The sequence below is a fragment of the Anguilla anguilla genome, chromosome 3 (assembly GCF_013347855.1).
Source record: "Anguilla anguilla isolate fAngAng1 chromosome 3, fAngAng1.pri, whole genome shotgun sequence".
NCBI lineage: Eukaryota > Metazoa > Chordata > Actinopteri > Anguilliformes > Anguillidae > Anguilla > Anguilla anguilla.
Window position 1 is genome coordinate 36,897,892 of NC_049203.1, and position 61,144 is coordinate 36,959,035.

Here is a 61,144-nt window from a genome sequence, read left to right on the forward strand (position 1 = left end):
TGGATGGCGGTTGTTGAGCAGGTGACGCTTGAGCGGTTTGTGCTAAGCCTGCTGACAGCCACTGCTGACTGGGTGTGCTGCCAGATACCAACCTCGGTGGATGCCGCCGTTGCCCTGGCAGAGGATCACCTCAGCTCCCTCCAACCTCACTCACCACCTGGCCCCGCCCCGAGGGAACCCCGGTCTTCTCGTCCGGTTCCGACACCCAGGAGAAGACCACTAGGGGGGCCTTCATTGGTAGTGGGGGAACAGTCCTCTGCTCCTCTCCCTATCTCCCCACAACCACTTCCGTGTTCCTCCACAGTCCCCTGTTTCAGTGGTTACAGTGCCAGCCACCCAGAGACCTCCTCATGCGCCTGGGAAGGAGTGCTGGCATTGTGGTCGGCCCGGCTACGTCCGCAGGGACTGTCCCCTGATAAAAGTGGGGCAAGTGGTGTGGGTCACTGGTTCGCCAGCCCCCTCCCCTGGTCTGGAGGGGATTTATCTGATACCGATGAGGATCCAAGGGGGTACACGCCAGGCTTTGTTGGATTCAGGGTGTAAACAAACCATGATTCATCAAAGCTTTGTTCGGCCCGAGGCATTGGTGGAAGCATCGTGGGTGTCAATAAGGTGTGTGCATGGGAATATTCACGATTACCCAGTGGTGCCAGTGGAAATTCGACACGGGGAAAAAGCATAGAGTTAGCTCCCGCCTGTCTCATCCCTTTTATTGGGTACTGATTAGCTGGGGTTTACTAATGTAATGAGAGATTACCTGGCGAAGCAATCACGGTTGATAGGGATCTGTGAGCTGTGATGTGCTCAGTGGTGACGCAAGGTTGTCTGACACTGCCGAGGGAGAGGCGGGGTCAGGAGAAGCTATCTTGAGAGCTCCTCTGACTTTCGGCATACAGTTCCAGGAGGACTTTCCGCTCAAGCAGTCTCGGGATGATACTTTACACTTTGCCTTTGACTAAGTGATAGTTATTGATAGTCACTGGGTGCGCCCTAACACCGTACTAGTTCACCCTTATTTTGCAATTATTAAAGATAGACTGTATCGAGTGAGCCGTGACACTCAAACTAGAAAGGAAATCACCCAATTGTTGGTCACCCAAAATGCTTATCCAGGCGGCTCACCATAACCTGATGGCTGGTCACCTGGGTGTTCATAAAACACTGAGTAGGCTAATGGCCCGATTATATTAGCCGGGCATTCGGGGCGAAGTGCAGAGGTAGTGTGCATCTTGCCCCGAGTGTCAGTTAATTAATCCCATGACCACTCCAAAAGCGCCGTTGCGCCCATTACCATTAATGGAGGTCCCGTTTGAACTGGTAGGGATGGACCTCATCGCGCCATTAGACCAAAGTACACGTAGGTATCATTTTGTGTTTTAGTAGACTACACAATGTGATTCCCAGAAGCAGTGCCGCTGTGTAGCATGTTGGCTAAGAATGTCGCACAGGCATTATTTCAAATAATCTCCCGGGTTGATATCCCGAAAGAGATCCTAACCGATCAAGGCACTTCGTTCATGTCACACACGTTACGCAAACTATAAAAAATTATTGGGTATTAAATCAAATAATGTTGTGACTATTCCAGGGGTACTTTAATGTTGTATGTTCTAATCAGCACACAGAGGAGCAACAACCAAAGTTTTTCTCTGTCAGGCTGGGTTAATTGTGGAGTGCCCAAAACAGGAGCAGAAGTGAGTAAAGATTTAACGGTACCAAAAGCCTTCTGGCAAGCCAAGAACTAAACAAACATTGCAGTAGCTTTTAAGTCCATCAAATGAACAACCACTGTTGAAAAATTAGTGCAAAAATTCCTATAATATCCCCCCAAACCCAAGAAGCGCATCAGTTCCTTCTTAGTGGTTAGTGGTGGGAACTGATCTATGGCCTGAACCTTTGCATGCACAGGGAACACTAGGCCCTGACCTACCACTTCTCCTAGATAAGTCACCATTGCCCCGAAAAGACACAGTTTAACACCATTTACATGATCGGGCAAATTCTGCAAATGGTTCAGCATCTGTCCATTTTTCCTGTCACACTGCTGACGGTCTACGTACCTTATGTCCGAGCACAAGGTTGTTTGGACCCTGTGCTTTCTTGTCACCTCTCTGGCCACCAACATCAGCCATGGCAACCCTTCCTTCCTATCCCAATCAAACTTGACACAATATGCCCACAACCAAGACTTTATGGTCTGGTGGAAGTGCTCTAAAGCCCCCAGATGGGACATGGTAAGCAGAGGCCTTATTGTGTGTAATATTAAGCTGGCACAAGACTTCCACAAGCATGAACCCAGATAAGACTGAATAATTCTCAGAATACCAAGCACAGAAATGAACTGAGACAATACCTTCACAAATAACTTTGAAGTAATAGAATGAAGATGATACATGGCAGGGTAATGAGTCGCTTGACACATTACCGTCAATAAGTACACATTCCCTATCTTGGACTGAGGCAACGGAATAACACAATTAATAATCAGGTTTTCAAAAGGCTTAAACACAGCTGGAATGGGATAGAGAGGAGCCGGTTTAAGAACTTGGTTGGGTTTACCTGTAAGCTGGCATGTACTGTATGACAGGTTTTGATATAGAATAAGATGTCCTTTTTCAGTTGGGGCCAGTGAAAGTATTGCAACACATGATCATAGGTTTTCTTTATGACCAAATGACCAGCAGTCTCATCATGGACAGTCTTCATTACCAACGAACGAAGCACAGAAGGATTTTTCCAAATCATCATGCACTTCAAATGTTCTTTGCAGGCTGCATACCTCACTAGCCCCTTGTTACTTTCTGTAGCATGGGGCCAATTTTTATATCCATTACATTACATTTATTTGGCAGACGCTTTTATCCAAAGCGACAAGTGATGGCCTTATCAGCATTAGCACCCGGACCTCCGCAAAACTTTTGGCAAGTATAGTATAAAGCTGCATCTGCCTTAGATGAATATTCAAGCCATTCTCTAAATTAAAGCCAGGGGCTACAAAACGACTGTAGAGATGTGCAGGGTATTTGGGGGTCTCGTGGCATAGCCTGTAGAGCACTGTCCACGTGTTCATTACGAAGTGTGACATCGGTGGTTCAAATCTGACCATGCAACCTTTTTGGCACGTCTCTTCCCCATTCTTCCTGTCGCTCTTCACTGTCCTGTCCAATGAAGCAAAAAAAAATCCCACAAAACTTTTTTCCTTTTATTTTTAAAAAAGATGGTGGCGGTGCTACCAGGTTTGCTTTTGGTGGCTACAGCTGTCATCCCGGTCATCATTCTCATCCTCGTCACCAGGCTGCAAGATTATGCACCCTGATATGCCAGCTATCATGGGAGGTGTATGTGACAAATATAAAATGTTGAATCCAGAAAACAAGTCTTTCTGCAACACTACAGTACATCTATGCTCTCATTCTGCCCATTTCAGTTATAATATACTTCTGCCACATTGAAAAATTCTGAATTGTTTGGACAAAAAATCCAATCATTTTACCTTTGAATGAAAAACAAATGAATTACCAGCAAAAAAAATGTGGGGGAATTATTATTACTTCTAAGATTGTAATTCATATCACAACAAGCTTGCAAAAACACATACATCAGATTGGCTTGGTGAATTCAGCCCCAGGCCACAAGGCACGCCAGTACTGTATTAGTTATAAATACGAATTGTTGTGGATATTAGGATCTCTGCAAGGCATTCAGACATGGTCAGGAGTGCCTGACACATCCAACCCTGACTGGGGAGTAAAAAAAAATCTTTACTCAATTAAAGAAAAAAGTAGTTATCTTGACTACAAACCATTATTGATCTACAAATCAAACTTCTTGTTCATGCTGATCAATTAAAAATAATAATTTTTCCTCTTAGCCTTTTCCCTATTACCGGCCAGTGCAAAATTAAGAGATGTAAATAAGTGCATGCAGGTCACTCAAGGTAAACTGAGCTCCCACTTTATAGCTGGTCAGGTGCAAGCAAACAGAAATACTTGTACCTAAAAGCAATGGTCCAGCACCGCTGGTAAAGACCAAGTCCCTCAGGTGAGCATTTGGACTGCATACCACAGAGAGCACAGCATGTGTCTAAGACCTTGCGCACATTCTTCCTTTTGCCCTGTTAATATTTCTCTCTCTCATGTGTAAGCCTTCCAGCTGGCATGTTGAAGTAGTTGCTTGGCAGGTTAGTGGAACATGAGAATTAAACCTGCATTAGTCTCCTAATATCAGCTGAGACCAGCAGTGCACGGGGGAATTCCGGGGAAGAAATAATATGGCATGCAGGAATGGTTGTTCAGTTGTAATGCATTGAAAATGGAAGTTGAAGACCTAAGAAACTGAGCTAAAAGAGTGCATTCAAGAGCCATCTTATAACATAAACCTTGTAAAATTAATAAACACAGAGCATATTATATGAGCTGGTTATATAAATCATGTCACTAGAACTTTCTCAGTGTCATATTGGTGGTGCTATGGTAGGAAAATAATTTAATGTTTGATGGCAGTTAGGAGAAAATATGAAATGTTAGACTACAAGAAATTGTGTAGTATGGTATGCACAGTATTGCCCCTGAAGAGTTTGAGAGAGAAGTTGCTTCACAACTTCACAACAGCCATGTTCCAATATCTAGTGAAAAGCCCTCCCAGAAGAGTGGAGGCTGTTATAGCATTTCAAGGTACCATAATGTTCGGGACATTAATGTTATGTAACTGAAAGTAGTCATGTTTAGTACTTTGTTGCATATTCTTTACATGCAATGACTGCTTGAAGTTTGTGACCCATAGACATCACCAGGTGCTGAGTATCTTCCATCTTGCCATCTCCAGCTCCTGCTTGTTTTGGGGAATAGTTGCCTTAAGTTTTCTCTTCAGCATATGAAACACATATTTAATTGGATTCAGATTGGGTGAATGACCTTTAGCTTCATTGATCAAACATGAGCCAAACAAATTTGATGTAAATCACTCAGAAATGCATTTATGCAAAAAAATGTGGGATGTATTAAAGTCTTTGTATGCCAGGTTGTTTGTAGGATGTGAACAGATTTCATGAGTGTTCTCAACTGTTCGTATTGTGTATGTAAATTTAAAAAATAAAATAAAAACAGTTGTAAAGCTTGCTTGTATGTTTGTGCTTTCTGTTGTGATATTGTTAAATTACAATGATTATAAGATTGGTAGCTTGCTTTACAAGCACAAAATGGCATCTTTTAAGTTTTTTCTTTGTGTCCTATTGGCTGAAATAGCATCACCTGTACTATTTCTATGTGTTCTGTTGGCTAAAATAGCACTACATGTACTAAGTCGTCAACACTCCCAATTCATTGCATTTTATTTTTCATTTCCCATTCATTCGCCATGGGAATTTATTCGCAAAAAACTAAATGTTTTGAAAACTATTCGGAATTTTAAGAAGCTGTGTACATGCACACTTCTCTGAGCCAATCTAAATATTACGAAGTTGGAATGGCATGTCTAGTTTAAAAGCTGTAGGAGTAGCAGAATGCAGAATTTTAGGCAGAAGTAGTATGTAATTAGGTAGGTTGCTGAAGCAATCACACTATCAAGTATGCAAGAAAACAGGCAGTGGGTGGCTGAAGCAATCACACTATTAAGTGCGCAAGAGAACTGGCAGTGGGTGGCTGAAGCTGTCAGGGTTTTTGTGGAAATGGATCCAAATGCAGAGTGGGAAAAACTCACAAAACTAAAAGGGTAAATATACACAAAAAATTTAATACAAAAAAACTCAGGAACAAACAAAAGGGGCCACGAGGGGCAAAACCACAAACTCAAAAACCAAAAAAAACACAGAACAGAACAAAAGCAAGGCGGAACACAGGCAGGTCAGAAATACAAACGAAATGCAAGCAGGAGACCAAAGCGGGCAAATACATATAGTTAGAAACAAACACAGAAACACATAACGCACAAGCAGGACCAAAGCGGGCAGAATACACACATTCAGAAACGAACACAAGGAACCAGCACCCGAGTCAGCGAGACAAAGGACTTAAATAGACTGAAAACCAACAAGACACAGGAGGGCACAATTAACAATAAAACCAGGGAAGGAGGGGATAACAAGACACAGGTGGGAACAATGATAGAATAATTAAAACCAATAGTACAATTAACACAGGGAGGGAGAACAAACTGAAACACAAAACTGAAGTGCCGCCATCTGGCGGCCAAAAGAGGAAAAACAGAAACAGAAAATACAGAACCATGACAGAAGCAACCACACTAATCACTGCCCCCAACATTGATCACTGACAACAAAGGTGTGTAATATGAATTTTTAGCATTGCAATAACACACATGAACAAGTGCATACATACAGCTTGATCTGCCTGAGATTTGTTTTCAGATTTTAGGATCCCATATTGAACTAAACAAACTTGCTGAAGTAGTGAACTTGAATTGTGAACTAACTAGCGTTTTGCATTTGCATTTGAGAAATGCAAAATTTCTTATTTGAACAGCAGTAAGCATAGTAGTAGATCTAGTATTTAACCAGCATGACACATTTCTTATTAGTGTTAGTCATTACTTAACTAGCCTGTGTTTAAATAATTTGAATTTAATTGGTGAAAGGATAAATGTTTTACTGATTACAGAGGGTTTAGCTGTAGAGTCTCAGCAAAGGGGGACTGGGGGAGACTGAGAGATGTAATAGACCTGTCAGGAGAATAAGATGAAATTAGTTCAAGGAAAATTTAGCATGCACACAGGATAGTATTTTTCACACACTAGGCTATTCATGCATTGAACAAATTAGTAAGATTGCAGGTTACATTCCTGGCATCGGTTTTGAAGGTATAAATGAAATGAAAGGCTTTCAACAACCCAGACCAAAGGTGTCTTGCTGAAAGACCTGAGTTCTACGAAAACTTCCTCTTGGAGTACTTTTACATTTTCACTGAATAAACACAAAGAGTGTCAGCTTGTCCTCCACCAAGAAAATACTTACTAGAATATCCATCAGCCCTTAGCCCTGATAGAGGCTAGCTACTAGCTCCTTTATTATTGAAAATTATATCAAACAGCAAAGAAATATTGGAGGTTACATTTTCCCAGGGTTTGTGCCACTATCACACTGGCTATTGATAAGATGTCTACATTTTCAACAGAATAATTCTGTGGGAAAGGAGATAAAAGGTTACTGAATAAAATATGAGGCAAAAGCTGTAAATTGTAGCAATACATATCATTTCATTCAAATGTAGGAGGCAATTACCATCTGCTACACTCATCAGTTTCCTCCTTTATGACTTAATTATATGTTTAATGCTATCAGATCAAGGAAAGGGCAAAACAGATGAATGAGGGAGAAACAGAAAAGATTCCGCAACAAGACAAAAGGCTGGGGAGAAGTAACATAAAGGCTGGAATTGATTTAATTTGCCAGGAATAGAAAATGTTAATTTAAATACAATATTCACCCATCTCCTTCACTGTGGTGAGATAAAACGGGTTTTCTGGTATGCCTCATGCAATTTCAACAAAAGGAGTCAAGTTTGTGAAAACTGGATGTCTTCTGTGCTTTAATTTATAAAGTACTGAAACCTGGCAGCATTTAGATGGCATTGTTTAATCAATGTCAGAAACTTAAACAGCTGAAAATGTAAATACATAAAATGGTTTTAAAAATAGCAAAGGCTAATCCTCATTTCTTCTACATATGATAGCCAGTATTAAGAAACAATTGATCTGAATTGCCAACGTAAATTCTAAAGGGATTCTAACACAAAGACGAATTGTTTGCTGATTTTTGCCTGGTCTCTATCTCAGAATATACTTGAGTCAGCTAAATGATGGTCATGACAGTCACCCAGCAACAGAGTACAATTCCACATAATTGTATATGCAATGCATATAGTGTTGGCTAGATGATCTCTTTAGTGTGGTATTAAATACAGCTATGGGGGTATTGTTTGGAATACTGTAAATCCACTTCGCCTGAGGTACAGCCTGCAATAATCTCATGTATTGCTGAATTTCTGCTTGACAAAAAGAAGGAATCTAAATAGGAAATATTTCAATCTGTTCCTAATTCAATTCATATATCTGGTATTCATAACTTCAGATGAGGCTAAGCAAGCAGAACTCCACAGCTAACACTGGTATGCACAGTTGGTAGTTTCTTTAATAGATGGTCCTGTCATTCTTGCTTATGGGAGCTTTTTTTATTTCTTTTTTTTAGTTGTTGTATTTTAATAAAATTTACTGTTAACCCTAAAAATGTGAACTGCTTTGTACATGGAGGTCTAATTACATGAATGCTGGCATAAACACTTAATCTACATCATTCTTACAAATATATGTTCATACAACACAAATTGGTCTGCTACTACTTTATGGCCATTGTCACAAAGGTATATATGCTTGTGCTTGTAAGGTAAGAAAAATACCTTGTGTAATTTGATTATTATAATGTAATTCAATCATGAATAATTCTACCAAGAGAGAAGTCAAGACATTGCATTCTAATAATAATTTTAGTAATCATTACATTAAGGTCTGGACTGGCCATTCCAAAACATGAACATCTTTTTAAACCACTCTGTTGTTGATTTACTCATCTGTTTTGAGTTTGTGGCATCACCCAACTTCTATTAAGCTTCAGGTGACGGACCACTCTGTCTGACATTCACCTGTAAAATTCTTTGATACAATTTTGAATTCTTTGTTCCCTTAATGATTGCAAGCTGTTCTGGCCCTGAGGCAGCAAGGCAACCCAAACTATGATGCTCCCTCCACCATGCTTCATAGTTGGGATGAGGTTTTCGTATTGACGAGCAGTGCTTTTCCCCTCCAAACATCTACAATTCTGCCAAAAAGTTCAACTTCTCTCTCATCCTTCCATAGAACATTGTTCCAGAAGCATTGTGGAATGTCCAGGTGGACTTTTGCAAACTAGAGACATGCAGAAACGTTTTTTGGAGAGTGGTTTCCTCCGTGGTGTCCTTCCATGAATACCATTCTTGTTTAGTGCTCTTCTTATAGTGCACACATGAAAAAAGATTTTAGCAAGTTCAAGAAATTTCTTCAAGTCCTTTATCCTGTTTCCTTAGGATTCTTTTTGAGCTGCTTCAGCATTGCACGTTGCACTCATGCCATGATCTTTGCAGGATGCCTGCTCCTAGGCAGAATAGCAACAGTACTGAATTTCCTTTATCTGTTGCTTTATTGTGGATTTTTTAACACCCAGGCCTTTAGAAATGCTTTTGTAGTCTTTTCCAGCTTTATGCATCTCCACATTTCTTCTTCTATAGGCCTCTAAAAATAGTTTTGTTCAGGGCATGATTCACATGAACATATGTTTCTTGAGAAGAGTAGACTATGTCAGTAACCAAAATTAGCATGCCGTTTTATAAGGCAGGCTTCAATTGAAATCAATTGAAATTCTAGAATCAAAACTAGCACTGAAAGCTCTCTTATACCTGCACTAAGGAAGCAACTGAATATACCCAACTAATCAGAAACACATATTACGCCATTTGTACCAAACATTGTGATGCCCTGAAATGGGGGACTACATTTAAAAGTTTTTTCTACATGATGAAAACAAAATGTACTTAATACTCTTATATACACTTTAACCATGTGTGAATTGTTTGATTACAAATCTGAAACTGAGGAGTACAGAGACAAATCATGAAAAAAAGTATTTGTCCCAAACATTATGTATATATGTACTGTAGATAAATAACTAATGCATTCTTTGAAATTAATTCAGATCTAACAGAGTGGTTGAAATGACCTAAGCTGAAAGAACAAAAGCTCCATCTTGTGGCTCCTCAAAGTATGCATTTTGGACACAGGAGGGGGTCAGTTTATTATTACATTTCAATTAACCAACTACTGCCAATGCCCAATTAGTCCCATAATCAGTTAAGATAATTTATGTTAAGGGACCTTTTAGGATGTTGTACATGGCTAAAAATTATTTAATACAATTTTACTATGCAAACAAATAACATGTTCAGTGTAGCACTGTAGCAAGATTTATAGTTTCTGAAATAAATTGTTTGCTTAAAACAAATACATAAACAAATATTTTAAAAGCATAATTTGGAGCACATAACTTTTACAGGGCCATTTAATCAGGAGTCTCTCCAGGTGCAAGAATGCAGTGATTAAGAAAACTGACACCCCTCTGGATTATGCTGAAGAATCATCTTCTCTTTATTATATATGAATTACGGTGAGATCAAGGTCGAGTTGGCCAACCATTCCATATTCTTGGTATTTCACTGGAATATCTGTAAACATTTTTTAGCCGCATAAATTAAATGTAAACACTAATTATCAGGGTTCCCGCTGACTGACCCCATAAACATTAATTTGTCTGTCACAGCGTGGCTTTATGTTAACCTAAGTCCTGCAATAATTAATAACTTTAAGTACTTTAAACTGAAATTCAACCATTGTGATATATGTGCTAGATTCAATACTCAGTCTCTCTGATTATTCTGTCATGGTCATTTTTGATGGTCAGGTATTGAGTACACGCTTGGTAATATCCGGCTGGTGTACATCGTGTGCCTGTTTTCCCTTACAACAGAAGTCCCTGATGGATATCATGTGTCATAACGCTCTATGTTCTTGACATTTAAAAATAAGTTTAATGATAATTAATTAACAACTTATTTGCAGTGAACTCCATAACGTTTGGGACACAGAAATGTTTTATTGATTTGGCTATACTGCACAATTTTAGATTTGAAATGAATTCACATGTGGTTAAAGAGCACATTCTCAGCAGGACTACAGGACATTGCACCCCCCCCCCCCCTTATGTCAGGGCATCATAATGTTTATGACAAAAGGAATCACAGGTGTTTCTGAATAATCTGCTGTGTTCAGTTGCTTCTTGAGTTCAATTGCAGGTATAAGAAAGCTTTCAGTATCAAGTTTTGATTCTAGCCTTTTGATAGCCTTTGGAGTCTGTTATTGTCCATTGTCAAGAAGAGGACCACATTTGTGCCAATCAAAGTCAAGGAAGCCCTTAGGAGGCTGTGAAATAAATAAATAAACAGTTAGAGCCAAACCTTAGGCTAACCAAAATCAACAGCTTGGAACACAATTAAGAAGAAAGAGAGCACTGGTCAGCTCAGGTGTCATGGTTCTGTGTTTTCCTGTCTGTGTTTCCCTTGTTGGGCCGCCAGATGGCGGCACTTCTGTTTTGTGTCCTGCTCCCCCCTGTTAATTGTATGATTGTTTCCAATTGTCTCGTTATTCTATCATTGTTCCCACCTGTGTCTTGTTATCCCCTCCTTTTCTGGTTTGATTGTTTTTTGAGTTCACCTGTGTCTTGTTACCCCCTGTCTATTTAAGTTCTTTGTTCCCTTGACTCGGGTGCTGGTTCCTTGTGTTTGTTTCCGACGTGTGTTTCAGACCGTATGTACCTGCCTGCGTTTTTGACCTGTTTGTGTTTGTTTGCCCTTGTACTCTGCCTGCCTGTGTTCTGCCCTGCCTGTGTTTTTGAGTTCCTGTTGTTTCTGTTTTATTAGATATTTTTTGAGTTTGTGTTTTTGCCCATCATGGCCTTTTCTGTTCCCTGCTTGTTTGCCTGTCCTGTAAGTAAAGTCTTTGTTAATTTTCCCTTTTTGAGTTTGTGTTTTTGTGTTTTTGTGACCCGGAGGACTCGCCACCCAGCGACTGGGAGTCCCTCGCCCTTGAGCTTCCCAGCGCCCGGGGCGGGCGGTCACGGAGGCGCCGTGGTCGGGCTGCCTCCCGGTCGGCCAGACCTCCAGCTGCCCAGCCAGCGGTTCCCGGCCCTGCGTCATTCGAAGGGTCTCGACTGGTGATCTTTCCAGGGTCTGGCCGGCGGGGGTCCCGCCGGTCCCGTCCGGCTGCCCAGCCGGGTTTCCTACGGCTGGGGTGTGTGTTCCTGTCCCCTGCCCAGCCCAGACGGCAGGGGCCTCGGCCTGCTCTGCCCCAGGTCCAGGAGGGGCCTTCACGGCCTGCTCCGCCCCAGGTCCAGGGGGGGCCTTCACGGCCTGCTCCGCCCCAAGTCCCGGAGGGTCTTCACGGCATGCTCCGCCCCAAGTCCCGGAGGGTCTTCACGGCATGCTCCGCCCCAAGTCCCGGAGGGTCTTCACGGCATGCTCCGCCCCAAGTCCCGGAGGGGCCTTCACGGCCTGCTCCGCCCCAAGTCCCGGAGGGGCCTCCGTCGCCGGCTCTGCCCGCCGCTCCCCATGAGAGGCCTCCTGCTTCACCCCGCGCCCAGGAGAGGCCTCCTGAGCCGCCTCCAGCCCCGGAGAGGCCTCCAGAGCCGCCCCGAGCCCCGGAGGGACCGCCTGCTCTGACCCTCGTTCCGCGGGGGCCGCCTGCTCTGACCCTCGTTCCGCAGGGGCCACTGCCGCCTGCTAAACCCAAATTTCGTGCTTCGCTTGCACCTCGAGCCCCGGGGGGGGGCCTCCGGATCCGCCTCGAGCCCCGGGGGGGCTTCCGCAGCCGCCTCGAGTCCCGGGGGGGCCTCCGGAGCCGTCCAGAGCCCCGGAGAGGCCACCTGCTCCGTCTGTTGTCCAGCAGGGGCCGCCGCGGCCTGCTCTGGCCGCTGTTCCGCTGGCGAAGCCACCTGCCTTGCCCCCTAGTGTTCGTGCTCCCCCTAGCATTTGTGCTCCCCCTAGCGTTCGTGCTCCCCCTAGCGTTTTCACGCCCCCTAGTGTGTCCAAGCCATCACTGCCCCTACCCAGTGCCCCGAGACCTCGCCCTATCCATGTTCCCCACCGTGTGTCTGCCTGTGCACCTGCCCCCTTGTCTAGTTGTCTGCCCGCCTGCCTGTCTGCCTGTTTGCCCGCATGTGTGTCAGCCAGTATGTTGGCCTGTTTGTCTGCCCCCCAGGCCGTCAGCCCGTCGGCCAATCTGTTCTCCTGCCTGTCTGTCGGTGTGTCAGTCTGCATGTTTTTTTCAGTTCTTCAATGATCATCCCATTGGCCACGCTTAAATATATCTTTAACAATAGTTATGCTAATGTTTTTTTTCTTCCTCAAAGGTTTCAATACCAACCAGGTCCATCACAGAAGTATTACACTTACTTTTAAAGTTTTTATTTTATTTACCAAACCAATAAATGCAGGACCAAAACAAAACTTGGACCATTTGTTATCAATTTCTGGTGCTCTTTTTCATTTCATAGCTGTCCAAATAACTGCTCCAGAAAATTCTGTTGGAAGTAGTCTACGAAGCTAGAGAGCACTTTCCTCACTCTCTAGTGTGCAAACAGTTCTGGAACATTGTCAGCACACCAGCATTTATAAGAAAGGCTCACTTTGCCAGGCTGGACAGTAAGTTATATCCTTTACATAGTAATATACTTATTTACCTTGTAAATCAATCTTTGTTGATTTAGTTAGTTGTTACTGCCATGTCATATGTTTACTGACATAGCTTACTTCCATTTACACTTAATTCAACATGATCCATCTGTTCAACGTGACAACCACAACGCTGGGTGATTTTAGAGGGATAGGATAGAAGGGGTTAATCATGGTCTGATGATGCCAAAACAATAAGATCTGTAAGGTGCACCTCTATCCATGAGCCAGCCCTTAACAGTGTCATTATATGATGGCTAGTGGGCTCAGACAACACATGTAATAAATGGTGTAGCTACACGAGTGTGCTGAGGTACTGTATGTAAATACAAATGAATAAGACCAGGTTTGTGGAATAGCGTGTGATACATACTGAAAATTATTTCGGTAAGTTATTAAACTAGTATATTCATACTGTAGATTTAGAATGAAATCACCTGGGTTATTAAACCTGTTGAAATTAATGAAGTCCTGATTTGAAAGGATTGAGTCATGAGAACCTGGGTTTTCATAATGATGAACCAATTTATTTTTATGCCCTGCCATGAATAGAGGGCCCATCCTATACATACCTTTTTCAGTTTTTTTAAAGATCTCCTAATAGGTTACGCATAGTAGACACAGGTGTAAGCAATAGGAGCATGGTACAATGCACACTTCATTTGGGGCAATAAATCACATTTGATAATACTTAAGTTTCAAACATCAATTTGATTTTATCAGTATCATCAAGCCAAAGAAAATAAATATTGATGTTTTAAACTTAAGTATTATCAAATGGGACCTTAACCCTGCCTTAATGTGAATGGGTTAAGAGACAAAAGAAATAATTAAAGCAAATCCCCATGTACAGTCACTCAACAAAAGATAATTAGGCTGATTGTTGTGCAATCATAATTGGAAGCCTTTCCCAGGCTTTACAACAACAGTAATTTGCCTAATTTGCAAATTGAGATCAATTGTTTCAGTGAATGGTTATTAGTGTTATTTTATATCTATATTAAAACATGAATAGGAGGGTTAATTTATGATACAACAATTATACATTTATTATAGAACGCCCCATACAGCACTCGCATCACAAGGTATAGAACCAGTGCTTGAAGTGGGCCCAAATGGACCTGTATGCCGTACTGGGACTGCTACCTTTCACTCACATGAGTAATCCACTTATTCCGTCCACTTTGATCACAACCTTCAATGAACTAAAATTATTGGTTTCTGAAGGTCTGTTTGTCTATGTGGTATTTGTTTGATATTAATCTAGCAGTTCTCTGCAACCGCACAGGTTCTGAGACATGTATTCGATATGCACAGAACAAATGCTTTTTTCAGACGCCTCCTTCTCTGGAGGGTGCTTTGGATTGGATAGCATATGTGCAACTGACTGAATTATCAACCAGTTGAAACATGCTTTAGATGTACCCCTTTTGCTTTCGTACTCCAGTCTGTAGATACTGATACTTGTGCTGTTGACAGGTGCTACTGTGGGAAACAGCAAAAGCAGTACTAAGTGGAAAAATAATTGAAAATGAAAATAACCTAGAACAAAAAGTTTAAGAATTAGGTAGCACGTGTCCAAGAAGCCCCACAAAAATCTATTTCAATGAAGTAGGAAAATATAAATTCCAACTGAATGACATAATGAATAAAAACACAATTTTTAATTCAAAAACATACACACTTTGAATACAGTAATAAATCAGGAAAATATCTTGCAAACCAACTACAACAGAAAAACAACCATTTCTGTCATGAGGAATTCAGCAGGGAAGACCAAACCTTCACCATAAGCGATGTAATCCACTTTTTACAATAGCCTACACTCATCAGACAATGAACCTGACTCAAAGGACATAAACTCTTTTCTGGATAGCTTAGACCTCCCAAAACTAACACACAATCAAGTTGACTCGATAAACAGACCATTAACACCACATAGATTTCATATAGTACTTAAATAAAGCCCCAGGCCCAGATGGTTTTCCTGCTGAATTCTTCAAACATTTTTGGCCAATCATTTCACCTCTTTTTATCAGGATGACACAAGAAATTAAACATAACTCCAAAATGCAATGCCACATGAAGACCCCAATCATCCCAGTATTATCAAAACCCAACAAAGACCCCACATGCCCTTCGACCTCCCAATATCTTTAATCAACACAGACTTAAAAGTTATCAGTAAAGCTCTATGTAACAGAACTGAACGACTCCTAATTCACCCTGACAATCAGATTAATCAAAGGACGGCACTCATATAATAATACACACAGGCTGTTCAGGCATCTCATGAAAAAATGAAGAAATCATAGTCTCACTTAACACAGAAAAATCATTGGTTAAAGTTATGGGTACTATACAACTCACATATGGCCACAGTCACAACTAACAAGTTAATATGACCACGCTTCACACTACAGAGGGGGACCAGGCAAGGTTGCCCCCTCTCCATCACTATTTGCCATTTTTGTTGAGCTGCAACTGCAAATTTTCAACACACACTTATATGCAGATGACCTACTTCTTTATTTAGAGAATCCACAAATATCCCTTCAAGAAATCATGAAACACATTTCAAATAAAATAAACACATTTTACAAAATAGCCAATTATTCCATCAATTTGTCTAAATCCAATATTTTAGAGTTGTAATTTGGCAGCCCAAATACCCCCTTTCCCCTTATCCACCAGCACTTGGTATTAATATTTCCACAAAACTGAACCTGGCCTGCACAGATGGATGAATCTACCATTATTGCTTATAGGCAGAATAGCAAATATCAAAATGACAATCTTACTGTAACTGAAATGATCTTAACTCAGCCACCCCCACCTAGTGCAACTCCATAAACTCATGACTGACCACCCTGCAGAAGCATAAATCTGAAGGAGGCCTATTTTAAAGTGAACCAGCTAACATTCACCATTCATACCATTTGGATCCAACCCACTAAACAGTGTACCTCATGGATACAAAATTGAGCTATCACAATGCAAAGAAATCAAACTCTCAGGCCTCCCATTTATTAACCCTGCCAGGAAGCACAATAACTGTTTCAAAAGCGTCACCACAGCAATGGCTCTTACAGCTTAGGGAAAAGCCCACAAAATGTCACCAACTCAATAATTGCACCATGTAAACATACCCCATACCCCTCACTTTGTATATAACAGAAAGCCACTAAACTTCACAGCTTGTAAACAAAATGGCATTACACAACTTATCCAAAACAATGGAGTTATGACATTTGTTGGACCTGGTCTGAAAGTACAATATTGGAAACAAATCATTTCTTCAATATCACCAACTTTAATCCATTATCACATCAAAAGTCATTACAATACAATACAGGTTACACCCCCTGCTCTAGAAGAAATTCTAAAAAAAAATCTCAGCTTCCACAAAAACTCTTTAAAAATTATATTAACTACTCAACTACTCAGACTTGACAATATATTTTCCATTGAACAAATGTGAAAAAGATGTATCCCTTTCACCCAATGACAACCCTGTACTGTACCCAACTCTGCAAAAACACATTTTCAATGACTACCAAAACAAACTTACAACTTGTCAACTATTTTATGCCACTATAAAATACATCACAGACCACACGATACAAAAAAATGCACCAGGCAATTGCACAATTCTTCAGTATTTATTACATTTATATATATAATTTTACAACTACCCAGTCTTCATGTAACGAAATTGAACAAAAATAAAACCTGGTGGAATTAATTCATATTTAGTCCTTAGACATAAATGTTTTTATTTTTTATATTATCTTTGCGCTGGTTCATTGAATTTTACATAGCTTGCTGAACTCAATGGCTACGCAATCCAAGAGGGAGAGAGATGAATTAAATCTGCGCACCATAGTTCTATACACTGATTTAAAAAAAAAATTTTTAAATAAAATTCCTGTGTGCCATGAAATCACTGCGCCCATTCATATAGTCGACGTGTAACTTAAGACGTATGCTTGCAGAGACAGCCTTGCTATTCGTGGGAATCAGTTCAAAGCAAATGCCTAGCGAATCCACTAGACTGTAATAACACATGAATGCGGTAAGTATGCGCATAGTCACCACTTCGGCGCACATATGACCACTTTATCGTATCCCCATAATATACGGCTCAGTTTATCTGCGCAGGTCTTGTTCTTACTTGATGTTCGTGAACAAACAGGACACACAGTCACTACCTCCGTAAGGAAGTGAATCTACTCAAAGTGCACAGGTTTACTGTTTACTGCAAACTCACTCAACAAGAAATGTAGCTCTTTGACTCAAAAACAGTGGAAACCGGGGGAGTTAACATGGCAACATTCGGGAGCAAGTATAATATAACCTTTCCAACTAACTTTTAAGTGAAACTGTGTTGGCAACAAATGGCATGCAGTGTAAATATTTCGGGGAGTGAACAACGTGGGCTTTCACAAGAGGTAAACATTCAAATAAGAAACCCTTTTACGATTTCCGAAAGTAAAATTAGAACGTTTTCATTTGTATATTTTGCATAAATTTCACTGTGAAATATGTTCCGATTTCTGACGGATTTATGATAAGTTGCCAACAGAAGTTGCCTCTTATGAGATGCCACGCAGGCATAACTATTACACAGTTGAATATTATAACGATAGAGGTCAAACTGCTTACATGCCCAGCTCGTTAATTTTTATTTAAACAGGTACATTTTTATTTAAAACAAAGCCTGCTAAAACAAAGAGGATGAAGGTTAGGAAATATTTTCGAGGTAGTGGTAGAGTACTTGGTTTCGTGTTCATTGCGTCTGTCATATGGCTGCTTTTTGATATGGCAGCACTAAAGATTTCAATTAATGACGCTAACAGCCAGCTCTTGAAAGAAATTATTGTTAAGCAAAGGGAGGCGGAAAAACAACAGGTCACAAAACGAACAAATGTAATCAATAGGATAGGATTTAAACATTCAATTCAGAAAGTTGATCGGGACTTGGAAACGGAGCTGAACTTTTCAAATAAAGGTGGCAAGAAGGTGAATGCTCTCAACAGAAAACGAAACCTGGGCCCAGCTATTAAAGACAATAAATTGTATTCACAAATAAAAAATGAAGAAAGTGAACTTAATGAAATTGGCGACGGAAAATCTGTATTTGCGATGAATGATGGAAAAGAGTTTAACAAAATTGACGTTAAACCAGCGAATTTGCCGGCAGCTATTAACACCAAAGCACCCATCGGTGGAACTCCAGCAGTTCTCAAGAACGTGTATGACGGTACAGATCACCCTAAGCAGAACTTGCCTGCACAAACTTCATCCTTAAACAGAAGTGGTTTATTACAAAATGCCCCAAGGAAAGTTCCAGCCGAGCTACCAAATTTGACCAAAGCGCCACCTGGCGTGCAGGAAGAAAAAATGCAGAACCATGATGAAAACCTGAAGGATTTTAAGCAAAACAATGAGAGCATTTCTAATAAGGCTGCCATGACTCGGAACAAAGTCGGTGATAACGTGCTGCATGAAAAACAACACCGCCCTCCCAAAGACAAAACACAGGTGGCAACGTCAATTAAGCCTGAGAAAGAGCACTTAAAGGAAAAGGATAAGATAGTGAACCTTGTCAACAAACAGAACAATGCGCACAACAAGAGTGACCCTGACAAAATGAAAGACCAAGTGCTACTAACACTACCAACAGTGGTCCCACAGAGAGTGGAGATCAAAACAAACCTCTCAAGGGTGCGGAAATCGGGCACACACAGAGTGATGCCACTGGATATGACTGAAAAGCCTAGGGACGTCGGCGCCATTGGGCAGTTTGGACTGCCGGCTGTCGTGCCCATTGGCAAGCAAGAGGAGATGCGTGGTCGGTGGAATGAGGGCCACTTCAATGTCTACCTGAGTGAGCAGATTCCAGTGGACCGGGCCATACCAGATACAAGGCCTCAAACGTGAGTTTGAAACCATGGGGTTAAAGTACACAGTAAGGCTGAGTGGAGAGGGGTGGACAGCGCTGAGTAACCACCCTGCGTTATGAACCATTTTCAGGTGCTCAGAGAATCTGGTTCATGACAACTTGCCCACGACCAGTGTGATTTTCTGCTTTGTGGACGAGGTGTGGTCCACCCTGCTGAGATCTGTCCACAGTGTTCTCAACCGCTCCCCACCACACCTTCTCAAAGAAATCATTCTGGTGGACGACTTCAGCTCCAAAGGTAATAATAATAATAATAATAATAATAATAATAATAATAAACTATTTATTTAAATACCACCTTATGTAACTTAAAGTGCTTTACAGCAGTGGTTTACAAACTCAGTCCTGGGTACCCCTGTGTATGCTGATTTTTAATTCAATTACGATAGCAATCCCATCATTTTAACAAGCTGTTAATTTGTCTTAATTATGCTTTTCATGTTTTGAAAGATTACTTACCCTCTCAAGCCGTATTATATTGGAAATAGCTATGCATGTCATAAAGAATAAAAGTCCCACATTCATAGTGTGCTCTACTGCAAATGATTACATGAAAATCTTTTTTTTTACATTGAAAACCACTGCTTCACATTACTGCATTTAAAATCAGAGTAAGACTGCTAGAAGACAAATGGGGCATATGTACCAAGCCACTGTAACAAAGCAACAATAATGATCAGTAACAAGAAAGTAATAAAGACTTAAAATTCCACAAGATAAATACGATATAGCATTGAAAGAAATAAAAATTCTAGAGCAACAATACAATTGCCACTTGGCATTAAGCTACATTGTGCTTATTGTGCTACATTGGAAACAATTTCATAACTTTTTTCGATCAAATGAAAGACAGGGGTAAATTAATATGCTTCTAATTAGGTTGTTGAACTCGTTTAATTTCTTTTATAATTTTCCCCTTAAACTTATTAACAATGCAGGTTTGACTCATTATCATTTGCTTTGTTTTTCTTCATTGTCTTCCAGATGGTTAGTTTTAGTGGCCAAGTGTCCACACTTTCACCAATTAAGAGCCTATTGATCCACCTCAGTCTTTAATTTGAAATTTTACCTGTTTTTAAGCAATTGTTTCCAATATAACACAATAAGCCCAATATGAACATGGGAACTTTATTTTTTACGGTATGCATAGCTATTTATGATGTGGCTTAAGTGGGTAAATAATCCCTCTAAATGTGAAAAGTACCTAACTAAGAAAAAATAACAGCTTGTTAAAATTCTGGGATTGCAACTGGCTAGAATGAAAACCAGCATACACAGGGGGCCCCAGGACCGAGTTTGGGACCCCCTGTTATAGAGATTTTATGGTAGTTTTAAAAAGTACAGTTGGGAGGTAATGTGTACACATCATATGACACCCCACACTTGTTTCTTGTTTAAGTAGGATAATTCCTTCCCTTCCCTCTCCCCTCCTTGTTCAAAGACTCCCTCAAGGATAATCTAGACGTGTACATGTCACAGTTTCCCAAAGTACGGATCATCCGGCTGAAGGAGAGACAAGGTCTTATCCGAGCCAGATTGGCGGGAGCTGCTGTAGCTACCGGTAGGGCACCGCCTGTATTCCCCCCCCCCCCCCCCCCCCCACCACCACACACACACACACACAAACACACACACACTTTGACTCTGACTCTGACCACATTTTCTAGAATAAAAAATACTGAAATGTAAGAAGCCACATTAAGAAAATGTCTTGCAGTATAATGGTATAATGTGGAAATAATAATAATAATAATTTTTTTATTATTTACGTATTTAATTTAATTTTGTGTTAGTGTTAACATTATTATATAAGGAAATGCTCAAGAAGTAACCTTAAGGCCAACAACACTAGCACCACAAGAGAAACTAAGAATTATATAAATGTACTTCACACTCACATGCACACATCCCAGCCAATGCCTTTCCAATGTTAACATCATGTTCACAGTCAAAGATTGCTCCTAATGTGATCATGCCCTTGACCGTGACCATGCCCCTTTTCCCCTCCATCTGGCCCAATGAGGAGCAAGGGGATTGGAAGGACCAAAAGCATGGGTTTGAGAGATTAACAGGATCCGACCAAAACACTGCAGTGAAAAAACAAGCACTGCTGTGGAACGACTGCTAATGTGTGCTCATGCTCTATGTTACTGTGGTGTGTTTATTTAGTGGCCTATGTTTGTGAACAAATTCAGTTTGCTGTGCTTACTGTGCACTTGCTATTTAAAATATAAAATATTTGTATTTTCAGATGGCCATCTGCTGTTTTATGATTGGCTATAAAAATAAGTGAGGTGGAAGATGAGGAGGTGGGGTAATAAAAGGAAATTCTACAGGTTGTTATTTCTAAAGATGTTTGCTCTCTCCCCAGGTGAAGTTTTAACTTTCCTTGACTCGCACATTGAGTGCAACGTGGGCTGGCTGGAGCCTCTGTTGGAGAGAGTGTATATGGACAGGAGAAAAGTAGCCTGTCCTGTTATTGAAGTCATTAATGACAAAGACATGAGGTAATTACCCTGTGGAATGGTAATTATGCTATTGATGTTAGGAATTGCAGAGAATGGTGTTGTCTTCTTAGAGTGTATATGTATGTGTGTGTGTATTTTTAACTAATGAGGAAAATTTGATTCATGAAAATTTTCAGTACAGTTGCCAATCTTTCATAGTGTTGGGCCAATGGACAAGGACATCGATGTTACACACACTGACAGTGTAGCACAAAGAAGATTTAACTAGTTACCAGCTCCCTGTTTGCTTACAAAGTTGGCTTAACATTTACATTGTGCAATTATTATTTTTATGTATTAAGATGGAAAAAAGAAATTGTGAATCCCCTGAGATTAGAGAATGTTCTCAGAGACCAAGTTAGACTGGCATTTTCTGGAGCTCCCAGTATTTCTGCCAGCTGAGATTGAATCTCCCGATTATGGATCGACGACACAGAATGTCTGGCAGCACCGGCTCTCCCCTGCTGCAGTTTGTCACTGCTAAATTTAAAATTCTTCTAAAGCAAAAAGGATAATCTCTGATTTGTGCAATTCTCATTCACAGTTGTGAAAGGTATTGCTAGTGTGCAGCAGATGCACATTACCATGCTTTACAGATTTTGTTTGTTATTTTTTCCCCCCAGTTTAACCCCCCAACATAAGAAATTGGCAAACTAGGCTTTGCAAAAAAACAGCCTAACCTAACCTTACAATATAAAATGTGCAAGCTTACAAAAATGTTTCTTTGTTCACTTTGTTGACTTTAAAGGTGACAGCTTTGGATTTACAGTACATTACTGGTCATCATTTGATATTCAATCTCATTTTTAATATCAAAAACTTTTTGCAATATTCAGAGGAATGTTAATATTCATCTGTTAATACATCCGAATAATTGGTTTCTTTATCAGCTTGTAAGTGTCCCGATGAACAGTATTAATTTGTGTTCTGGTATTCTGATTTTTTTTACCCACAGCTATGTGCTAGTTGACAATTTCCAAAGAGGCATATTCAAATGGCCCCTGGTTTTCGGTTGGAGTACTCTATCAGAGGAAGTCATCAAAATGAATAAACTGAAGGATTCTGACCCAATCAGGTGAGGCTTAATGCTGCATCGCTGTATGCATGTGTTAATAAATATACAGGTGTTAAATATTAATGTATTAACTGGGTGCGCAGTTCTGGTCCTGTTACAGCAGCAGACATTTGGAAGCACTTTGATCAATTATGTGTGTGAAAACGTGATCCAACACATTGTGGAAATGTTCCTAGCCCTGTGAGAGCTTCATACGGCTTGCACATATGCATTTGCTGGCTGTTGAAGAAATACAGAGGATAAAAATTGTGTTTGCTCTTGAAAATGCGTGCATGTTTCTTTTTGACACTACGTGACAACACGTCACGTTCATTCAGTCTTTTTATTAGAGATTTTTGTAACCGGGTACATTTTACTGTTAAATGCTAATGGAAAATAATGTATCATCCTGTTCACGTAGCTGTACAGTACATACATGTTAATAGAAAATAACAGAAAATGCACAACATGTTTTTCAGAAAAAGAAAAATATAAACTGTACAAGCTGTTTCTTTGCTTGAATTTTGTCCGCAGTTTTGAATTTCACTAATGTCATTTTGTGTAACCAATAAGAATATACCCTTCTGGACCATATCACTCTCCGTCAGTTGTAGAGCGTGAAGCAAAGCGAAGGTCACTTACATTTATTTCTATTCTGAGAAACTAGTGGGAAAAGGCTTCTCCCTATAAGGTCAATAAGCAGTTTTATCAATAAATATTTATAAAAGAAAAGCATTTCTTAATGTAGAATACATATAATTATGTAAAACATAAGATCAAATATTCAATTGATCAACAGAACATTATTTCAGGTAATCACTGTCCTTGAATAAACCCTACCATAATATGTCAGATGCCTATTAATAAACTCTACCTTCACTCGATTGCATGGCTTTAACGTATTTATACAGAGACTATACTATTATTTGGCAGGGTTGCAGTGCCCTCCAAAAGTATGGTAACATTTGTGACATTTGTTATTGATGCTATACATTTGAGACATTTGGATTTGAGATCAAAATATGAATATGAGACAAAAGTACAATCAGCTTTTATGTCATGGTAGTCACATGCTGTTAAGTTTTTCCATTTTAAAGCTGTTTTTGTGGTGAGTCCCCCTATTTTCAGCTGTGAAAAATTAAGTGAAGTTAATATACCAGTGGCAGGTATTGTATTAATCAGGAAACTGGGCAGGTTCGATTCCCAGGTAGAACAATGTCATTGAGCAAGGTACTTAACCTAAATATATCCATCTGTATAAAGGGACATTGTAAAAATGCACAAAGGGGTATGAGTCACTCTGCAATAAGAACATCTGCTAACATTCCTATAGCATAATATAATTTGAGTGTCATGGTGCGGCCATCTTTTATGTACATTTCTAATAGTTTTATTAATAGAAATTATATTTCTATATTTCTTAAAATTATAAATTATATATGTTTTATGTAATGTCAGTAGAGCTGAAGGCCACTTTCAATGTATTTATTATTATTATTATTATTATTATCATTATTATTAACAGCAACAACAATAGTAATAATAACCAATTTTATTATTAGTATTTATATTACACACTCTCGTGTCTTTTCAGTCAATAATGCATTTATGTCTTGATTATGTGTACATGCAGCTATTCTTAAAATGTATGCCATCTGACCTTTCCAAGCAGCTTAGCAGGCATGTTAAGCATTTCCAACATTTGTTGAATGACTCAATGCACCATTGGCACCTGACAACTGAAAGTTGAACAAAGGTGTCTTCATATCTTCTGCCAGAGTGCATTGTGTACCGTACATTTTGATACATTCTAGTGAGGATCAAGTGTGAAATATATTGGTTGGTGGCACCCATGTGTTTTCATGTAGTAACTTTCTTTTGGCAAACAGAAAAAACTAATTAATAATGCCCATGTCAGTAAGTCAAATGGTTTTCAAATCCTTCTCAGGCTGATAGAAATTGACTACGGCTCACTGAAATCTTACTGATGTTGACATGAACCTATGAACCTACTGGTGATATTTCCCCTGCAATATTTGACTTCAGCGTGCCCTCCTTAAGTTTTTCTTTGGCTTTATTCAGACATATAGAAAGCAGAGAGGGTAACAGAAGGTGTGACAGGTTAGAAGGTACCATGGTGGGGATCAAACCCATGCACAGATTTGCATATGGCTCAAGAAGTGCCCACCCAATGGACTGTTCCACACATCTTGCCAAAATATTTGCATCTTCAAAAGTGAACTTTGTCTGTCTTTGTGATCCTCAGGTGTCCAGTCATGGCTGGAGGCCTTTTCTCTATTGACAGAAAGTACTTCTATGAATTAGGGACCTATGACCCAGGCCTAGACGTTTGGGGTGGAGAGAACATGGAACTGTCTTTCAAGGTACAAACCGTATATATATATTTTTGTTGAATTTTAAATACCTCAAGCGATGGTTTGTTGAATGCTGTTCCATGTGACCCAATATTTGACCCGATTTCTATGGCAGATCTGGATGTGTGGTGGAGAGATCGAGATAATCCCTTGTTCCAGGGTGGGCCACATCTTTCGCTCAGAGAACCCCTACAAATTCCCCAAGAATAAACAGAAGACTGTGGAGCGGAACCTGGCCCGGGTGGCTGAGGTCTGGCTGGACGAGTACAAGGAACTGTTTTATGGTCATGGCTACCACCACCTTCTGGACAGGAAACTCATTGACATTGGCAACCTCACTGACCAGATCCAGCTGAGACAGAAGCTCAAATGCAAGAGCTTCAGATGGTACCTGGAAAATGTGTACCCAGAAATGGATGCCCCCCTTGTTCGAGCACAGGGATTGGTGGGTGAATAGGTGTTCATTGGTGAAAAGTGTGTTATCTAAATTGCTTGGTCAGTTCAGTGCAGGTTTTCTATATGGAACACAATATACTCAATACAGGAAACAATATTACATTTTGAGATTTGTGCGAATTGTTTTGGAGAAATGTAATTTTGAACAGCAATTTCAGTAATAATACAAGCCAAAATTATGTGTAGTTTGCAGTAGTAACGTGATATTTCAATTATAGTGTGCACAGATGTGTGTGTGTGACAAAAAAAAAATTGTTTCTGGAAGGGTTTTGTTTTAAAAACGTATCTTAAAATAATCTTAAAATGTTAGCCCTTGCTTACTCAGCTTTCTGTGTTTATTTTTGCAAGAATCTTTTCTTTGTGAAAGTTTCAGACTGTTGTTTTCTTAGTGCCGAACAAAGAGGGAGCTTATCTCATTCCCTCTAACTGTTCTCTTGGATGAACTAACAGCTTTGTTTTCAAAACAGTATCATCATTATGCCAAGGGCACTATTTTATGCAGAGAGATGCAGAGGTTTCATGCAAAACTGTCTCTACTTTCCTAGATTTTCAATCTCGGAGCACGAAAATGCCTGGCTCTGGAGAAAGGCATCATCTCTTTTGACACCTGTGATCTTAGCAAGCAGGTAAAAAAAAACAACCCAGTCACCGTGTACAAGTTTGATCGCATATTTCAAAGCTTAATTGAATCTATTTTCATTAAGATATACAGTTTTACTTTTGACATAATTTTTCCTTTTTATATTATGCGAGTGCCTTTTTATTGATTTAAAATGGCCACTCGTATTATTTCTAAATTGCCCCTCATGTATTAACCATTGGATTAATGTGCACATAATGGTTTATATGTCATTACATTGCATTACGTTGCATACATTTTAAATGTCAATGTATTTATTGTGCTACCATGTTTTCTTGCTCTCACTAGCATTTAAAAGGCCAGCTTTGGAATCAATATTTTTTCATGCAGTTACTTTTTCACGCATATATTTTAAAACTGAAATAATTTCAATTCTTGTGGAAATAGTAAGAATTTTGATTACGAACCACATGAAACGTGTTCAAATTTATGAAGCAAGCACCTAATAAATTGACTTTACAATAAAGCTGCATATGCAGCCCACTCAGACAGTTAGCTTTTCATAGTTGCCTTTAAAATCCTAGGGTAACTTCCTGTCCGACTCCTTTTCTGCCCCCAGAGTCAGCTCTTCAACCACACGTGGATGAGGCTTCTCCAGCAGCAGCAGTCCTGCATCGGAGTGCACAGTTTGAGAGCGAGCGTGACCCTGGAGCCATGCGACAACACCAAGTCCCACCTGCGCTGGCTTCATAAATCACTCATCCCCAGCTCCGCTCTGGTGAGTCTCATCATTGTGTTTATATGCAAAGTAGAGCAACCCAAGATACAGACACACTGGGAGTGCGGGCGGTTCAATCTTCGGACTGTTTGAGAGAACATTTGAATACTCGAAATCCTATCCAACTGACCTGCCGTTTTTCCTGAAATGAAGGCATGAATGAAAAGCAGTGCATGTTGGAAAACACTGTCACTGGCCAAGTAAGATTACTTAATCTTGTTGAATGACTTTTAAGTCTGTGGTTATTAGAATTTTCCGCTTTCTTGCCTGTTTTTCCCTACAGCGTTGTCTGGAATAACGTACTACATGTAAACTCTGCAAATAACACATGCGGATACTTACATATTGGGCACTTAGTTTGTCAGACCTGCATGACTTGAAACATCTCATGATAAATAAACCATTGTTTAATTCAGGAGTGATATTTATAAAGTAACTGGTACAATCAAAATGCTGTAGGATTCAAGTGTCCAGAGCTGCAGTATTGACTGTTGCTCTCATTGGTTTAAAACACGAGTTAACACCCTAATATATATTTTTTTTCACGAATCTTTGGAATTCTCAATCTCCCTACCCTACCTGAGTGGCACAAAGCCATTTACACATCAAGTGGGACAATGTGATACGATCCTGAATTCAGAACTAATGCTTTAGCTTGAAACCGAAGCTTTCCAACAGGTTTTAGTTCGAATATTTTAAAAATCAGTTTTTATTTCTATTTTATTTACAGTATTCCTTTCCACATCAGTTTAGTTTCAGTTCAGTTCAGAGTTTCTCACCATTTTTATTATAATTTTAGTTTATAAAAATGGGACACCCATTTCTATTAGGTTTGATTTTAGTTTTAGATCTTTGAAAAAACCCTGCTCTGGCCTGCACCACCCTTCCATTGAATCACCAATACTTCTGATATTCTGTGCCCATGCAAAAATATGAAGGTGTCAACAAATTTAACACAAATGGATTTTATTGACACCAAACTAAAATTATTTTACATACATCCTGTCTGTATTTTGACATTGCTAGCTTTGCTGCACTGACCATTCACAGGTGTGTTTACTTTACTTTATTCAGTTTATTTTTACAGGGACAGTGCACATTAATAAACATTTCTGTAAATGTGCCAGTTTAGCCAGCATGGCTTATTTTCAACTGTACTGTTGTTAAATGGCTGCAATGAAAATTCCAAAAATAAAAAGGTTTGTTAATGCAGTTATGTGTTTTCAAGCCACTCTGATTTTGTCCAGCAGGACTGCGATTCAATCAAGCAGAATTATTTTTGGTTTGCCTTCATCTAAGTGCCTGATGATATTTTTAACCTGCAACTACTGCAAATTTCCATTCTGACGGCTTTCTGTTGCCATCTGGTGGAAAGAACACAAAAGGTCAGGTCTATTCATATTTTGGGGGTTTTTGTTGCAGCTGAAGCCCTCAAGTAGCAAGCGTAGATCACCAGGGGTTCATTTCAGGGACACATCGCCCTCCACATTTTCAACCAAACACTTTTTCAAGGTTTTATTTTCATATATGAAGTTAGTTATTCCTGCGGTTTAGGTAAACTATTTTCTAACTGCCCAGAATGTCGAACATTTATAGAAATCCTGAGGTTACACATTTGGGTAGCTTGGCATGTCCGTGGTGATGATGACAACAGGTTGTTTTTCCTCGGGCAGATGGAGCACCTCATCCTTCAGCACATCCCGAAGCGCATGTGTTTGGAAGCTGCCACCCATAGCGAGGGCATTCGCCTGAGTGACTGTGACCCAGGCAACCGGTTTCAGAAGTGGCACTTCACACAGTACTTCACGCCGTGACCACAGTCACAGGCCGTGAACCTCATCACCCAGTCCTCCCGGCCTCCCGGTTTATATTAATGCTGGTTTCAATGTTAATATGCATGGCAGTGATTTGTATGTGATATACTTGTGGCAGGGGGGCAGTCTTAATATTACTTCAATTTTTTCCATTTAAAATATTTCTGTAAAATTTTTCTGTTGTGTATCTTGAAACACAGGGTATAATAAACTCAAAGAGGTGGTTATACTCAAAGTACCTGCTACATTGTGTAGCATAGTGTAGTATTGTGTACCACAGTAAGTTTGATACAGAACAACATACAGCAGTTACAGTTACACTTTAGCTGTGGTTATTTGCTTATACAGAGTAACAAGGGCAGATGTGATTAAATGATTAATTAACAGAGTGCTGGATTAGACTGAAAGGTTCTGCTACTGACCAGCAGTGATGAGAGAAATTGAACCCCATAATGGCAGGAGCTAAGTGTGCACTGCCCAATTACTGATCCATATGAAAAACTGCAAAAGATTGCTCTCCACAGCCAAACACAGACTTGATTTAGTGCACCATTGATGGTACACAGCAGTGCCAGCCATTTTGGGGTTCACAAAGACTCCCTCTCCTCAATTTGGAGTATCACTCCTAGCTCATCCTGACCAGTGTTCACATTCATAATGCTGAACCAACTAAAGCAGGATTCCCCCTCTCTCCACTGCAAAGGGGGGTGGGGGGGATGACTTACGGTTAGTTAGGTCAAGGAAAAAAGTGACCTTGTGTTCAAAGAGAAATTCTTACTCTACAAATGTATGATGGCCCACACTTCTAACAAGAAAACAACATTGTTTTTCTCAGTTGGTACGGTTTTAGACAGCACATATTGTTTTATCTTATGTATGCAGGGGGATTATGGTTAGGTTCTGGTTAAGTTTCTCATAGGTATTTCTGGTCCGAACTGGCATGTTCTTATCTTATTTGTATAAAAATGGTTACAGAGCTGTGACATCTGAGGATTTTACTGTCTTTTTTCACAGTTAACGTTTATCACTCCTGGTGACTTTTTTCTGATTTAAAAGGGTCAAAGTGCTGTCATTACAACAATAAGCTCTTTATTTTTCTTTGTTGTGCAACTTTCTTAAAATATACCTGTGAAGTCATGTGCCAAATTTGGAAGGTTGTAATACATGTAATGCATTGATTAGCATGCATGCACTGTTTGTTAAATTATGCATTTTGTTTCATCCATTATGTGGTGAGTACTGTGAAAGTTTGTGTTGAACAAGTACTCCTTGAAATCTTCATGAAATAAAGTCCATTAGTTCATCATTTCATAAATGGTATTTTTGTATAAAGGTTTTGACAAACCATATATCAGTAAAAACACAGACATATTTTGTGTGAAACAGTGCAAAATGTTTTCGTGTTATAAAAGTCAGGTCATTTTTAAATTACCTTTTAACAAATTGAGTGAGTTTATGTACGAGTAAAGCTTTTCTCCATGGGTTTGCCATACTCTTATGTAGATTACGAACACCTAACATTAGAGGGAGCTGTTGTCAATGTTTGAAAATATTTGAAAATGCACAGTAGAACCTGTGACGCATGAAAACTTTGGGAAGGAGAAAAATTCAAAACTCTGAAATGTTAATGAGTCAAATTTGAAAGTGAAGTTATGAGAAATTTCAAGAATCAAATCCCTTGCGTAAATGGTTGCTTATATTACTGGAATTTTATTTTTAAATTAGCTATTTCATTTTATAGCTATAAATCCTTAAAGTGAATAATCAATAATATAATTAAAGTAAATCAGATCTCATGAGTCCTTTTTAGACATACATATATTCTGATTTTTGCTTTCCATAAGGTACATGTCCATTTGAATGAACTGCTATCTTTGATGTCTTCTGAAAATTGTCAGATTTTGCCCTGGCCCTTTATGTCAAACACTGTTGACATTCCCACATTGTATTATTTAGCTACAGTGAAACATGACCCCTTTCTAATTTTGATATTACAATTTCCCCTCTGTAATTTCAATGTTTTGACTTATGTCCATAGGATCTAATTCAGACTCAGTACAGCTGTAACAAAGTAGAAGACTTTGTCTGATATTTTCTTGTGAAGAAAGACAGATCTAAATCCCATTCAGAATGGAAAAACTATAGACCCAAGATATTCTCTTTCATCACAGAAATAATGCATGGCAATAGTGGCAGTGTTATTGGTTTAAATTGTATGACAGCACTGAAACAGTCAGAATGAGCTTTTGCTCAGTTCATTGTGAAGAAATAGTATACATATCATACATATTTGTTAAATCAACAGGTTTCCTCTGATCTCTGCTGAAAGAAATGCACCATGTCATATTTATTCATGATACATGTTGCGTCTGGAGTGAATTGAATAGACTGTTGAAGGATTTCCTCCTTAATAAATATATTTATCCCTTAATAAATATAAACATAAATATAATGGAGGACGGATTCTAAAGCTGATACTGTAAATGATACATGAATTGACCATGTTTTGAGCCATTTGTAACCATGTAATTCCTGCTATTAGGATTAAGCCCCTCACCCCACCATCTCCAAAACAAATTTTGATTTATGGCTTAAATCCAGTACTAGGGCAAAACTTTATTTATTTTTATAGTGCTTTGGTAGTGCTAATGTGCAAAGTTGTTCGTTAACAAGAACTGGAACATGCAAACATGTTGAAGTACCTATTTGGCACAACTATTCTTATGTATCCGCAAACTTTTTTTTTATGTGACTGGTATAAATACAATGCGTAGTCTGCTTTCTACCTTTTCTTCAATATGCCTTTGTGGTATTTAACTTGCACTTGCATTGGAATTTAGAGATAATTCCCCCTTGAGTCACAACCTACGTACAAGCAAAGTGGTGTTCTGGAGGCAAAATGCATCAGAGGGCTAAGGACCAATGGGCAAGGCACACTATTTGTTATTGCCGTTGTTTTTATAAATTTTTTAAAAGTTTTTTCCACTTTTAAAACATGAAATGAAATCCACAGTATTCTTAGAAACTCCCAAAATGTGGGCCTAAAATTTGGTGGCATATAGTGACATACAGTGCAGTTCATATGCATTTACACAGTTGACACAATTGTTGTTTTGGCTCTATATTCTGGCACATTGGATTTGACACATCTATGCCTACATCCTGGAGAATTTTCTTGATCTGTTTGATAGTTGAAAAGGGGTTTTTCTTCATAATTCAGTCAACCACAGGTTGCTTTGGTATTGCTTACCAGTATGTTCTTGCTTCTTTAAAATGTACCAAACAGTTTGACAACCAATGCTTTGGCTATGTCTATGATCGATTTGTTCTTATTTTAAGTCTCATGATGGCCTACTTTACTGACACTTCTTTGGTTCTCATGTTGAGAGACAACAGCAACAGACTTCAAATGCAAGTCACACCTAGAATCAACTCTAAACCTTTCTTGTGCATGAACTAATGTAGTTAGTGAGTTGTGCATGAACTGATGCAGTGTCACACAGCTGGCCAAGAATCAGCTGAGCTGCCATTTGTCCAATTACTTTTGTTCCCTGAAAATTGGGTGGACTATGTATTCAAAGGGCTGTAATTCCTACACAGATCACCTGATATGGATCTAATTTCCTTCAAATGTTAGCTCACTGTCAGTACTTTAATCTCATATTCATTGTTTCATTTTGATTCCAATGTGTTGGAGTCAAAAAAACAAAACTTCTCACTGTCCAAATATTATGTGCACTGTATATCCCTACTGCCATAATGCACATTTTTACAATTTACATTGCCTTGGTTTACTATTTTGGATTGTTACGTGCTCTTGAATTTTCACAGGAAAAGTATCTACATTAAATAACTGAATTGAATAATCAAATATTAATCCGCCCGGTTACAAAATATTTTCAGATAAGTATAAACGCAAAAACATTTTTTCAGAAGGTCACTAGATCTTGCCACCACATCATATTCAATGTGATAATGTTGCAAAAAAATTAACATTAATATCAATAACTAAAATACAGCAAGCAAACCTGCCATCGATCTCATGATCTTGAACCATATTAAAATAAGTTGTGTTTCGACCTTATGATCATACCAAAGTCCATTTGATTCCAAAAAGCTTACGTAAATATGAACTGGTGTAATCTCATTTACAAATAAAAATGAAATTAATCAAATTTGTCGGCAATGTAGGTGTGTGCTCATAGTGCACCATCTGAATAGCATTCCAATGAAAACCAAACATTTTAAACATTTAAAAATATTTAGAACCATAAATAAGGTTAATTTCAAATTTAGTATTTACCTCTAATTTGTGTTAATTTCAAATTGTGAAGGGAAAGATGATGACTACAAATCAGAAATTGATGAAACTTTACATTTTTTCAGGTTTATCAAATCCCAAACAATTTCAGTGATTGTTGGTCACATGACAGCAATGCTGCAGTATTTATTTTCCTTAATTTACAAAAACATTGTTTTAAATGAACTATATGCATGCAAAGCATTACACTTCTAACATACTTTATTGATCGCACTTTTGACACCAGTCCTGATTTTTCATGACAACATGACATGTTGTCTTTGATTCCCAGCCATTGCTTCTTGCAGATGTATTTTGACTTCTACATAAACCTATGGTGCCTGCAACTTTTTTACAAGTGCTTCCATGCCTAGTTTAATGTAAATAAGTTTCATTGAAAGGAGAGTGTATAGTATTAGGATAACAGAATCATACTCTGTTATAACTAAAGCCCTGTGTAGCATAATCACTAAAAACAAACTTAAAACAAATTATAAATCTGTTAAAGGTAAACAAAACAGCCACTTCAACCCATGTCAGTCCAATAATTTTCTTAGTGAGACATTGCTTTCAGAAGTAAAACAATCCAGTAGATCAACATTGTCTTTTATGACCAATAGACTCAACTAACTTGTTACAACTTCTGCAAGCGTATATAATTGCTACAATACAAACATACAATTTCATTTTATTGATATAACCACTACCAATGTTTTCATCGGTTTAGTTATAACGTTAGTAAAATAATTTAATTCCCACTCCCTTTATTTATTCTCCAAGTTTGACTATTGTTACAATTTGCATTTTGAACCAGTTTCAAGCAGAGGTGAAAATATATGTATTTTTATTTAAGATGTAAAACCATGCGGTAAGAATCAACTAACGCAAAAGATGTCACAATCTACTGCTTCTGTGTGTGACATCACCATTAAGTGTGAGCAGTATTAAAAATCTGAAACTTATGAAGGAACACAAAGCTTATGAAATCTAATAGTGTAACATTCCAGTTTGTGGCATAAATATTGACATTTTTAATGATGATTTGAAGTTTAACACTTTCTTCTCTTCTCTGGCTGGTGAAGGCTACACAACTCATTTGACCAGTAATGTGCCTTTTTACAAGTGCATCATGGACTCAAACTCATCGATCCTTTGCTTCGTGTTTCCTTTGCGGATCTTACGGTAAGAGACGGTGTTGTACTTGGAGTTGCTGTGGCGGCTCGTGGATGATTTCTGGCTGCCCCCAGGGGACATCTCTCCAGAGGACTGGACACTGCACCTTGGGCTGGCTCCCTGTGAGCTCTGAGAGCCCTCTGAGCTGCTCTCCTGCTGCACACCTTCAGTCACCTCTTCCTCCTCCCCCTCCTCATCCTCCTCCAGCTCATCCTGGCTCTCACTCATGAGCTCCTCGCTGGGCCCCTCTGCTGGGGCCTTTTCATCCCCATTCACCTGACCTTCCTCCTTCTCAAGCACGGGTACTGAGGCAGCCAGCGGCGTCACTTCCTGTGCCATCTGCGACACTGATGTCACTTCGTCTCTCCCTAATGCAGGAGTGACCAGGCAGCAGTGTTAGCTTGCAGCAGCAATCAGCCTTCAGTTCTCAATACAAGTCACCATTTAATTTATTTAAAGAAGCTTCACTGTTATAATTTAATATCTAAACATCAAGGGATTATTTACAGTCCTTTGCTTGCTCCATTTTGTAGTAAAAGCAGCATAGCCTCTATCTGAACTGGACAATATTTACCAGAGGAGCAGTAACAAGTCTGTGGAATTTTAATTTGGTTTTCTGATGGCTTGAATCCCAGGCAATTTGAAAAACAACATTACTGTTGTTTCACTCAATAATTGGGTTATCTACAGTAAGGTGCCACAGAAATGTGCTATACTGTAAAGCTGATTATGCAGAATATTACTATTTTCTACTAATTTCTTTATTAATATTACAAATGAAAATATTATAACATTATGTTTATAGGATATGGCATCACAGAGGAGTGAAAGCATAAACAACAATACACTGAAGTGGTTGTTGGCTATATGCCATCCTATACCAATTATTTTCTTGCTAATTAAAATACAGTATATACTGGAAGGTTAAAGGATTTTTGTATTCTTAGATGTTAAGTAAGTCAATAATATAACGAAAATGTGGAGCAAGCGCAGTTCTCAGTTATACTGGTAACTATGAATTTCCAGGACAAATTTAACTTAGTTGAGTAAAGATACAAATGAACATGAGTCATATCCAGGCTATTGCGATATCAAGCCTCATTTGTCACATCTAACAGCTGTGTGCAAGTCCTGATCAAATGCCCTGTTGTTGTAGAAAGCAATCACCATGAAAGGACGTAGCAAATTACTATCCTTTTATTCCCCACTTACTTTTTAGTTACATATTCCCCCACTTACTTTTCAGTTATTTTATTCCTCAGTTAAAGATGCAATGAAAGGCATCTCCTTACCTTTTTTTCTGTCCAACTCCAGTCCAGACGAACCTGCTGAGCTTTTTATTTCAGTTCCTCCTGGATTTTGGGCAGTGGGTAGGCAAGAACCCTCTTGGGGTTCAGTTTGAGGTTCTGATTCCATCAGATTCAGGGGAGTGCCCTTGTCCTCAGACTGCACAGCTCTGCTCTGGTCAGAAAGGGGGTCGGCGCTGCCATAGCTGGCACCAAGCGGATCTTCAGACTCCAAGGGGCTGGGGTTTCTGGCAGGCTTTGTGACAGCCTCACTGGTGTCTGCATCATTAGGCCCTAGCACCAGCGAGGCCATTAGAGGGCAGGAAATGAGATCAGCCCCTCTCATGCCCTCTTTGCAGATGCCTGGCAATGCAGTTTCCCTATTGTAAAAAACTGAATCATTGTCGTCATCTTCCTCCAGAACGTCAGTGGTGGCATCCACCACATCCACTAGGGTCTGGGTGTCTCTTTCCCCGCCAATGACCTCCACAGCTCCAGTCAATGATGCACTTCCTACCAGGTCCAGCAGGGTTGCATCAGTCCTCTCAGCCATATTTGTGGCAGTTGTGGGCTGTGATTCCCTGCTTCTCAGTCTTGCTTTTTCTCTCCTTTGTCTACATACAGAAGTACGTGTTTTTTGACGTCCTCGCTTGAGTCTGCTCCCCACCCATTTCAAGTCCTGAAATGGTGGGCTGAACAAACAAACAAGTCAATAGGTCCCTAGCCTGCCAAAGCTCACTGCCATTCCAGTTCTCCAATCAAAACCATTTAATTGGTCACAATTATCCCATTGGATTACAAGGGAAGGGACATCTTGCATTTTGATAAATGAACAGTGTGAGACTGGCAGTCCTCTGTGCTGGTTCGCGATGTAATGCTTTAAGCACATTGGCTTGCTGAAGAACGGAGGTATTGTGTTGGGTCAATAAATAGCCTTTTGTCTGCTGGCCTCAACAAAAGGACTGTTTGTCCTAATTCTTTAATCCTTCTTAAGCGACCACCTTTCCTCTGAGACATTATGTGGCCAGATTAACATTCTCTTGCAAGTTTACTTCTGTTTGTGCATAGCTCCATAAACCAGAATGCTCAAACTGAAATCCATCACAGATATACACACTGAGTCATCCATATGGATGATTTAATAATGCATGTTGACTGCAGAAAGATTGACTTTTAAATATGAGAATTCCCTTTGAGATTTCCTATTGTGCACCAGAGCTGGAACCAAACATTTACTCTTAATATGAGGCAACAGTTGAGGAGTTCAAATTCATATGTAGAGTAATTTAATTCTAGAATAATATAAGGTTATAGGAGGAGACAGCCAATATGCACAAACCCACACAAATTTAGCATTGCATTTTGGGAGAAATAAGACTTAAGTTGAAAATAAAAGATCGATCGAAGGGCTGCTGAGAGGGTCATCCTGTTAAGACACTGTTAATAGTGTATGAAAGGACCCCACAATCTGGTATTGATTCTGGACTGCACCAGTGATGCCTGTCGCCAGCAGTACCACAGGGCAACACACAATTGGCTCTACTGTCACCCAGGAATGGGAGGGTTGCAGTTAGTCAACTGAGCACCAAGAAGTCTACCTATTAAGCAGCACACAAAGTGTCCTTCTCTGACTCATGTCTCAGTAAGCCAGCAAACTGTGGTGTACTAAGAAGCAGCAGCTCACATCATGTTTCAGAGGAGAGCACACACTGTGCTCCACTAGATCGATAACAGAGGTTATGGCAATGTTCACTGAAAAATATTTATTGGCATTCCAGATTGGGGAGAAATGGGATAAATGCTTTACAAAAGTTTTTTTGTTTAGCAAATTTCATGTAACATACATCACAGTTCACCCAAAAAACACAATTATCACTGGAATCAAGTAACACAGGTGCAAGGCACACTGTTGAATGCTATTATGGTATCTTCCATCGCTTTATCTGGCAAAACTGGTCTCATTTTACAAAACTTGACTCATTGATAGAGGGCTACTTCAAACGGTTGCTCTTCTTGGTAGTGCTACAGAAATTTTGGTCTCCAGCATTTTGAATTGGCTGCCATTTTGGATTTTGTTTGTTCATATGCTACTTTCCCCACTTTCATCTGGTTGATTCACATGCACTTGGTACACTGATAGAGTACCTCCCAACCACCACTAACTAAATATGGTGCCTATTTGTCATATGGTGGCACTATAGTAGTCTTTCATTTTCAAGAATTCTAAATTCAGAAGTCCTGCTTCGTTTGTCCTAGGGAACTCAAAATACCCCCCCTTCTCACATTAGTCAGATTTACATGAAACTTGACAAACAACATCTACAGACAAATTCCTCCAAATGTTGCATAATCAAAGTTGCAACAAAAGAATTTGTGGCGGCAGTAAAACATGGAATGTTTTTCTCTCATAAAACATGACGCCAACCCATAATAATTGGACAAATCAAGAGACACAATGGCACTATAGAACTAATAATATGAACAAATAAATATATTTTTTAAATCACTGTTATTTTATATATTCCAAACATACCACAGTCACTAATTGTCATATGAGAAAAATGTATGTGGTGCATTACTGAAATTATGATTTGTCCTATATAATCCAGTCTGAATTTCCAAATACCTCTGCCAACACTGTGCAATTACCAAATATACCTATTCCACATGCCGGTTATTCACCAGAAGTTAATCATTTCTTCTATGGAGATGCATGCATGCAAGTGGCTGGAAATGAGCTCTCCAGCACCTTCTGCTGATAGGCACAAAAAATTCCATGGTGATGTAAATCCATTCAAAAGTTGTATTTTTGTGAGTAGTTGCACCTGCTGCCACAGCCCACTTTGAGCAATTAGTGTGAAAAGGTAATCAGTTCTTTACCCCTTGACCAACTATTCCACAAAGTGTTGAGGTATTAGGTGAATCCCTTTGGAGGTTACATGCCATTTCATGAGAAATCATTACCACCACCACCACACCCCGCTTTAACCAATTGGTGTGAAAAGTAAAGCAGTTCTTTCTTGCCCCTTGATCAGCAAGTTTTGTGGTGTCATGTGAATCTATTTGGAAGTTATATGCCTTAGAGCAGGCGTCCAAATCTTATCCAGAAAGGGCCAGAGTGGGTGTTGGCTTTTGTTTCAACAAAGCAGTAACACACCTGATTCTACTAATCAATCACGAGAGTCTTTGCTAGTCACCTTGATTAGTAGAATCAGAATCATGTTTCTTGGTTCAGCCTAGAAAATACTTTGATCCGGGAAAAATGTATGGATTGTATGTAATATATTGATATGTTTGAACAAACAAAGGTAGAGCACAAGATTACATGTTACCTATAACAGAGATTTCAAGGTACAACCTGCTGAAAACACTCCAAGACTACCTAGCAAGGAAAAAACAACCACACTTCTTAATAACATGACTCTCAAAATTGAAAATGAACATCCTACCAAAAATCAACTACTTATTTTAACATAACACCATTCACTCCAACAGTGGTTCTGCAAATTAGAAAACTTGTCAAGGTTTAGAAGCACCTGGCTTCTTCCTCTATTTTATTTCCATTCTGCGGTATGTATGGTACTAGATGGTACAATGCACTTTATGGTTAGGCACAGAATATCCTCAGAATTCTAGTCTGGCTATAAAAGATACCTAAGAAAAACATTGGATCGTGTGGCCCCCCCCAGCGGTTGTGGCCCTAAACAACCGCATAGACCGTTTATGCCACGGGCCGGCCCTGAACTCAGACATAACCCTATGCTTTAAATGAATAACAAATCACTCATATTCTATCTGGAAATATTATGAATTACACAATTGTAAAACCTCTTTAAGGATGGCCAGTTTGTGACATTTGACCAGTTACAAGAACAATTTAACCTTAAAACTCTAATACCAAAGTGGATCAATATGTCAATTTTAATCAACCATCATTATTCATGGAACTACAGCTCCTCGGTAGGAAGAAATTACTTTCCCAGATATACACGCTTTTTTCTACCACAAATGAACATATCACCATGCCAACAAATAAAGGATAACCTATCTCAACTTGAACACTATCATCCAGATCTACTAAATGTTTGTGCCAGTGCACATTGAATTGTCAGTGTAAAAACATTGTTTTCTGATCTAAGACTGTGCAAAGGAGCTTTGCGACTGAAAAACTGTGTGTTCTACGTGCAGATTTTTTGCAAATTGTCCTACTAATATATGCATTTTTGGGTGTCCATAAAATGAAGTGCAAAATAATGGGAAGGGATTATGGAAGTTGGAGGCAGAGGTTACTTACAGTATCAAGAGGCAATACATCTGTTGATTGTGCATGGATTTTTCCACCCCAGAAAAGCATAACTGCTTTGCACACAGTATGGCTACAATAGTAGTTTGCTAGATGCATAGCCAGAAACATCATCAAAAAGAGAGAGCATTTGGATTTTGAGTGTCTCTTTTTCAATTATTTAGAGGATAAAATAAGACAAAAATATTGGCTATCAAATCATGCTATACTTCATCTCCTTAATAATATCAAGTCTGCGTTGGAGCCTTTTATGGGAAGAAGCCACACTATACCAGCTCTCCCGAAACTTCTGTCCACCCTTCACTTTTTGAGTTAGGGCAGTTTTTAGCACACGGTGGCTGCTGGTTGCAGTCATTTCCCAGTCACGCCTTGTCACTTTGCGTGTTCACCATGATGACAGTGCTTATATGCAGGAAGCATCAGCACATCTACTTTCCGAGTACCCCTGAGGAGATGCAAAGGGCCAAATCAGATTCATAACCTGATGCATACTTTCTCATTGAATATCCCGGTGGCATGTAATGCAAAGTGTCACATAACTGATGTCATCACCAAGTACCCAGGGTCCGCACACGACAGCTTTATTTTTTGGAACACAGCAATTTTCAGGTAGATGAAGAATGTTTGGTGTGAGGGTGGCTGGTTGTTGAGTAAGTTAAACCAATATGTGTACAATTTTCTGTGCAATTTGGCCCACCACTGTGCCATGTTTATATTTCAACATTTGATGAAGCATATCCCTTGCATCCCTTTATCCTGACACCTATTCTAAACTCCACCACAGCAACTGAGACAAGGTATGAGGTCCACATTATTATCAGGAACACAGAGGAGGGCCACTTTGGCCAGCTGAAGTCTTGGTTCCGCTGCCTGGGCAAGCCAGGTTGAGATGTCTCGACACCACCGGGGAATGTTTGTAGGGTTGTGGTCATCCACTGCATCCTGTATAACACTGCTGTGAGCGATGGTATGCCTGAAGGTGATGATGGACACCATGATGATGGACGTGATGAGGTCTCCATTAGCCTGAAGAAAAACAGCAGGAGGCAGGTGAAGTGGAACTGCAGCGGTGCAGCAATGGCAGATGGATACAAGGTGATGTCACACACTTCTTTTCGTCTAGATTTTGTTTTCATGCACCTTGTAAGCATGTTATTAGAAAATGAAGAATGTTTTGATATCATCCACGGACAGTTGTGTTAACTGTGTTTTGTTATTAAAAGCAGTGCTATATCTGTACTTATGATTGTTCTGATTTGTTTCATTGTAATTTTTATCGAGGGTTTTCTCAAATGTAGCTTACCTGATGCTGAAAGTTGTGCAATAATGCAATAATGTTGGTTGCTTTCAATGGCCCAAACTCTCGCTGAAGATGCGCATTGATATGAAACACAGTAAGATGAACTGGTATGTCATAACATAACATTTAACATGGCTGGAATGCAGTATTGGCCAATCAGCATCCAGGACCAGAAATATCCATTTTATAATTTAAGTATTGCTATCCATGGGACAGCAACAGAATGATAGTGACTTGAAATACATCCCCCATAATACAGCCAATTGTCCAGTACATTTTATAATAGCAAATGTGACAATATCGTCACACTGTACAGCTAATTGGGTGCACCTGGTGGCCAAGTACCCAGAACCACCCATGACCCGCCACTGGAAAAAACTACACTTGATTAGGCTGGTCAGATTTTAAGAACTGTTATGATCAAACTCTTGATGCATTTTCTAGCTTGTATGTCTTTATGCTGTGACGGTAGACTCTGAGGCTGCAACTTGAATGGCTTTCCGTCCCCCACACACTTCAGCATTGCCAGTGTTTTTGCATGGAAAGAACGCAACCCAACCCAAGAAACCCTAGCAAAGTAAGCAAGCCAGCCAGTGGCTGGCTAGCTAGCATTTCTATCTTGATTTAATTCAATTCAGTAATGCTAGAGCATCAGATAATTCACACATATTATAAAGAGAGCGGCACTCTATTCATGGTAAGATGGGCTTTGGTTCACCTTCTGAGATCATATCACTTCTTCCTTATCACAACACCATCACACTATCCAACTGCATTTACTTTATTTGTGATGTCTTCCCATAGCACCGCTTTATTCACCGGTAAGACACGTTGATAAGACACTCCATAGCAAAGTAATCTTTCAAGTTGTCTCTGCAACCAACGCCTCAATTTCGAAATTTCTCAATCTCACCTCAATTTGCCAAGATTTCTCTGTGTTTTTTGTGGCGTAATGCAGGTTTATCATTCAAAGTGTGTGATTTTGCCTCTTATATTTCCTCAGTGGCAATTCAAATGAAAGATTTGTGCCTGGGTTCATTTTCATGTCATGCCATAGTAGATACCTCACATAGGTGGGACCAGAATTTACATCAGATGTTAACAAAACACAAAATGAAGTAATTCCCCCATTAAATGCTCCCTCAGAAGCTCACCCATCCCACCTTCGCCCACCCATACATGGGAACTCACAAGCATTTAATTAAAGAAAATACATACATATACAGAGCATATGTATAAACATGTACATTTTATGTAAGGAATAAACCACGATGGGCTGCCCCGTTATTGGAAAATAATGTACAATGGGGGAGGTGATGCGGCCGAGGCGAAGCCGAGGTCAATTAACTACCCCCGAAGTACGTTATTTTTCATTAACGGGACAGCCCATCATAGTTTATTCCTTACATAAAATGTGTGTTACCCACAATGACTATATACGGTTACTTTCATGTTGATTTTTATGGACTTAATGAGCTGAAACTGACATTTTCTTCTGTGGCTCTTTGGGCATATGGTTTTACCGTTTTCAAGCAATACTCGTTGATTGTTCTATTTGGACCGTTGTCATGCAAAACTCTGGTTGGTAGTTCAATGAAAACAATGATTATATCAGTTTAAAATAGTTCCTTTTCATTTTATGCCATACAATTAGCACCAATTTTTGTCATTTTTGTCATTACATCATTTAAGAAAATCACATGGAACCATAACTCAATCAAATTAATCTCCATAGCTCTGTCTTGCTTTTTAAAATGGTGTAGTCACGCAGTGCAGTGAGGCTGGTCGGTCACTGCCAGAGACACCGGGAGCTCCCAGCCAGCAAACTGGTGCTGTGGGAGCCAACACACGGGCATCCATCATGAGGGCGTCCCACAACAACGTACGTGGACGTACTAAAGGAAGATGCAGGGGCGGAAAATACTGGCGAGCTAGCCAGATGCATGAAGGATCGAGATGACTGGAAACGCCGCTGGAGGGCTCGTCTGAGGACGACCTAGATAGATCGCATACATAGTGTCTTTCTACGACCCTCTGACACCGGGTTTGAATGCCAGCTAAATTTATGTTCGCCGTCACTTGTCACCTAGCTAATATTAAAATTCAGCTGGGTTTTAGGTCAAAATGGTCTCACGGCATGCTTGTTATCCCGGCTAGCTAACTAGCTAATTATTGATTTATATTCAAAACAGCAGTTACTATTAAATCAATAATTCACAAAGATATGGAAGAAAATGCGTCCTGTAGCCATGAATTAAATATGGAATGCCTATTCTACTATCCAAATAAGGGACAATTCCGTATTTTGTGGGATGCTTGGCAACCCTAAGTGAAGCTAGCTACAGTAACTAGAACCGTGATTCAACATTGCCATCAATTTTGAAATTGGACATTGAGAAGGGGAGGGGATGTAACAATAATTCAAAATTGAAAGAATGACATTGTTGCTTAACCGCCTTAGATTGCTGGATTTTGTAGCACATTGATTTTAGAACTGTTAAAAGGCAGAGGTGTCCGTTTACTGAGAATGAATGCACACCTTTGGACCAATCAGAATTGAGTATTCAGCCAAGCCGTTGTATGAAGCCAAAAATATTGAGTATAAATCCAAGGAAGTTATACTTATCTTATACAATACATTGTTAGACCACACTTAGAGTATTGTGTGCATTTCTGGGGACCGTACTATATGAAAGATATAGAAGCTCTGGAAGAAGTTCAAAGAAGAGCAACCAAATTGATTCCTGGTATGAAAGATAAAGCCCCAATAATGAACCCTCTTTCAAAATCACAGATCTTTTCCACTTGCCATATGTCCTTTATTCTGGACCTCAGCATTCCAATGACACCATCTTTACGCCACCTTGTGGACCTCTCAACCATTGACATTAATCCATTCCGAAAGAACTAACAACAGCTAATAAAGTAATCCTATTGAATTGGAAAGACAGAACCAAACTATCGATTGAACACTGGCTCAATTTATTGACAGTCCATTCAAACAAGGAAAAGCTCACAGCTCCTTAGCGCAATACATAGCTTCTATTTATTTGCATTGTAAGGGAGAGCTGAACCCTCACCACCCCCACTATTATCACCTAGGCTTGAGCCCTCCATACAACTACACGCACAATATAAGCCATAGAAATATAGGTAAAGGCTACATCCCTGCCCATACAGGGGAGCGTATCTATGTTCCCAGGATCCTATGTTCCCAGGGTCCTAAGCTCCCAAGGTCCTATGTTCCCAGGGTCGTATGTTCCCAGGGTCCTGTGTTCCCCAGTTCAATATTCTGTTAACACACAGTAACCCTCCTATTGTGTTCGGGTCAAATTTGACCCGTTTCAAGTTTAAATATTTCAGAAATATTATCCTGTTTTTTTTTATTGGAACAAGGCTTCAAAACAGCTATATAAACACAAGAAAACCCCATTATGTGCTATATAGAGCTGGGGAACATAGGACCCTGGGAACATAGGACCTTGGGAACATAGGACCCTGGGAACATAGGACCCTGGGAGAGCACATATGTAGAGCTGGGGAACATAGGACCCTTGGTCATGTTCCCATTATGTGCCATATAAATCTGGGGAATATAGGACCCTGGGAAATAGGAATGACCCGAAATCAGGCACATACACAAAGAAGCAGTATAAAAGTAATAATTACCCAATCAGCCCCAAGCCCCCATTCTGCCTTTTTTTTGGTTGGTTGTATGTTTTTTGTTTAATCTACTGTTTATCTACTGTTTTTTATTATTTCCTTATTGTGTTATTGTTTACCATCATTATTTGTTGAATTAGTCATTGTATGTTGTTCATGCTTCTCAATATATCTATTTTCTGTATTTCTATTTAATATGTTTGTATGTGATCACAAGAAAAATGTTCAATAAAAATGTATTTGAAAATATTGTGGCAAGTGGCAGCAACTAAACAGCCAAATAAGGGAATAGCGAGACCGAACTTGCTTTGATAGCCAACTGGCCCGGTTTTATTGCCTTCCAAAATGGCTCACAACTAACCCGAGGTTGAGAATGCCGTGCTATCCCTCTAGTGCAAATTCTCTCAGCCTGAGCCAAAAACCTGAACTAGTCCATCCCCCAAAACTTTCCCGCCTGCAATCCTTCCTTACACAAAAATGACCCACCCGCATACTACTAGCCATTTACCCCTGCAGCAGCATCTCCCTCATAACTCCCCCAGTAACACACGTTACACTGCCCCCCCCCCCACGACTCCTCGACGGCTCCATGTCGAAATCCTGAAAACGCTGTGGCCTCCTGTGTGTTCTGAGAGGCTGTGGCACCCCTATGGGATGGACGACTGCGCCCATTGGTGTGACCACCTCTCCCACTCCAGGTTGACAGGGCGACCCGGCATCTGGTTCCCGGGGACTGGAACGCAGGGCTGACTGCCCTTCTTGGGGACCCCCAGTGTTGGAAGGGCATGCCCGGTGAGGGGGGTCATCCGGAGGAGGGCTGAGCTGCACCCCGGTAAGGTGCCAACCAATCGCGGTGCAACACCACAGTGCGTCCTCATGGAGCAAGCCTCACTCTGTAGACAACTTCACCAAGTCACCCCAGGACCGCACAGGGTCCCACCCAGGCACTCTGCAGCTTAGGGGACCTCCCCTTTGTCCTTTTGGGTCCGTAAACCTACACCAGGTCGCCAGCCTTGAAGTGTGTCCCCTTGGTGTGCTGGTTGTATGCTCTTTTCTGTCGTGCCCCTGCTGACTCTGATTGCTCCCTGGCGAAGGTGTGTGCTGCTTCTAACCGCACTCTCAGCTGATCGGCGTACTCAGGACCTGCAGGCACGGACGGTGTGTCCAGAGGTTGGCCAAATGTGAGAGAAGGCAGCGTCCTGAGCTCCCAGCCAAACATTAACAGGGCAGGCGTACAGCCTGTGGTCTCTTGTGTGGCCGTCCTATAGGCTAACAGGATGAGGGGAGGCTTCAGGTCCCAATCCTTCTGGTCCTTACTGACTACCACTGCCAGCTGCGCCCCAACAGTCCTGTTAAACCGCTCCACTAGGCCGTCACTCTGTGGTCTTAGTGGAGTGGTACGCGTCTTGAAGATCGACAATTGCTTGCACATTTCTGCAAACAGCTGATTCAAAATTGCGTCCCTGGTCGGAGTGCAACTCTGCTGGGACCCTGAATCTGCTAAACATCCCCTCGATAAGCACCTCGCACACCGTCGCTGCCTCCTGGTCGGGTACGACATAGGCCTCCGGCCATTTAGATAAAATATCCCATAGCGACTATTACGAAGTGGTTGCCCCGGGGCGTGCGGGGGAATGGCCCTGAAATGTCAACAGCGATCCGTTCCATTGGAGCCCCGACACGATACTGCTGGAGTGGAGCCCTGCTTTGGCCAGCCGGACCTTTGCGGGCCGTGCATGGGTCACATTGCCGACAGAATACCTTTACGTCAAGCTGGCAGGTGGCCCAGTAGAAAGACTGGCGGACCCGGTGCAATGTTTTATTAACCTCAAAATGTCCCACTCCCAGCTGGCCGTGACTGGACTCCAACACATCCGTCTGCCGGCTCTTGGGGATCACCACCTGCCACCGGTCCCTTCCCGTGGCTGGCTCCTTCCATCTTCTCCACAGCACTCCATCTCGGAGGCTCAGGCCATCGCACTGTGCCCATAAGCCCTTCACTACTGGACCCTCCGCAGCCACCTCAGCCCATTCAGGTTTCCTCCCCCCTTCCAGCCAGTGGAGAATCTTCTGCAGCTCGGGGTCCCTAGCCCAATCGGTCGAGTCATCTAACCGGAGCACCATGCATTTCTCTCCCTATGGCTTCGCAGCTTCCATCTCCTGTGCCTCAGCACGGCTACACTGGCTATATTCGGGCCTACATGGCCGCCTCAACAGCCCATTCGCATTGGTGTGACTTCCCCCCTTCCGATGGGCAATACTAAAGTTAAATTCCTGTAGCTGCTCGATCCACCTAGCCACCTGCCCTTGGGGTTCGCGGAACGACAGCAGCCACTTCAGGGAGGCATGGTCCATGCGGATCTCGAACTTCAGGCCACACAAGTAGTACCTGAAATGGTTGACTCACCACAGCGAGTAACTCCCGACGAGTAACGCAATAATTACGTTCAGATTTCGAGAGAGCCCTGCTGTAATAGGCGATAACCCGTTCCCCATTGGGAGTAACCTGAGCCAGAACCGCGCCCAGGCCCTCACTGCTGGCATCAGTGTCCAAAACCAGCTCTCCTGCTACATCAGGTGCTGTCAGGACGGGGGCTTGACAGAGCACCTGCCAGTAGCCGCTCTTAAGGTCGAGGGTGGAGAACCATGAAGACCCCCTAACTTTGTCTAGGGCCTCGTCGATTTGGGGCAAGGGGTACGCGTCCTTCACCGTGACGTTGTTCAGGGAAGCATGTCAACACAGAACCTCAGCGACGAGTCCTTTTTAGGCACCATTACAGCTGGGGACAACCAGGGGCTGTCTGATGGTTCTATGACCCCTGCTGCCTGCATTCCTGCCAAGCACTGCCGCACCGCTGCCTGTCTCTTTACCGGTATCCGGCGGGGGCGCTAGCGGATGGTGCGGGCCGTCCCGGTGTCGATGTGATGTTCCAGTAGGTGTGTGCAGCCAAGGTTTGTGGGAGATGTGGCAAAAGATGTCCGGATGTTCGTACAGTACTTCCCAGAGACGTCTCTGCTGCTGGTCTGTCAGCCCTTCGCTATTCTGCTCCATAATCTTCTAAATCGTCTCCTCCACTGTTGGGCTCGCTCCTACTATCACGTTGTTGACCACATGCTCACCGGCATCAGGGACGCGCTGCCTCTTGAGAGCTTGGTGCAGTTTCGGTTGGAGGCCGGCGACCGGCTGAAGTGGTGGGGAGTTCAGCTGAACCACGGTCGAAGGCACATCCACATCCTCCAGGGTCGTCCTCCAACGCTGTGGAGCTCCTGGCTGCTGGTCACCTGGGGGGGTGGGGGGGGAGACAGCACGGAGGCAGGAATGGTGGGAGTGGGGGTCAGTGTTGTGTCTGGCGAATCTACTGCCCCGCCCTGATTGTTGCCAGGGGAGGTCTCAAGCAGCCGCAAGCTGTAGCTCAGGGGGCAGGGTGGTTCGCCCATCAATGACACTATGCCTCAGCCCAAGTCTAACTCCAGGAGCCCCAGGAGACATGGCTCCGGGATATCTGCAACCCAAATATCATGGTTTATGTTGTTTGCACCTACCCTAATGTTGACTAGACAACCCCCCAGCACCGGAGCTCGTTCACCAGTAACAGTAATCAGGTGGAGTTTGGTGGGGGATAAGGGCTGGTTATCCTTCAGGAGCCCGGGCTGAATGAGCGTGATGGTAGAACCAGTATCTACTAAGGCCTGCACTGCATTACCCTCAATTTCCACAGGAAGACGGCAACCCTGCGCCAGCTGGAAGGGGATCAGTGAACAAACTTCCCTCAAACAGTTATTTGCAACATATAGGAGTGGGGGAGATCCTGGGACTGGGGTGGCGACACTCCCCTCTACGTCGCTCCTGGCTCGTTTCCTGGGAGGGACTGGGTTGTGTGGGAGGCGGGGTTAAGGGCAGCAGGGCAGCGGTACTGGATGTGTCCCTTCTTACCACAGTTCCAAAAGGTCTGCATCTGGGGCTCATGCTGGGCCCCATTCAGGGAGGTCTGGGGTGTGCAGGGCGTTCCCTGTGCTGCATCTCCCTCATAACTCCCCCAGTAACACAATACCAATTCACCCCCCCCCCCCACAGTCCCAGAGTCCATAACCCCAGTCACAGCATTACAATATGTTTGTAAAGCAATTAATTCATTGGCTATTATTGAATGAACTGTTACTGTGAATAATTAGTATGAACCTGAACTAGAACATATGAAAATCTAACACGTTGGTCCAAAATTTCCCATTGGTGTTCAACTGGGTTGAGATCTGGTGTTTGCAAAGGCCATAGCATATGATTCACATCATTATCATACCCACAGCCCTCTGAGGCCCAGTACACCATGTCGACAACAGACACGAATTACTCACAGTAGAAAAAAAGGAAAGGGCCCTCCTCTGGGGAAATAATTGTTCTTAATACCATTATTAGGACTGATGCCCCTAAACAAACACAGAACCACACTTACTCCTGCTACACAATGAAAATCGATTGCAGACAGATGAGAGATCACTCATGAGCAAAAGACAGAAGCAGCCAGAAGTTACCTAGAACATTTTTCAACGTGTAGTAGTTTTCTTGAGGAACAATAATTTATTTTGTCATTTAATTATTTATACACCGATCAGCCACAACATTAAAATCACCTACCTAATATTGTGTGGGTCCCCCTCGTGCCGCCAAAACAACTCTGACCTGTCGAGGCATGGACTCCATCTCTGAAGGTGTCCTCTGGTATATTTGGATTTCTGTATATATTTGTATCTGATATTTTGTATCTACTGTAAATTTGTATCTGATTGTATTACTTTGTTGTCTTTGATGCTGCAACAGTGCAAATTCCCCCTGGGGGTCAATAAAGTACACTACTACTACTACTACTTATTATTGGTCATTATTGGTTTTTATTACATAAAAAATTTGAAATGGATTACATTATTGGGAGTTATTACACTATTGGTAGTTTATTACATTATTAGTTGCTACAGGGCTATAAAAAGCTAAGATATTGTTAGAGGGTGAATTATTTCCACATGATTTTAAAAACTCTCGACGGGTCAGAGCTGTTTTGGTGGCACGAGGGGGACCTACACAATATTAGGCAGGTGGTTTTAATGTTGTGGCTGATCGGTGTATGAATAACTATTTTCAGCAATACTCAAAAATAATACTTTAGCATATGCATGTTTCATTCATAATGAATGATTAAATTGATAAACTCTATATGCAACACTGCAGAGGCTGGTTCAGTTTTCTTCATACATGGTCACTGACCCTTCAGGGAACTAAAATGGTCACTCCGTCGAGGAGTTGTAGCAAAAACCTATACACTATACTTGCTTTGGCCCAGAAAATGGTGAAAGAGAAAATGCTGAACCTTTTTCACTTACCACATCCTGTTTTCAACATTTCTCATGTGGTTCTGTTTAAAACTGCTACTTTTACTGTGAGTGTTCCATTAGTCACTAATGCCAATTCTACTTCACTTTCTCTCGCTTGCCAAATTATCACATATCCCTGAGTGCAGGAGATAAAGCGGAAGAGTAACATGTTCTCTACGCTTCAAATGCACCTGGTGTCCTCTGCACAATTTTCACACTCCTTGCAACAAAAGAAAAACACTAAAGCAAGAAAAGACAAGTAATTAATTTTATTGGATTTCCCTTGAGGCAATTCTTAAAATTAAAGTCTTATGATGTTTTTTTTTTTTTTTTATTTTTTTTTTTAAATAATTTAAATTTACATTCTAGGTTGAACTCACATCCAAGAAAAAGAAGAGTAGGATCCGCAGAGGTTTATAAAGATTTCAACACAAGCCTTGAAGGGCCCCTGCAGTCAAATCACATCATTCAGCCTTTCTGACAAAATGAATGAAACACTCACTTTACAAAGTGCCCCCACAACATAACAATACTCAATATCTAACTGCAGCAATTTGTCAAAAAAGCCAATACAATGTGAGAGAAGTAATGTTGTTATTCCCTTAGGATACATTCAGTGGAGAACAGAATTATTTTCAGAAAGTTTTAAATAACAATTACATGAGAAACAACTTTAATTTTTGAATTAATGAGTACACTAGAATTGTGTTGCTTTGACCGAGCATAGTTTACCCAGATTCTGAGCGTTAATGTTGGCTAATAGTGAATGCCACTTAATTGTAACAAAAATAAGACAAATAAAATTAATAATGTTTCCGTCCCTCTTGGCCTTTTACCCTGTGTTTTTTTTTTGTGAGGTAAATATTTAAACACAATCTACATTATACATATCATTTTTGAAGCCTCAGTAATGCTTGCGTGATGAATCATGTCATGGAGGGATCGTGTGGCCATGGGTCAGTGGCTCTCTTCTTTCTTCAGCGAGCAGTTGTTTCCAAGGATTAATTTCATAATCCGTTTCCTGACACTTGTTTGTCGAGACTTCCAGGGTAGTGTCTCAAAAGGTGAGGAGGCCCTATTGACATCCCTGGAGGGGGAGGGTGAGAGAGATGGGGACCCAGTGCTGCCAGCTAGGCTTACACTGCACGTATGGCCATGTGGGTAAAGGAGGCCCCTAGGGGTAAAGTCACTGGGGGAGAAGCAGTCTTCGCCAGTGGCAGATGTATGACTGGAGCTAGAAGGACTCAGGTCCTCAGAAATGTAGGGCAGGGGGGCACCCTCCTCACTCTCCACTGCCATAATGCTCCCACAGCTGCCGTCACTGGAGCAACGCTCACTCATGGGCAAGCTGAAAGAAACGGACATGTCCAAACTGGGGAAAGGCAGGGTGTCGTTGAGGTTTCCTGGAGAAACAGGAAAGTTCTTATGTCAATTATAACCAAATAATAACAGGCGGCAACATTTTCTAACTAAATTCGATAAAATAAGTTTCTTATTCTTTAATGTATGTGAATGTTTATATGTTTCAAAATGTTCATAATTTTCAGATCATCTTCTTTTCCAGAGACATATAAAATTCTATGATGGCCTAACCGACTTTTGTGTCCACTTCAGAATAGACGCAGTGAAAATGATAAAGGCGATGCTATGGTTTTAAAAATAAAAAACCCCACTCACCCCGGATAAGGCGTTGTTCCTGTAAGGTCACTGCTCGCAGTTCCACCCATTTTTCTCGCAGACTTTTCTGTGCGGGAAATATTGTGTTATCTTACCATCCGGCCAACTTTGCATGACCAGCGCTGTTTTCATCTGAATCATTAGCTGTTTCTCAGAAACAGTCACACATTGTCAAAAGTGCATTGCTAAGGTTAAGTAGGTTGACCATTTGAATCTTGAGGCTACTGTATGTGACGAGCATCACAGGTAATTCCTGACCATGTTTAAATCACCCTGTGGGGAACCTGTTGACATCAGCATCTTCAGTATCATCATTCATCATTTAAGTCAATTATCATTTATCAGTGTCACAACCAATAGTTTAAGTCCGATAAAAGTACATATTTTACATTAACTATCATAAAATGTGCAAAATGGAGTTTGTGGATTTAGTTCTTTAAGCAGCAAAACAAATTGAGCAAACCCAATTGCCCAATTGTTTGCTCGAATAAATGTTCAGAGTTCAGGATTGGCAGAATTAAGATTTAACAGTTTAAATAGGATATTATTCAGCCTGTGGAGGAAGATGGACAGTGACTCAGCTGTCCTGTTATCTTCAAAATCTCATTGATTATCTGCAAAATCCTCACTCATCTTGAAACAGGATGTCCTCTTTCCCTTAAATGGTTCATCTGCTACAAAGGTCCAAGGTCAAAGACCAAGATGAGCTACCGAATGCAGTATTTTACAGATTTGTTAACTTTATCAGTAATCGATGTGTGGACATAGCAGCATACCCTTCACTTGGTCAAAGCTACAATAACAGTTCGCCTTTTGAACCTGCAAAACTGATTATAACAAAAGAAGAGAGAAAACAGAGGATAGGGAAAAGCAAACAAGAAGATTGTGGTGAGAGAGAAACAAAAAAAACCTGAAATATACCTTCAGCATCCTTAGTTTGTTCTCTAGCTGAATTATTTTCACCATGGTTCCATTGATTGTCTCCATCCTAGAACGAAGAGGCAGCATGTTGACACAGTTCTGGATTAAGAAAGGGATTTTCTAGTTTAATCAGCAATGCTAATCACTGATGACACACCATACCACTGCTACACTCTGCCACTACACTACACAATGCTATGCATGTCCCTATCAATGCATGTGTGGTGTTTTTGCAGATTACATCATGCTACATTTGTGTACTCCATTAGTGCATTTCAAACTCATAAAGCATGACTTCTGTCAGTATGTCTTCCCATAAAGTAACATATTATGGGAAAAATACCCATTGTAGAACAAAAAGTGTCTAAATATATTAGGAATTGATTGTTGAATTTATCCCAGGTTCTCTCCAGACACTAAAGACCCTAATAGACCTGTGTTTGTACAGGAAACATCACATAATCGTTGTGTAATACTGCAACTACCCAAAGTGATATACCTATGACTCATGAAAGCCAATGATTGTGTTGGATAGTTAAAATGCCTACAGCATTGCATCATTTTTCAGCAGAGTAACATATGCCTGTGCACAATTTTGGTTGTATTAAGATAATAATCAATAGCTGCCATTGGATAGTTAGCTCTGAACACAGTGGAGTAGCTAGAGCTATCTACTGCAGGTCTATAGTAGGGTATGCAATAAAATGTGTAGTGTCTACTGCAGTTCAGGTATAAAGTAGGAAACACCAATAGTAATTATTGCAGTTACATTTTTACGGACAGACCACATTAACTAATTGTAATACTTATGGTCAAGGGGCTGTGTCAAACAGTATGGTAATGCTGCACCAAATGTTGCCTTTGTTTAAAACTTTGTCCAACATGGAGGCACTATCTTTGTGAATTTACTATTAAATTATTTTGTTTCACCAGAGATTTAGCCCCATTAGTACTTTTCATTTTAAATATATAGTGGTTGAGCTTTTACTTTAAGTGCATAATAAGAGATATACCATATTAGAAATGTATAGATTAATCATCTGTTGACTGGTGTTAATTATTTTCATGGTGTTATTATTATCTCAGTATGTCATACTTTCTCATTTCAAAAAAGCATCCAAATGACATCCAAATAAAAGCTGCTTCATCAATTTGTGCATTTGGGATCAAAACTATCTTAGTCTTACGCTAATAAGTTGGTGGAGTTCTGAATCAGTTCCAGAATGTGCTGGTGCGCAGAGCCCTCTGTGGAGGAGCCATTGACAGTAACAATGATGTCACCTGGTATGGAAGAAAGCTTGGTTAGCTTTTAGCCACACAGCAAGAGAAGAGAGTGAGGAGCTATGTGCATGCACGACGACTGAAGGAGAGACAATGGAGCCCAGACTGATGAGGATGAGGAAGATGTAGTGCCTACCGATGGCCAGGCCTGCATTCTCAGCAGGGCTGTGTTCCTGTACATTACACACAAATGTGCACATCTCCACTGCACTGCCGTTCTTCTGCAGAAGGCCATATGTCTGCCAAGAAAAAATCTGTTCAAATAATGTACTCAGGTACAGAACTACCACGAATAGAAAGCAATTACATTTCTTTCAGGATACAATGCAGCAGAAACAGAATTGTACATGTTAATTATTATGTGGGTGTAGTTTCGGGTCAGGAAGTTCATCTGGTTTTGCAGTTGAACTCTCAATTTGCTGTTGCTGTACTCTGGAAAGGTTCTCATGGTCCAGATAATGGATACAATTAAACAGGATGTAGTTTTAAAAAACTGCACTGTGAGTATGCTGATGGACTTCAAAATATAATTGTAGGAAGTGCTATCAGATGTGCTTAGATATAATGAAAGAATCTCACTTGAATTTCAAATCCGAATGTTTCATTATCCTGTTTCTCCAACAGAACCAATGTCCTGGGAAACAAAGCACCGTACATATCGGGTTCATGAATACAGTATTGAAATGACTGTGAAAATCCTTACCAGGCTCAATCTAACAGTGACTTTCCACTGCATATTAATGTCCACATTTTATGCATTCCAAATACATAATATTTAATTTTTTATTTTTTATTTACTTCATTCATTCATTCATTTATTAATTCATTCTTATGGCAAATGATCATACCTAGAGGGAATAATATGATCTAATTCATCATAGCAGATGCAAGAACTACAGCCTTACTAAAAACTTCCCAGTTCAATGGAATATAACTATTTAAATCACTTTAGTGGTATTTCACAAGCAAAGGACAGGTAACAGTGATTCTATCCTACATATGGTGGGAATTAAAAAATAAACCAATCATTTTGTTTACCTTTCAGGATCAGTATAATCCACCAGGGAATTTGATAAGGAACATGTGCCCTGAAAAGGAATCTACACATTTAATTATCAAAGGATAACAAACTGGTCTTTGTGTTGTAACAGTAAACATTGTAAGTCAAGGTTTGCATGAGAATGCAGTTAATGTAAGTTAATTCATTAAAATGAAATATTTAGTTGATATCTGAGATAAAACAGTTTTTCTAAGGTTCTCACAAGCTCATAGCCCATGTGACTGACAAACTCAAACAAAAAAAGGATATTGAAATTATGAATGCCAAAAATGAAATCCCCCTCAATGGCATTCATACTCGATTCATGGTTCATGGTTCATACTGAAAATGAATGGCGAATTAAAAACATTTTATGATTTAAAAATATTCAGCAAACCCAGAAGACATGTTCATTCACCTGTTTTTGTCCTCTTGGCAAAGTTCCAAGTGTTGAAACTGCATTCTGAAGGTGTATGTCTTTGCTATCCCTGTTGAGCGAGCATCTCTGCCACGGACGGCTCTTTTTCCTTTGGGAACCTTGCAGAATGTCATTTCTGAAGAATCCCTTTAAACTCATTGCTGAAATCATAACAGCCAAGAGTCCTTACTGCGTCAGGGTGTAGCGCTGCATGACTTGTGAGATCTAGCTCAGCGCCAATTCATGTGCTAAATGTGTCAAAAAGGAAATCCAAACCATGTGACTGCTGTGAACCTAATTTACAGATGACGAACTGTCAGTTAGATTCTCTGCCCCCCCCCCCCCCCCCCATCTTTGCTGTGAACTTTCCATCTGATTTGGAAAGATTAGAAATATGCTGATGTTTCTCAAGTTTTTTTTTTTTTTAACAACAGTCAGTCATATTCCTTGTGCAGCCCCTGCGGTCTGATTTGTGGTCTGACAGAAAGCAGAAACAAGTCAAAGATACATTTATGTGTACAGACACATTGTCAGCACCTGCCAAGTACAAAACTGCTACATGAAAGTCAACATATATATTGTACATACAGTACAATATATTTCAAAATATTAATAATATACTGTAAGATTACCAGACAAAAATGGATTCCGCCATGCACATCTTGATTGTGTTAGTAATTATTTAATAGCATTAGTTTCAATTTTTTAAAATAATTGATTCCAATCCTGAGAACAAATTTTGGGATTTCTTTCATTAAAAAAATTCAACATTTTAACATTTTAATCCAAGTTGCATTTGAAGTACAGTTTCAGGAGAAAGGGACAGCTCACACTGGTTTCATATTACAATTAATTTATCAGCATTGCACTTTGTCCTTAATTTTAGCTAAAAGTATTGTTTCATTGTGAGTTTAGTGATCAGTGAAAAGTTATATAGGAAAAGTCACTAGATATTTGAAATCCATCAAAGTTAATCCTTCCTTGAGCCTTGTGATATTTCAGCGACAGAAAACAAGTATGTCAAGGATTTCATCAAAATATAGTTGCTTGCAGTATAACATGGACGTGTGCCTTTAAGAAAACTGGACAGTTCTACACAGTTTACATTTTCACTGAGAGACCCTGTGACATCATCAAGTCACTTCTTGTTACGTGCCAGGTTTTTGTTCTCTCCCGGTCTCATTATCCCGTCAAGTCTGCTACAGGTCACTCCGCAAAAGGTGAGGCAGAGGAAGAGTGCGTTGTTTTCCCCCCAATCCTCTTCTGCGGACCTGCCTGGCGGCCAATGAGGAACCGACCCACACCTATATATAGCTAATATTGTCAGTTACCCGGGAGTAACTTGGATTTGAATTTTAGTTCACTTCTGTATTGACTCTGTGCTATTTTTGACTTCTGTGTTTCGACAGTATTTTCTGAATAGACTTCGAGTTTGGGTTTGCGTCTCTGGTTTGGTTGCTGGTTTTGTGTTGGGTTAGGAGTGGGATTTAGGTAGGTGTTTTTTCTTATAACTGTCACTGTTAGTTTCACTTGTGTATATATATAGATAAGGGCGTGTACCACCTTTGTATGTTTTTGTTCAGTTTAGAATAGTCAGTATAGTTAGTTAGGTTTGGAAGATTTTCGGGTTTCAGTTAGTTTCTTTCATTTCTAGAATTGTTAGTAGCTTATATTTTTGTTCTTGGTTATTTTCTTTTGTTTGGTACTGCCCAGTGTTTCCCCTCCTGTTTGTTCGTTGTATATAAAAATAATTATGTAAATAAAATTAATCATTAATGGTCATTCATTTTGTTATACCCCTGTACCCCTAGACCATCTTGGGGACGTAACACTTGTGTAATACATAAATTGCACCTGCAATTCAGACACCACACTATATATTGACCATTTTCTTAGAGACATTCAGTGAATGTAATCTCTTGATTTTCTACTCTCATATTCAGACTGGAATGAATACGAGCTGCACTGAGAACCAGTGCTTTTTCAGGAATAGCTACATGACAGTCACAATGTATGGCACTTTTTAAGTGTTCTGTGGAGCAGTTCCATTTGTGTTATGATGTGTTCTTCTCTGTCTTTTGTATGTTATTTCACCCCATGTCTAGATCATGGGTGATTGTTCTTTATTAGCTGGTCATAATCCTTTTGACTTGAAACATAGAAACCATGTGCATTGAGCACAGAAACGAAGGCTTATCATCCACCCTGATAGGCATCCTGTTAGTGAGAACTGTGTCATTTAATTTTACTGTTTAAAGTTAAAGGGGGAGGAGGTTGAACATGATGAATGCCTGATGATGTAAACCATTTACCGGTAATCAGCAAAAACATACAGAATTACAGTTCATTTAGACAAATGGTTCTGAACGTTTGTTAATGTAATGGCTCAGTAGGTCTGTTAGCAGGCTGAAATGCAGCAAAACCAACAGCAGTATTTATAGAGGCAAACTGCATATAACGTCATCAACTGTAGCTGCAACCCCTAAGGCACTGAGAAAAGTGACATTTTATTTCTGTACTGGAAAGTTTTCACATGTACAGCTGAATGAGCAGAAAAGGGGAACCAGCTCCATACTGAACATGTTTGTGTTTCTTTCAATTCAAAAACAAAAAGACCTATTTAAGAATGATTTAATGTGACTTTCTGAATGGGAGAACAGGAATCAGCGAAGCTCTTTATTGCTCTCCAATTTATTTTTGACTAAACTTTGCAGCTTCCTTGTGTTCATTATGCATTGTTTTGAAGGTAATTATTTTATGCGCTTTTCTAGAATCCTCTCACATCGAAAGGGATCTTGCTCTTGCATTCCGAGAAACGGTCAGCCAAACCACAAAATAACTGTCAAGTCAAATTTTTCCACCATTACTCCTGTTACCCGGCAATGAGTACAGACTCAACGCCATTAGTCATTTAGGTCGCTGAGTCAATCCTGAAGTGTGGTCAACCACAAGAATGAAAACTTTCACTGTTTAACTGACAAATAAATTGTTGAGCTGGCAGACAGTTAGTTATGTGAATACAGAGTATGTAAAGATGCAGGACAAATTCCTGTTTTTCAATCAGCAGAAGTCCAATGCATTCCAGAAGGTGCTTAACCTGAGAGTGCAATGCACTGGCATGTTAATGTATTGCCAAATTAATTAAAACTGAATTACTTATCTTTGTTTTTAATAAATTTATGTTTCACGTTTACTTCATATTTCTCACTTATTCTTAGACTGCTATCCGCTGAAGTGTTTTCGTATATTTTTTTCTCTGAAATAATAATGATATATATTAGGAAGAGCTGTCTCCAAAGACAACCGCAGGATTGAGTGGCTGAGGTTTATAAGTTTAAATAGAGCTTCAAAATAGTCTTCAAATATTTTCCCTCAATCATACTATTTATACACCAGTCATCTTCCTGTCTGAAAGGAAATGGGTGACAAAAATCAACATAAATTTATTCACTATTCACAAATCAACACAATGTCAATAATGCACATTATTTATTTTGACACAAGTAATCAGGAAAACCCATTTAGTAAATACATAATAATCACAATAAAAGAAAAGCTTCTGTCTGGTTCCTTAGAAGAAGAAGAAGTAATACACTGTAACTGTGGTGTGTGAATTTATATTTTGTGACAGCCCTACTGCAGTCACTGGGAATATGCAGGGCGCCATAATCATGTTTTTGTTTCATAATGGATGTTAATAACCCAGCAAGCAAACACCTGTTGGGTCACTGTCAATTTCAGCTGTTGGTCTGCCAACATTTTGCAAATCAACACTACAGCCAACCTGGTCTCGACAGATCTATTCAATGAAGTGTTTCGCGGTGACTCAAAGAGACTGTATTATCAGACAGAATACTTTTTGACTCTAAGCTATTTGACTCAAACTGCGGGAGGTAATATGCAATGAAACATTTGTCATGAAGGACCGGGACCCAACAGCAGTAATAAATTGAACTCCAGCCATTTAATCCCCACATAGGAATATATGGAAATGTTTAGACTGATATAAGCTGATATTGCAATGCAATTGCTTTCTTGTACTGTTGCTGATGCTTAATACATACCATAGTAACCCTATGCAGTGTAGTCTGAAGCCATTCATGCATTTACCTTTACCTATCACTTTAAGTGTTGCAAGTAAGAAATGCAAAGCCTGCAGAGCTAGTCAGCTGTATAAGGTCGTGGGGCTTATGAGAAACAATGCAGGGAAAGTTAAAGACATTATGAATAGTGAGTAATTCTTTCTCAGTTACAGAACAGTGAGTGTAAACATTGTATTAGTAAAGCTTGAATATGACATAAGTGACTGATGGACAACTTTAAAGAAGATTCATGCATAATGCCATAACCCTCATACTCCAAACTGTTGTTATCCTCCCTCCTCAACTCACCCCCTCCCCCACCTCCCTCTTCTCTCACAGCAGATGACTTCACAACCTACTTTCACTTGAAAGTAGCAGACATCTGCAGTTCCTTCACACAATCTCCAATCTCTAGAATGTATATATGTGCATGTATGTCTCTCTGTAGGTTATCTTATGGTTTATACATTTATATGCATTCTTATCAGTTACTCATAACAAACACAGTACAATCAGGAATGATATCTCAACAAAGACACATTTTCAACAAACAGAAAAGTCATCAATTAAAACTTGGATTGCCTTGGATTGTAACGGTTCTTCTGCTGGATTTGGACCATTGCATAATAATGGGAAATAGGCCCAGAAACACCTGTGTTGACGTTGCTTGGTACATTAGCAATTTACGACATTAGCATAAAATTCAGACTACATTCACAAACTTATGAATGGTTTTGCCTGTTTCATATATATGTTAGAAGTTTACTACAGTCAGAAAATGTATCTTGTAAATATTCTTATCCCTTTTGCAGACCCAGATGCCCTAGTACTGACTGAAACCTGGCTAAAAAATAGTGTTACTGATTTCACTGTAACTATTGACAGTTACAATATTTTTAGATCTGAGAACTGGAAGGGGTGGTGGTGTAATCATTTACACCAGTTCATGTGCTTCAGTCTGTTTCATTTAAAAATCAATTAGAATTTTGTGCTTTAAGGTTACTCCTGGGACAGAACTACTTGTTTATTTTAGTTTGAGCCTATCACCTTCCAGCTGCAGAATGTGCAGTGGATAGTTTTAGTGATTTAAACTACGCTTTTGCATATTCTGAATTAATTAATTGCTATGGGTGATTTTAATTTTGATTGGCAAAAAGATGTTTCTGATAAATTGAGGTCTGTTCTGATTTAAACCCAAATTATCACAGAATCAACTGACGTTTCTACCTCATCTGAAGTTTTAGCTGCACTTACATCTCTTAATTCATACAATTCAACTGGAGCTGATAGTCTAGATCTGTTTTTTTGTTTATTTTCTGCACCGCTACTTACACAATGCATTTTGCATATATATAATTTGACTATTACTACCAGTATAATCCTCAAAATGTGGATGGCTGCTTATGTACTCCCTTTACATAAAGGGGGAGATTCTGGTGATTTAAATAATTACTATCCTAAGTAACCTAGCTAAGCAAAAATGTTA

General features: G+C 40.1%; 3 protein-coding genes across 4 annotated transcripts; 1 reads left to right on the forward strand and 2 right to left on the reverse strand.

The window, feature by feature from the left end:
- Positions 1-17,513: 17,513 nt before the first annotated feature.
- Positions 17,514-30,160, forward strand: LOC118223689 (polypeptide N-acetylgalactosaminyltransferase 5). The gene is made up of 10 exons (XM_035410571.1): positions 17,514-19,261; positions 19,359-19,525; positions 20,729-20,848; positions 21,659-21,794; positions 22,750-22,869; positions 25,115-25,232; positions 25,339-25,668; positions 26,225-26,305; positions 26,879-27,037; positions 28,711-30,160. Exons 1-10 carry the CDS (start codon positions 18,060-18,062, stop codon positions 28,849-28,851), a joined length of 2,574 nt encoding a protein of 857 aa, XP_035266462.1. The 5' UTR covers positions 17,514-18,059; the 3' UTR covers positions 28,852-30,160.
- Positions 30,161-33,969: 3,809 nt separating this feature from the next.
- On the reverse strand, positions 33,970-36,467 carry LOC118223690 (ermin-like). Its single transcript, XM_035410572.1, has 2 exons — positions 35,617-36,467; positions 33,970-34,692 (listed from the first exon to the last, which is right to left on the reverse strand). Exons 1-2 carry the CDS (start codon positions 36,161-36,163, stop codon positions 34,268-34,270), a joined length of 972 nt encoding a protein of 323 aa, XP_035266463.1. The 5' UTR covers positions 36,164-36,467; the 3' UTR covers positions 33,970-34,267.
- Positions 36,468-50,494: 14,027 nt separating this feature from the next.
- LOC118222630 (cytohesin-interacting protein-like) lies at positions 50,495-55,870 on the reverse strand. 2 transcript variants are annotated; one of them, XM_035408358.1, is made up of 8 exons: positions 55,577-55,870; positions 55,158-55,219; positions 54,699-54,753; positions 54,256-54,358; positions 54,026-54,119; positions 52,839-52,905; positions 51,918-51,984; positions 50,495-51,643 (listed from the first exon to the last, which is right to left on the reverse strand). In XM_035408358.1, exons 1-8 carry the CDS (start codon positions 55,745-55,747, stop codon positions 51,198-51,200), a joined length of 1,065 nt encoding a protein of 354 aa, XP_035264249.1. In that variant the 5' UTR covers positions 55,748-55,870; the 3' UTR covers positions 50,495-51,197. The 2 variants fall into 2 exon arrangements, with proteins under 2 accessions (XP_035264249.1, XP_035264250.1); XM_035408359.1 differs by having other exon boundaries at positions 55,158-55,207; positions 55,577-55,868.
- Between the last annotated feature and the right edge of the window lie 5,274 nt (positions 55,871-61,144).

Excerpts from the sequence above, each read along its gene's own strand:
- LOC118222630 (XM_035408358.1), bottom strand. The coding sequence starts at position 55,747 with ATGATTTCAGCAATGAGTTTAAAGGGATTCTTCAGAAATGACATTCTG. Across the intron at positions 51,985-52,838 it reads ACAAACTAAGGATGCTGAAG|AAAAGTCTGCGAGAAAAATG; the intron begins GTATATTTCAGG and ends TTTCCCGCACAG. Across the intron at positions 51,644-51,917 it reads GGAACAACGCCTTATCCGGG|GAAACCTCAACGACACCCTG; the intron begins GTGAGTGGGGTT and ends CTGTTTCTCCAG.
- LOC118223690 (XM_035410572.1), bottom strand. The coding sequence starts at position 36,163 with ATGGCTGAGAGGACTGATGCAACCCTGCTGGACCTGGTAGGAAGTGCA. Across the intron at positions 34,693-35,616 it reads GGAGTTGGACAGAAAAAAAG|GGAGAGACGAAGTGACATCA; the intron begins GTAAGGAGATGC and ends CTCCTGCATTAG.
- LOC118223689 (XM_035410571.1), top strand. The coding sequence starts at position 18,060 with ATGAAGGTTAGGAAATATTTTCGAGGTAGTGGTAGAGTACTTGGTTTC. Across the intron at positions 25,669-26,224 it reads TTGTTCGAGCACAGGGATTG|ATTTTCAATCTCGGAGCACG; the intron begins GTGGGTGAATAG and ends CTACTTTCCTAG. Across the intron at positions 26,306-26,878 it reads CCTGTGATCTTAGCAAGCAG|AGTCAGCTCTTCAACCACAC; the intron begins GTAAAAAAAAAC and ends TTCTGCCCCCAG.